We start from the raw sequence: 60948 nt of genomic DNA, 5'->3' as shown, positions 1-60948 counted from the left end.
TCCATGTCGGCGAAGAACAAGACAGTTATATGCTCTTCAGAAGCCTCGTGGCTTCTAAAGAGCCTTTGGCTTCGCCTCCATGTCCGGAATTGGCCTGGTGATGGGCAAGTTTATGGTGCAGGCACCGAGAAACCACTTGTAGAGCGCCTCTTCCACCTCCTGGTAGGCACCTTGTCGAATGCGTTTGCACCTGTTCTCTACCTAGCAGTTTCTTTGTCGGAAGTCTCGGCCATGCGGATGATTCTCTACACTGTCGGTTGCGATAGTATGCACTTCTTCACCAAGTCAGACACTTTTTTCCTAGTAGCGTACGGTGAAGGGCTAGTTGGTAGGACATTATGAGAACAAAGAAAAACTGCGCAAAAAAGAACAAGACAGAGAAAGAACCACACGACACAGGCGCAGACTAACAACTGGTTTAATGCTCCAATGCCTCTTTCCTACCAACGACAGAGAGCATGCGCATCAACTACAAAGAGCAATGCCGCTATCATGTAGTCAAGCCTAGAAACACCAACTCCTTGCGGTACAAATGTGTGGAAGCCTCACTAACACATTTATCTGGCCCTAATATCGCGATTTCTAAAGCTTCGATTACTTCGCGCTCTTTCTTGCGCGTCCGACAATCTTAGTCCTGCCGAAAAGTGGGGTACAAACTTTGCCGTCATGCCTGCAGGTCTTGCAATGCTTAGGAAGATGTTGTCCTCTAGAATCATTTAGGGAATTGGCATGTTCTAATAATCTAATATTAATGCAGCGGCCTGTTTGTCCAACGTACACGTTGCCACAACTCAGCGGAATCTCATAGATGTGGATTATGATAATGGGTGGCATGCTGGGTGATGGGTGGCACGGTGGGTGACGGGTGGCACAGTGAGTGCTGGGCGGCACGGTAGGCGGCACGTTGGATATCATTGTGGGCACAGCATGTCAAAGGCAAGTTGTGTGATGAAGGAGCAGCCATTGCTATTTGGAAGCTCATGACAAGCTGTCTTCATGTGATGTTGAGTATTGTGAAGCGTACAGTCTGTATATGCATGTGGCCAAGCATGCGGCTATTTTCATGCCATAAAGAATCAATCTGTAAAGCACCGTACTATGTTGCATATCATCACACTTTATTGAAAAAAAACATCACTGGACTTATACGATATTTACTTTTGCACTTGTTTGCCCCGGCGACCTGCTTCTGTAAAGAAAGCTCCGAAGGTGCTTCCGCAGAGAAGCAAGGTGGTTCTCCGGAGGTGGTGCTGGTGGCCCCATTGGATGGTCACTTATGTATTTCTCCAGGCAGTCTAAAAGAAGAGTGCAATAAATATAGAAGTAAATTGTTTTTGCAATGATTTGTAGCAATAGGTGAATGAAGGAAATCTGCTGCAATCACAACAAAATGCAGCAAATGTTACACACAAACATGCTACTTAGTGCGCAAGCCAGCACAGGTTTATTTGTAGTGAGAATGCACCCAGATTCATCACAATGTTTTGCAGATTTACATGGGATTTTTATGTGCTTTTCACCAAAGCCACGCTTGTTCTCATCGGGACGTTGGCTTTGCTGCAAAGTTTTGTCACATGCAGTGGCGTAGCAACAGGGGGGGCCGGGGGGCCGTGGGCCCCGGGTGCAAGGGGCCAGTGGGGGGGTGTGTCATATACGTCTGAAGACACCCCTTTTTCCGCCGGCTACACCCGTGGGAGGGGGTGACAAGACCTATGGGCCCCGGGTGCCAGACCACCTAGCTACGCCACTGGTCACATGGCAGCTGTACGCAAAGCCTCATGGGGCAGATCTTGGGCTTCTGATTTTGTATTATTTGTATGCTCTTCAACCGCCCAAATCCCTGTCAGATTGGGACAGCCACGATTTGATTACACTGTCTCTAACGCATGCAGGACAGCTGCAAGGTGCAAGCTGTCTCGTTTGTCCATTCTATCACTCGTTAGTGTTACTTGTTGCTCGTGCAGTTGGTGAGGAAGCAGGTCGTAACTTTAGCATTTGCCATATTGGCATAAAAAATTTTATGTAAAAGCTGTAGTGATGGCTGGCTTGCAAGCTTTATTTAGCTGCAAATGATGGCAAACAATGTTTTAAAGTGAAGATTTCTTTGCCTCTTCCCTCAACATTATGGGCGCTGCTGCTGCTATGGTATTGTCGGGCGTGCCACTGGGTTTCTTGCAATATCACCAGATGGCGCTCACCTCTGCATAGCCTGACTGGCGCTGCTGTGCCAGCATTTTACAGTTTGTGTGTATTGCACGTGCTGTGCTTGTTTTAATTTCTATGTGACAAAAATGCAGATGCTGGGCTGTGATAGTGTAAACATTACAATCATCCTTAGCCTGAAGAAAGCGCTCCGAGCTGGAATCTTGACAGTGTGTTGGCCACGTATGTAGAACGAGCCCGTAAACATGCGCCAGCAAGATGGCTCCAAGGCATGCACTTGACGTCGAAGACACCCAGGCCCAAAAGAAGCATCACACAGAACAGAAGCGTCTTCGTTACACAGTGAAATGTAGTGCAGACCGCGAACTTATGTATACATACAATTATAACAACTCATTGAAGTATGCACAGCCTCATAATTCAATTAAAGTTTAATACTTCTGCCATGATGCAGTGCGCCATGTGAGGTAATGAAAACGCTCAATTCCCTCTCAGAGATTATGAACAATGACTCGCAACAACGCCTCTAGCAAACACATCTCCCTGTGTGTTCTGTGGACTATGCAGAAGTGGTGCACGCAAGGTAACGCTTAACATCAACTCGTCACTCTCGTATTGGACTAAACACCGAAGAAATTAGATTTGCCACAGACATCACCGTTAATTATTGTCAAAGCAAACAGCTTACACAGCTTTGTGTACATAGATTCTCACAGTGCATGGGATCCGCCATTTTTTCGTGTTCTACTTTTCAATCTCCATATTGCTACTTTGCTAAGCTAACCTATATCTTCTATGTAAGAAAGCCTAATGAAGCATTTTAAAATAATACAGAGCAATCTTTTATGCTCGCCTGCTTCTAAAGAAACATTTCTGTAGGAAATGAAATCTGCAGCAGAGTGTTGATGCCAGTACAAGAGTTACCGGTACTTTGATCCATAAAACAATTGAATCTTAGCAGAAGGCCAGTAACAGCCACACTATACAGTCGTCCATTCTAATCCAAGCTGGCGGAAAGCGCTGGAACTCTGCATGCAGATGCTGGGCTGTGCATGATGCACAGCGCCTTGCTTTTTTTGGCACCGACAACAGGCATGAAAATTTTAGGAAGCTTTGCGCAGAACAAGATCAGCTATCCAGGTCACAGCGTACATGTGACTAATGTACGAGGTGCTTTCGTTGTGTAGCAATTCTTTCCTCATTCTTATGCTTAAATAAAATGAGATCACTGAAAGTATGCCGAAAGTGCTGATAGGCCATATCTTACAAATTTCAATGAACAGAACATCCAAAATCAAGAAAGGGGCTGAGAAATAGAATAGCACACTGTGGTATAAAGGTTATAAACAGGGATGAGGTGCCTCAGAAAGGCTGGCCAACATTTCGACAGGAGGAGCTATCTTTGTCAAAAGCAGCCTCATCAGCCTCGTCATGTTAGTTTTAAAGGGTTAGTAGAATGGCGTCACGTGTGGTTGTTGTCGGTGGCAGCTGGTTGTAAAGGGAGGGACTTTAAAGAGAATGAGCGTTGTTGTCTGACAACTGTAAGCATGGTGCCTAAGACAAGGGCACAAGAGCAGGAGAGTAAGAAGGCAGCGAGAAAAGAAACGAAAGAAAAAGAAAAAAAAAAGATGCCAAGAAAGAAAAAAAGAAAGAAGAAAAAGAAACGCATGCGAGGGCGTTAAAAAAATTATAGAGTTTTACGTGCCAAAACCACTTTCTGATTATGAGGCACGCCATAGCGGAGGACTCCAGAAATTTTGACCACCTGAGGTTCTTTAACGTGCACCTAAATCTAAGCACACGGGTGTTTTCGCTATTCGCCCCCATCGTAATGCGGCAGCCGTGGCCGGGATTCGATCCCGCGACCTCGTGCTCAGCAGCCCAACACCATAGCCACTGAGCAACCACGGCGGATCATGAGAGGGTGTTGGGGAAGCGAGGGGTTAGGGAGCATTCAGGGGTGTCATTGGCGGCATGTTTCTGCCGCTTTAGAAAAGCCGGTTAGGCAGTCAGTGCGCCAGTGACAAAAAAGACCTAAAAAGAGATCAGTTGAAAGAATGACTTGAGTAGCGTAGCAGCAACGCGTCAGGTAATTTTAAAGGAGTTAAGATGGCGACAAGGAGTCTGGGATGCAATGCATGTGGTAGCTGGAAGGCAGCGGCATGGTCTTTTAGGGACGTTAGCCTCAGTAGGTCAACGTAAGTGTTGTCATGGCGGTATAGAGAACTGGTGATACCTTGTGTGGCTGATGTGCAGAAAAAGGTATTCTGGCATCTGGGACTTTCGAATGTGTTGGTGAGGGTGTTAAAAAAAATATAATAGAAAACAGACAAAAAAAGGGGGGGGACTGAAACCAGAATAACAATAGGAAGATGACATGAGTAAAAGCGAGCAGAGGCAGGTGTACATGGAAAAAGGGGTCGTACAGTTGATATAAATGTGAACACATGAAAGAGTATATTAAATTGAGTTGTAGGCAGGGAAAAATTGGAAATGGTGGAATAGGTGAAGAATTAAGTTTAGCTGGTGGCACAATGTGTTTTATGCCTTGGTTGATGACATGAGACTTTCAGATTTAAGTTACAGCTTTACAGATTTTAAGGAGGAACACGGGTCTTTAGGACGAAACAGTAGCGAAAAAAAACTGACATGTTGAAAATGAGAAGGAAGAAGAAGAAGGCGGCGAGTGAAGAAGCGTTCTTTGGTTCCCGCATTTTCCCAGCTTTTCTTGTATTTAATCGTCGCGAGCCAATGTTTATTTGTGCACATCTTCCCCGTGAAGTTGTAAGGACCACGTGGATACCCTTTTTGCCACAGCGAGTGACTTTTCACCATTTTACAGACATTCCTGTGCATCCGTGGGCGGCGTCTAACGAGCACTTCGGAGACCACGCCTTGGCCTCCGGGGCGGCTCAGTGCCACTCGTCCGCTACCATCATGGAATATCAAGTAGAGGGAGAAAATATCCCGGAGGAAGTCACTCAAGAGGAGGGATGGCAAACCGCAGGTGCTAGAAGAGCTGGTGCCAAATCGCGGGAAGCTAACCCGAACGCCATGGCAACGCCTTTGGCTCCCCATAGCTACAAGTCTACTGGCACAGCGCTGAAGACCAAGATTACTAGGGCGAGCCGAATGCCTGTTCTTCCCAAAGAAGACACGAAAATCGTTATTAGACCAAGAGGTGGGCTGAATATTTCCAAAATTGGAGCGGCCACGGTGGCTGACGCAATACTTGCAGCCTCCGGCATCAGCCAGCACGAGCTCACACAAGACACTCTGTGCCCGAACTTACAGCAAAACATCATGGTGGCTAGCACTCCCAGACGGGAGAATGCCGATCGATATGCCCGCATCAAGCAAATCCGAATCATGGGCAAGATTCACGAAATCTGCGCGTACGACACAGCCCCGCACTCCACGTGCAAGTGGGTCATACGTGGCATACCGTTACAAGACGACCCAGCGACGGTGGATGGCAAGATTGTTAACCAGAACAACCCTCTTGCATTAGCAGCCAAGGGAATCGCTCAGACTGGGACCATCATCATCGCCTTTGACGGGCAGCGGGTACCGAATTTTGTCAGGTACGGAACGCTCCTGATGAAATGTTCCCCATATCGAAAGCAAGTGGACGTATGCCACGCCTGCGGAAGACTCGGGCATCGCGCCGATGTATGTCCAACACCGAGTGACGTCATCTGTCGGGGATGCAGCCTGCCAAATCCCGATGAGCAGCATCAATGCACCCCAAAATGCAAGATCTGCGGTGGTCCGCACCTTACAGCCGGTAAAGAGTGTGCGCATAGATTCAAGACGCCGTACATTGTTTGCCGACGACGCTTCGAGCGTGCCAGGCAGCAAGAGCAGCTCCCCACGCCAGCACCAACAGCACCAACCGCACCATCCAGCACCAACCGTAGGGGCAGAAGACGCTTGGGCTCGAGAAGCCGCTCTACAAGCCGACGGGGCTCCAGAAGTCGCTCTACCTCGAGATCGCGACTCACATCGCCTTCTCCAGCACGCTCCAGCTCCAGAAGCTGCTCCAAGTCCCGTACTGGGAGCGACTCATCCAACAGCTCACGTTCGAAGACCCCCAACGGCGGTAAAGGCAAGTCCTCTCTAACGTGGGCCGATAGGGCCCATGGCAACCAAACGCAGGCGTCCAGCTCTCAAGACTCGCACGACCTGCGTCTCACGAATGAGCTTGAAGAGCTTAGGCGTGCCAATGATAGTCTTAGAAAGGAAAACGCTCTGTTCAAGCAGGAAATCAGTCGGCTAGCCGCCGAGATGGCAGAAATACGAAGATTGGCGCTCACACAGCCACCTTCTCAGCCTGCCGCATGCTCTTCGGCCATGGACACAGTGGAGGCCCCTCCCAAGACGGTTGCAGTGAAGCGGCGTGCCCTGGATGACTCAAGAGGAGACGAGATGGTAGAATTCCTGTCTGACCTCAAGAACGCCATCTCCAACATACAGACAGGTCTCTCTCACGTACAAGAAATGATCGCGCACTCTCAGCTGGGCCTGGTCGCCCTCAGCGCTAGAATACTTAGGCTGGAGGGAAGGAGCCACGGATCTTTGCCAAGCACATCTACAGCACAAGTCCCAAAGTTGCACAGCGTCATTGCCTCACCGATGGAGGGTGCCATTACGAATGCGGCACTTTTGCAGTCCATTCCCAAGCCCAAACATGGATAATGGAACTAACGTCCTAACAATGTGGCAGTGGAATTGCGCAGGGTTCGCCAGCAAACGGGCGACCCTGCGACAATACCTAAAAAGCGTAAAGGACAAACCCCAAGTAATCGCCTTGCAAGAAACGATCACATCATCACCTATCAAGCTCCCCGGTTTCGTTACGGTGGCTTCCACTGAAGGAGGAAGGGGGGTCGCTATCCTGGTCAGTAAAAAGTTCACGTGCCTTCAGCGAGATCTTGGTCCCGCAGACAATGGGATCGAGTACGTCGTGGCCGAACTCCTTGTCGACCCCCTACGCAGCGCTTAAGAAGAAACAGTATCTTCATACTGAATGTTTACTGCAGACCCAGCGTTCACAGAGCCAGGCCTGGTGGTATTCTCAAGAAGGTCGTGCATTTAGCCGGCTGTCAGCCTCTAGTCGTCATGGGGGATTTTAATGCTCAGCATCAGGCGTGGGGCTATTGTACCAATACGAAGAAGGGTAGAGACATATGGGACGCGGCAACGGAGGAAGATCTTACGCTGATAACCGATAAAGACTTTCCAACCAGGAGAGGGAACTCGGTGTGCCGAGATATGACTCCGGATCTTACCTTTGTCAAGAACCTGGAAAACGTCAAGTGGACCAACACAGCCATGGACCTCGGTAGCGATCATTGCATCATCGAAGCTGTGATCAAGACTGCCCGTAACAAAACGAGGACATTTAGGTTCACTGACTGGGACTTGTTCCGAGCCAACCGCTCCAAGCGCGTCCTTAACGATGATATGGACCTAGACTTGGTGCGAAGAGATAAAGAAGGATGCGGCTAGAGCCACCAAGGAGGTGACAACTGATCTGGAGGTGGACAGGATGGACAGTAGGCTGGCGCATCTTTTGGAAGCCAAGCAGGCACTGCTCGGGAGATGGAAGACTCAGCGCCATAACAGAAGACTACGCAAGAAAATTTCCGATATAAACAAGATGATAGAGGCTCATTGCAAGGTGCTATGCAAGCAGCAATGGGACGAGCTGTGCGACTCGGTGGAAGGCCAGCTCAAGAACGGTAAAAGCTGGGGTCTCCTTAAGCACCTACTGCACGATGGCAACACCAAGTCCAACCAGAAGAGAGCTTTGGCGAAAGCTGTCCATTTGGCCACCGACTCGACTCCAGATGAGGCAGTCACAGAGCAGCTCATAGACAAGTACCTGGCGGCCACGGACGATCCGGTGCCCCCCCCCCCAGTTACCCAAGTACGAAGGGCGTGACATACCATCTATGGACGAGGATTTCACCGTGGCTGAGGTCAAGCGAGTTCTTGCATCCCTCAACGGCAGATCTGCCTCTGGGCCCGACGGGATCACCAATAAAATGCTCAAGCATCTCGACGACGCCTCAGTCGAGTTTCTTACGCGCAAGATGAATGATATCTGGTGCAGCGGCCTCATTCCCAAGAGCTGGAAAACAGCCTACACAGTACTCATACCGAAGCCAGGTAAAGCGCCGAGCATCGACAATCTAAAGCCCATCTCCCTGACGTCGTGTGTTGGAAAGATGGCCGAGCACGCCATGCTTAACCGCCTCACTGACCATCTCGAGTCTAACGAATGCTATACACACAACATGATTGGTTTTCGGTCGGGGCTTTCGACTCAGGATGCCATGAGACTGATCAAGCACCAAATCATTGACTCTACCTCTGCCGACACTAAGGCAATTCTCGGCTTGGATCTGGAAAAGGCTCTTGACAACATATCGCACGCCTTTATTCTCAAGAGCCTGACAGAGTGTAACGTCGGCAAACAGGCGTACAATTTCGTGCGATCCTTCCTTTCCTCAAGGTCCACTAGACTGAAGATTGACGAGTTTTTGACCCACGAAATCCAGCTTGGCCCAAAGGGAACACCTCAGGGGGCGGTGATCTCCCCGATGCTGTTCAACATCTCCCTGATCAACCTGTCGAGGGCCTTTAACAAAATCCCCAACATTAACCACACGATCTACGCGGCTGACATCACCATCTGGTGCTCCAGTGGATGTGAAGGGCAGGTCGAGGGTGCTTTGCAAGAGGCCATCGATGTGACGGAGCGGTATCTTATCCCCACCGGGCTAAGGTGCTCGCCCGCAAAATCCGAGCTCTTGCTCTACAAGAAGAGGCCCAGAGGCGGTTCACACCGGTCCTGGAAGCCAACAACGGAGAGCCACATTACATTATTCACCGGTAAGGGCTCCCCAGTACCGCAGGTAGACGCTATCAGGGTCCTAGGAATGTTTATCGAGTCGAACGGGGCCAATGGAGCAGCCCTCAAACGCATTTGTTCCAAGACCGAAAGCGCCCTCGGCCTGATCCGAAGAATCGCCAATAGGTACTGCGGAATCAAGGAAGACAATCTGATCCGGATTATCCACGCCTTCGTGCTATGCCACCTCGCTTATTCAGGGGCTATGCACAACTGCAGCGATGCAGCGGTGGGGTAGAGGTAGAACACCCGCCTCGCGTGCAAGAGGTCCGTGGTTCGAATCCCGGTGCCGGCAATTTTCCACCGGATTAAAAAAAAAATCCGTGTGTTGATAAAATTGCATAAACAGGCCTGGAGTGTGGCCTGATCCCGGTGACCAGAACTGGTAACGCACTCCCTCACCAGAGCAGGATTGGCCACCCTGGTGCAGTACTTGGCCACAATCTCCTATATGAACAACACAATCAAACCCCGGCCCTCAGTCCCCTGCAGCTGTGAAGCAACTGACCATGGCGGCGGTCAGACCTGCGACGCAGCAGAGGGTGCTAAGAATCACTGGCTCCGGACAGGCCGCCATTGGAATATGAACCTGGCAACGTTTAACGCTAGAACAATATCTAGTGAGGCGAGTCTAGCAGTGCTATTGGAGGAATTAGAGGGCAGTAAATGGGATATCATAGGGCTCAGTGAAGTTAGAAGGCCAAAAGAAGCATATACAGTGCTAAAAAGCGGGCGCGTCCTGTGCTACCGGGGCTTAGCGGAGAGAAGAGAACTAGGCGTCGGATTCCTGATTAATAAGAATATAGCTGGTAACATACAGGAATTTTATAACATTAACGAGAGGGTGGCAGGTCTTGTGAAACTTAATAAGAGGTACAAAATGAAGATTGTACAGGTCTACGCCCCTACATCCAGTCATGATGACCAGGAAATCGAAAGCTTCTATGAAGACGTGGAATCGCCGATGGGTAGAGTGAAAACTAAATACACTATACTAATGGGTGACTTTAATGCCAAGGTAGGCAAGAAGCAGGCTGGAGACAAGGCAGTGGGGGAATATGACATAGGCACTAGGAATATCAGGGGAGAGTTATTAGTTGAGTTTGCGGAACAGAATAATATGAGGATAATGAATACCTTCTTCCGCAAGAGGGATAGCCGAAAGTGGACGTGGAGGAGCCCGAACGGCGAGACTAGAAATGAAATAGACTTCATACTCTGCGCTAACCCTGGGATCATACAAGATGTGGACGTGCTCGGCAAGGTGCGCTGCAGTGACCACAGGATGGTAAGAACTCGAGTTAGCCTAGACCTGAGAAGGGAACGGAAGAAACTGGTACATAAGAAGCCGATCAATGAGTTAGCGGTAAGAGGGAAAATAGAGGAATTCCAGATCAAGCTACAGAACAGGTATTCGACTTTGACTCAAGAAGAGGACCGTAGTGTTGAAGCGATGAACGACAATCTTGTGGGCATCATTAAGGAGTGTGCAATGGAAGTCAGTGGTAACTCCGTTAGGCAGGATACCAGTAAACTATCGCAGGAGACGAAAGATCTGATCAAGAAATGCCAATGTATGAAAGCCTCTAACCCTACAGCTAGAATAGAACTGGCAGAACTTTCGAAGTTAATCAACAAGCGTAAGACCGCTGACATAAGGAAGTATAATATGGATAGAATTGAACATGCTCTCAGGAACAGAGGAAGCCTAAAAACAGTGAAGAAGAAACTAGGAATTGGCAAGAATCAGATGTATGCGTTAAGAGACAAAGCCGGCAATATCATTACTAATATGGATGAGATAGTTCAAGTGGCTGAGGAGTTCTATAGAGATTTATACAGTACCAGTGGCACCCACGGCGATAATGGAAGAGAAAGTAGTCTAGAGGAATTCGAAATCCCACAGGTAACGCCGGAAGAAGTAAAGAAAGCCTTGGGAGATATGCAAAGGGGGAAGGCAGCTGGGGAGAATCAGGTAACAGCGGATTTGTTGAAGGATGTGGGCAGATTGTTCTAGAGAAACTGGCCACCCTGTATACGCAATGCCTCATAACGTCGAGCGTACCGGAATCTTGGAAAAACGCTAACATAACCCTAATCCATAAGAAAGGGGATGCCAAAGACTTGAAAAATTATAGACCGATCAGCTTGCTGTCTGTTGCCTACAAAGTATTTACTAAGGTAATCGCAAATAGAATCAGGAACACCTTAGATTTCTGTCAACCAAAGGACCAGGCAGGATTCCGTAAAGGCTATTCAACAATAGACCATATTCACACCATCAACCAGGTTATAGAGAAATGTGCGGAATATAACCAACCCTTATATATAGCTTTCATTGATTACGAGAAAGCATTTGATTCTGTCGAAACCTCAGCAGTCATGGAGGCATTACGGAATCAGGGTGTAGACGAGCCGTATGTAAAAATACTGAAAGATATCTATAGCGGCTCCACAGCCACCGTAGTCCTCCATAAAGAAAGCAACAAAATCCCAATAAAGAAAGGCGTCAGGCAGGGAGATACGATCTCTCCAATGCTATTCACAGCGTGTTTACAGGAGGTATTCAGAGACCTGGATTGGGAAGAAATGGGGATAAAAGTTAATGGAGAATACCTTAGTAACTTGCGATTCGCTGATGATATTGCCTTGCTTAGTAACTCAGGGGACCAACTGCAATGCATGCTCACTGACCTCGAGAGGCAAAGCAGAAGAGTGGGTCTAAAAATTAATCTGCAGAAAACTAATATTTAACAGTCTCGGAAGAGAACAGCAATTTACAATAGGCAGCGAGGCACTGGAAGTCGTAAGGGAATACATCTACTTAGGGCAGGTAGTGACTGCGGATCCGGATAATGAGACGGAAATAATCAGAAGAATAAGAATGGGCTGGGGTGCGTTTGGCAGGCATTCTGAGATCATGAACAGCAGGTTACCATTATCCCTTAAGAGAAAAGTGTATAATAGCTGTGTCTTACCAGTACTCACCTACGGGGCAGAAACCTGGAGGCTTAGGAAAAGGGTTCTACTCAAATTGAGGACGACGCAACGAGCTATGGAAAGAAGAATGATAGGTGTAACGTTAAGGGATAAGAAAAGAGCAGATTGGGTGAGGGAACAAACGTGAGTTAATGACATCTTAGTTGAAATCAAGAAAAAGAAATGGGCATGGGCAGGACATGTAATGAGGAGGGAAGATAACCAGTGGTCATTAAGGGTTACGGACTGGATTTTAAGGGAAGGGAAGCGTAGCAGGGGGTGGCAGAAAGTTAGGTGGGCGGATGAGATTAAGAAGTTTGCAGGGACGGCATGGCCACAATTAGTACATGACCGGGGTTGTTGGAGAAATATGGGAGAGGCCTTTGCCCTGCAGTGGGCGTAACCAGGCTGATGATGATGATGATGCACAACTGGCTCGTATCGGAGCGCAACAAGATCAATGCCTTAATCAGAAGAGTCTTCAAGCTTGCTGTCGGCCTTCCCATCCGAACGCATACAAAAGACCTCCTCAATTTGGGAATTCACAACACGTTCGAAGAAATCGTTGGAGCCAAAGAATTTTCCCAGTTTGTCAGACTCTCCGGTACCCCAGCGGGCCGAGCCATACTTGGCAAGCTGGGACGTAACCCCATGGTCGTCAGTCTCGACGCTGTGAAGTTGCCCAGCGACGTAAGGTCCTAGATTTACATACACCGGATGCCACGAAATATGCATCCCACCTACAACGAAGGACGAAGGCGAGCCAGGGGTAAAGCTCTGCTCGCCAGTGCCCGCTTGAACAAGGACCGAACATGCTTCGTAGACGCTGCTTCCTACGTTCAAGAAGAGGCCTTCTCCTCAGTGGTCATCGACTGTGATGCTAAAATCCTTAGCTGCGCAACCGTCCGCACTTTCAATTCCAGCGTTGCAGAGCAAGTTGCTATTGCTCTTGCATTGACGGACAATGTACATGACACGATTTATTCGGATTCTAAGGCTGTGTCAGGGCTTTTCAGATGGGCATGGTGGCTCCCCAGGCCCTACGTATCATCCAAAGTGCCAAAGGCATGAAACATCACTCTTTGGCCTGGTTCCCTGCGCACCTTGGAACCATTGAGGGTGCCTCGATCAACCCCAACGAGGAGGCACACTCGGCTGCACGAGGTTTGACTGACCGTGCGCTGGGCAACGCGTCCTCTCCTGGGTGACCCGAGCCTCTCTGCTCGTACAACGAAATCTGCAAATACAATTATCTGTCAAGAAGAGTCCTACCTTCGCCGCACTCCTCGGTGTGCAGGGCCCAGGCAGTCACTCTCACACAACTGCAAACAAGCACTTACCCGAGCCCCGCAGCGCTACACACAACGTACCCCGAACGGTTCCCAAGCCCGGACTGCCCTCTGTGTGGTGACTATGCGGACTTCGAACATGTCCTGTGGGGCTGCGCCTCTGCCGGTCCCCCTTTCACTCAAGAGGAAATGAAGAAGCTGATTAGGGCCCAGGATCAGACTTCTCAAACCCTGGCAGTCCAGAGGGCTCGCGACAGGGCCGTCAGGTTCCACCTGATGGTCCCCGAGTGGGCCTAGCCAGGTGGCGTGGCGTTTGCTTACGTCTATAGTGGACAAAATAAAGTTGTTTCACTCACACTCACTCACTCACATGTTGAAAATGGTGTTTCTGAAATCTACAGCCCTTTTTACACAACCAGACCGAATTTCTAAACTATTCGATCAGTATTTTACCCATATCATTGCCTGATTTCATTGATACTAGCAAAATTTGAGCCAAAATTAATACTAAAACGGCACTTCTCCTGCGAAACGCAGCTGCCGTTTCACGCATTGTAGCGTGGACATCTTGGTCTCATTTCAAAGAGCGGTCTTTTTTCTTCAATTTCCCGCCAACGCAGGCTCTATGAAGCTAGTGGATTCCTTCAGTTACCGTGCCAAAGAAGGGTCCCAGCGCGCTCTCTTATTCGTTGTTGAGCACACGTGACTTGAGGGCGCCATACGATTGGCGGAATTCCTCTCTCCTCGTCTGCCCCCGCTTCAGTCGGCCGTGCGCCATCCGCCATATTGCCCTAGCATCAGTGTCTGCTGCGCGAAAGCCCGTTTAGGAAGAAAATTCTACACGAGGAACAAGTTTGGTGGAAGAAAGGTGCAACGTACATTGATTGAGAACTGCAAGAAGCACTCTGCAGCTCAGGAAAGCGTCGAAATCGTGGCGCCCACTGGCGCTATCACCAATCCGATTGACGATAACTCCAATGTAGGCCTAGGCCTAACAAGCCCTTCGCCCTTTTCGACTGCCGGAGGTATCGAACGTAGCGTGCGTCACAACACAAAGTTTCTGCAGCCCGCAGAATTTGAAGAGGGCAAAAGAAAAACGCAAGAGAATCTGCAGCGCCTCTCATCAACTCTCGTGACGGAGAGGAAGCGAGATTTACTAGGTGATAGCACTGATGCCGCAATGCGCCCCGTTGACGGGACTGTGTTTACCATTGTCAGTTCAGATGCAGTGAACACTATATCCTTGCGGTGGCCAATTGCAACATATATCTGCAGGGGGGGCTTAAATATAGTCAGAGAGGAGCATGAATACGGACTTGTTGAGCAGTCTTGCTGAATACGGTCTTCAGCAATTTCTACGCTGCATGCGAGCGGGGCCCCAAAGAAGATAATCCTTCTTTCGAAGATTGGAAGGCCAGTCACCAGTCACAGTGCCAGAAGAACACTGACAAGAAGTCGGGAAGAATGGAAGTGGAGGCTGCTCTTATTCTTTTCAGGAGGTCTCTCGAACGGCACAACCTTCACTGCACCACTGTGCTCAGTGATGGGGACAGTCGCACATACCTTGCCTTGCAAGACTAAAAGGTGTATGGATACATAGAGATTGACAAGTAGGATTGCGTAAATCGTGTGCAAAAGCGCATGGGGACAGCTTTGTGCAACCATGTAACGAAGCACAAAGCACCCGGCTTTCAGAGCCTTGGCGGAAAGGGTCGACTGACAGCAGATCTTATCACAAAGCTGAGCGCGTACTAGGGGTGGGTTCTGAAAACGCACAAAGGAGATGTGGATGGCATGCACAAGGCAGTGATGGCTACTTACCCATCATATCACCTCCAACGACACTGTTGCAAACCATACACTTTGCCTAACAGGCCCCAACTACTGGTGCCATCAAAATGCTGCACAGGCCAGGTGCGAGCTTGCATCGAAGCATTCTCGCAACTTGCCTCCTCATGTTTGCCAGGCCTTACTCCCTATATACGAGCGCTTGAGTGATAAAACTGCTTGAAAGGTGCCCACGGGGAAAGACACAAAACAGCAATGAGAGCTTCCACTCAATGATCTGGTCTCTTGCACCAAAGGAGCGCCATGCCTCTCTCTTCACTGTGGAGGCAACTGTGGCGGAGGCAGCGCTGAAGTTTAATGCAGGCAACTTCAGAGCGTGGGTGTCTATACTCAAACAGCTGAGCCTCAACCCCAGCAGAGTAAGCAATGACCACATGAATGAGAAAGACCAGCGGGGTATGAAGGCTTCAGCTCGAAAGCGTGGATCAGTCGAAAACATGAATCAAGCCTTGAAAAAGCACCACACAGGGAACAGTTCCCAAGCTATCTGCCAGGGGCATACTAGCCTGTTATGGCTGGTATTTCATGATATAGTTGAAACTCGCGGTAACAAAATCTAGAGGGAACGAAATTCTTGCCGCAACGAAATATTTTCGGATCCCCGGCGAACAGCCATAGGAGTCGATGCATTTCCTATCTCGTGACAACGAAACTTTTTTCTATGGGGAACCAGCGCTGGATAGGCGGCGCGTCGAAAAGAGTGTGTTGCATGCCGCCCTGGCGACGAAACGCGGCATATTCCAGCCACACAACTAGACGACACACACACATACGCAGCCGTATTATAGTTCGTATGTTTCCGTTTTCGCGCCGCTTCAAGTGGACAGTTCTTGTAAAGAAGCCAGCGCCATCAAGTGAAGAAATGACGAAAGAAGCTTTTTAAGCTTTATATATTTTTCACAGTGCGTCGCGGCGAGCACGTGTGTTTCTTTAACGGTTGCGTCGTGTATCGATGCCATGCTTGCGTGGCTGCATGCCTGCCTTGCAAATCCAGCAGTTATGGCTCCGGTCGTGCTGCGCTATGGTTTCATAAGTATTAGTTGGCCTGAAGATATTCCATATTTCTCTGGCTAGACATAAAAAATTCTGATGTTACTTCACCACAGCAGTCAATGCAGAAGAAAGCTTTATCGCATCAGCTGACTCGCACAAGCAAAGGTTTGAGTGCTCCGCTGCTTGATCCGTAACAATCCTGGCTACATTTAGCCCTAATTACATAAATTTGCCGGATGCATCTCAGCGCCGAGTCCTCATCCGCATGCGCATTTTTATAAACACATAGGTGGCTTCGTCGCGCGTGCGCCAGCACTATGCGCATACAACTCGTATTACAAGGCAGCTTCCCTCCCACATAATTCTTGGCAATGAATGGATAATTTTTACCTTTCGTATCGTTCACTTGGTGCGGTGGCGTTGGAAGGGGCTTGGCGGTGGCATTGCGAAGGAAAAATGGTACATATGCCGGATGGTGCATGCTATTGCTCATTTTGTTTCCGACTAAATACCGACTGCAGATTCTGCTCTTTGGTACTGTCTGTCATGGCTGACCATCTTCACTATCGAATAAACCAAGGATACACGCGAAATTTGATTTAGAAACCAGCCCGACACCGCTTGACAGGGCGACAAGACGGGAGCTTACTCCGCTCGCCTGACTGCTTGGATCCAACGCCGCCTCCGTTCTTGTTCGTAGGGTTTAGATGGAAAGACGCAGAAGGATACATCCTCCCTCATCCCGACTTAGTTGTGGCACTTGTATACGCAACAGTATCGTCGGCGCCCTTTTGTTTTAATTCGACTTTAAGGGCACGCAAAGCAATTTTCGTCTGCGGGCGAGGCTGCATTGTGCACATTCTGACCGTCAGGGCGGCGCTGCAGGCGCCGTGAAAACTCCAGCGCTGGTTCCCCATAGCAATCCCTCATCAACGAAATTTTCCGAAACGACAGTCCGCAAATAATCAACTCATGTAACACTAGTTGTGTTCGGAAACTGCTCAAATGCATTCGTTGTGCGCTTAAATTGCATTAACTACCGCCACAGCACACTTGTGTGGCCGTCGCCATCATAGTTTACAATAAAAAAAGCCTCGCACCACCCCTTGTGACAGACGACAGCGATGATGATGATGGTGGTCGTTCGCCCGTCATAACGGGTGACTGCACAGTGTCCGGGCCAAAAATGCAATTAGGATTTATATGATACAAATAAAAAAAGACAAGAACCTTAGGCGATCTCGCACTGAGCACATTTTATTTAATCCTGTGTGCCACTACAGCTTGTGCTAAATGCGGAGCGAAAAGCCGGCGTGCGTGGCAGCCAAATCGACATCTATAACACGTGAAGGCTCCGATAACCTGGATGACGCTTTAGTATCAGTGGGCTTTGTGTACCGCCGCACATGGTCGTGTGCTCAGCGTCATTGGTGCTAGAGTGCGTCAATTGTGTGTCTCTGTGCTAATCGGACCATTTGCTTTGACAGCCTGCTAAGATCCCGCCTCCAGCCAAAACGAGGAAATTTATGACACTGCAGGATAAGGCTGCAATTATTGCCCAAGCTGAAAAGGGCAGGAAGAAAATGGATATCGCCGAAGAATTTGGAATTGCGTGCAGTTCGATATCGACGATTCTGAAAAACAAGGCCTCCATTCTCGGCGCGCTCGGAAATGGTGTGAGTGCGAAAAACAAAACGGTGAGCGCTGCGGCTTTTCCAGACGTTGACAAGGCGGTGTTTGCATAGTTTTGTGAACAGCGTGCCAACAAAGTGCCGCTGTCTGGCAGAGTTCTTCAGCAGGAAGCGTGGGACTTCGCATGCATTCTCGGGCACGCTGATTTGAAGGCTAGCCCTAGCTGGTTGAGCCGTTTCAAAGCCCGCCACGACATAGTGGCCAAAGTCATTTCCGGGGAGGCAGCAGCCGTCGATCCTTTGGCAACGTCGTCGTGGCTGCTGACGAACAAAGAAGTATTGGACCAGTACAAGCCCTCAAACATTTACAACGCAGATGAGACGGCCTTATTTTACAAGATGCTGCCATCAAAGACCCTGGACTTAAAAGGCCAGAAATGCTGCGGGGGGAAACACAGCAAGCAACATAGCAATTGTGTTGGTGCACAATTTTGTTGTGCACCAACATGGACGGCGCAGATAACGGCCACTGCTTGTAATCGGCAGAAGTAAGAAGCCCCGCTGCTTCAAAGGAAATTGTCGGCTGCCCGTACAGTACTCCGCGAACCTCAAGGCATGGTTGACCCGGGCCATATTTAGCAGCTGGCTTGAGGCCTTCGATACGGACATGCGGAACGCAGGCAGATCTGTCTGTCTTTTTTTTGGACAATTGCAGTTCCCATCATGTCGATGACGTGGAACTGGGAAACATGCGCTTGGTTTTTTTTCCACCGAACTGCACCAATGTGCTGCAGCCGCTTGATCAAGGCGTCATTCGTAGAGTCAAGTGCGCCTACAAGAAAAGGCTGATTCAGCGTCTGCTGCTGAACCTCCAGTTGAAGCGTCCCACCGTAATGGACATGTTCATGGCGCTTGAGATGATGGCCGCCGCATGGGTTGCGACGTTGCCAGCCGTGATAGCCAATTGTTTTAATCATGCCGGCTTCATTGCCACTCGGCAAGCATCATGCGCTGGTCCAGTGGCATCGCAAGAAGATTTGCCTGAAGGTGCACTAGTTGACAGTGCTGACGGCGCAGTGCCGCCATCGCTGGCCCACGCATGGGATGAACTTTCTGCCGAGAAAGATGGTGTTCCGGATGGCCTCAGCATCGATGAGTTCGTTCGTGTGGATGAAGGTGTTGTCGTCCATGAAGAGATGACTGATGGAGGTCATCATAAGTAGTGTTTGCCAAGGTGCCGACGACGCCGACGACCACCAGACACCAAATCAAGAGAGGACTGCGAACCCACGGGATGTGTTGAATGCCTTCGATGTAATTCGATCATTTTTCGGTGAGCATGATGACGACGTGCCAATGGACCACTTCTTGCAGTGCGAGTCGAGAGCAGTAAAATTGCTGCAAGGCAAGGCTCGGCAAAGTAAGCTGACTGACTTCTGGCAATAAACTTTTTTTTTTTTTGTGCAAGCCAATTTCCTTCCCTGTCTTTTCTGCCTCATTCTCGCGCTAACGAAATTCCCGCAAAAGCGAAGTGTTTTGCTTTCCTTGGCGATTTCGTTATTGCGGGTTTCGACTGCATTCCTGAATAAATGAAGCTGAGTGTGTTCCTTGCAATTTTCTCAAAACGAGCTTTTCATTCAACCTGCTTGTTTGTGGCAACAATATCTTAAGATCTAGGACAGCTAGAGCTGTAATTTTTTTTTTGTATATAAAGCTAAATGCATAAAGCTTGAAGTGCTGTAAGCAGATTCTTGTTTTTCATTTTTCTATATTTTTTTTCCCTTTTGTTCTTGTGACCTAGTAGCCATGGTGTAAGCAATGGACTTGGATTAACTGCTAAATTGCTACTTATTGTTGGATTTGAAAACTGCTTGCAGCATTTCACTCCTTAGACATTCAGCTGTACACTCATGCATTAACTATATCTTTCTGTGCAGATTTTTTTTTACCCGTTGTCTCCACAAATAATAGTAGTCGACTTTTAATTACCTCTATAATCACTTGACCTGTAAAAAAAGTAATTGCACTTTTGAAATCAGCTTGAAAAACTGAACAAGTCTATGTATTTTAATTGAATTTGGTCAAAAAATAAGTACGATATCTCTAATCGCCATGTCCCTCCATAAAGATTCCAAGCTGCTATGTGTTAAATTAATTCCCATCAGATGTAGGCATTTAAACTTGTGTACGAGGTATAATTCCGTATATTTCCTCTAGCAAGGTGAGCGGAAATTTGTTTGTAGTATATAGAGCCTTGCTTTGTTGCATATATGAACATGTTCATTGAAGTGGCTGGCTACTGCTTTAGGTAAATTGTGTTTTGTATCTGCGTGGTGACCATTGAGTCTTTTATGAATTTGCTGTCCAGTCTCACCTATGTATTATTTGCTACAAGCGGCACATTCTAGACAGTAGACTACATTGCTTGATGTGCAGGTGAAACTCGAAGTTACCTTGTTTAAGTAACTTCATGCTATACTTTTTACTGCAATAGTAGATTAAATATGTTTGCATGTAGAGCACCCAGGCGGCCACAGGGACTGGTTCCTAACTTCGTCTTTGTCCTTAGTTTGGCATGTACAAGAATATCCTTAATATTAGTGTTGCATCTAAGACTACTCTGGGCAGGTCGGGAAAAATCGCATGTTTCTGGTTGCTGGTGAGAATTGGGTAGTATTTATTGAGGATGTTGTTCAAGTTTGGGAGTGCGTTTGAGAATTTAGTAGTAAGAAGAGGCATCGTCGTTCTTGTGATCCTAGGGCAAGGCTTGAGGACCTCTGCTCAATCATGTTTGGTTGCATCGGTGTAGGCTTTCTGAAGGGCACTCTTTGGGTGGTTCCCATTTGATAGGTTTTTTTTAAAGGTAATCGAGCCTATCTAAGTAGTCTTGGTTTTCAACGCACATGCGACGTAGCTGTGTGGCTCGGCTTTTAAAGATGCCTTTTTTGGAATGTCTGGGATGGTGGCTCGTATATTCTAGGTACTGTTGTTTGTCGAAAGGTCTCCTATACAGTGTTGTCTTTAGTGTCCTATTGTCAATGTATATTGTTGTGTCCATAAAGATTATGCGCTGCATTGAAGATTCTTATGTGAATTTTATAGTTGGGTGAAAAGAATTTAGAAATCCTACATACTTATCTAGGCTGTCTTGATCATGTCGCCATATGATGAATATGTCGTCTATGTACCGTAGGTATGTGTGGGGCTTGTCAGTGCAGTCAGGATTCCAGAAAATCTGTTTCTAGAATCCCCATAAATATGTTTTCCCATGTACACCTGCTTCTGCCCACTTTTGCTCATGTCACCCTCTTATGTGTTACAGTAAAACCTCGTTAAACCGTACCCGCTTAAACAATAGTTTCGTTTTAAAAGTAGTAAAGTCAAATGCCCGACTCAGCGGCCATTTCACATAATGTATTTTGTATCCGCATAAACCGTACCAGCTCATTGCGTACGCATAGGTTAAAACGTAGTGTTTCCACTTTTTGTTGCACAAACACGGCGGTGTGTCGTCTCCATTGGGCGGCCCGGCAGAACAAGTCTCAGAGGTCGGAACAACGGCCTGTTGTGCCCGTACAACCAGCCCGGATTCCGAATCTACAAGATGCAGAATTTATCCTGCGAACGCCCTTTGGACAAGCCCGGGGCTGCGCCGAAAGGCACAGCGCCCTAACGCTCCCTTGACAAGTCAAGATGCTGCGCCTTGTGGGGCATCGGCGAGCGACATGTCCAAATTTGAAGCAGGTGGCCAGCGCGGTCACTGGTTGGACCTCTTGGATGACTGTCAAGTGCTGGCTTTGTGTTGGGCCGCTTGAGTGACAATCGTTTCTCGGGGCTTTATAAGCCTCGCCGCTGCCTGGAGAACCGGATCTACCGAACCACCGTGAGCCGAGTGCCACTCTCGAGTGGAGTGAGATGTGTTACGCGTTGGAGTCTCGCCGGACGTCGCCGTGCGGGAACAGTCGCATTAGCTGTTAGCTCTCGGCCTGCGTGCCGATCTGATCTTGTCCTGTATAATGACCTGTATATAGTGTACAAAGTCCCTTTTGTTATTCTCACTGACGCCTGACTCAGAGTCTTCGCTACCAACGCTCCATCACGAAACGGGTGAGCTACAGGACCACCTCAAAGTCGCAACAGTGGATGGCAGCTACGGGATTGACCAGCATCTGCTACCTCGGCGCGGTGAGTGCCTGAAGTTTACCTCAAACACCAGACTTTCTCTGAAACAGGTTATAGTAGCTTAGGGAAGGATTTGGTGTTGCATTGTGTTAACCTTGTGTGTTTCAAAAACCAGGGGATGCTGAGGGGGTAAACAGGGCAGTGTGTGAAATACTTGCGGATGTCTTACTAGTAGCGTTATAGTAGCATACGGCAGGTATAATCAAGGAGGGTAAACAGCAGGAGGACAGTGTGAACGACAGAGAAGTACAAAGTCAAGGAACTTCTCCAAATTTGTGAGGAGTTGGGCATTGAGTTGGGCTCAACAAAAAGAAAGAATGCGATCCTTGAGGTCATGAGGACTGGGAACGTAACGACTGAGGAAGCCGAAGAGGCCTGGGCGGATATCAATGAATGTCGGGAGCGGCAGGCAGAAAAGAAACGTCGCAAGCACGAGCTTAAAAACAAAGAGTTGGAGACCCGAAATAGCTCACCGGCGCCTAGTCTCACTTATAACGGTCGCAAGAATACGCGATCAACTTCCACCCTTTGTCGTCGGAGAGGATATGGCAAAATACCTCGTGAAATTTGAGCACGTGTGCGAACGGAATGGCATTGAGCGATCCCTCTGGGCACAGAATCTGTTAGCCTTGCTTCCTGGGGAGGCATCGGACTCAATAACTTGCTTATCGAAAGAGGCGCTTTGAGAGCTACAGTGATGTGAAGGAAGCGCTACTGCGGAAGTACAAATTGTCGCCCAAAGCTTTCCAGCAGAGGTTCTGGTATGCAAATAAGGGCAGGGAGTCGAAGATTGATTTCACGTTTCGTCTAAAAGCCGACCTGGTGGAATGGCTGAAGGGTGAGGAGGTGTACGACGACCGCGACAAAATTGTCAAGTGCATCACGTTGGAGCAGTTCTACCATTGCATTGACGAGGATGTCAGGCTCTGGCTACAACATAGGCTAAAGGAGGTTAAGCTAAACAAGGCAGCAGAGTTAGCGGAAGAGTATTACACCTCCCGCAGCTTGCACAGCAAGGCAGTGTGCATAGAAAAAGCAGATAGGAGAGATGGGTTTTTCAGGAAGCCCAACGAACAGAAGCAAATCACGCGTCGCAAGTTTCGGAAAGACTAGTCCCTTACGAAAGAAACTGCAAGGGAAGGACAGAATGCATCTCAGAATGCTACTGATGGTCCCAAGCAGCGAGGTGATACGACGCATTCTTTTGAAAAACGGAAGCCGTTAACCTGCTACAATTGCAAAAAGCAAGGGCACACCGTTGTGAACTGCCAAGAGAAAATCGCTTTCGTAACAATACAGGAAATTAAGGTAAACGGCAAGAAGTGCAGAGCACTTCGGGACTCTGCAGCAACCATGGACGCTGTACACCCGTCTTTCATCTCCTCGAGTGATTTTACGGGAGAGTGCGCTTGGATACGGCAAGTAGCCGGGGAGGAGGGTGTCTGTTTGCCGATCGCAACGGTTATCATTGAAGGAAAGTTTGGGAAACTTAACACAGAAGCCGCTGTGTCTGCCGCCCTCCCGGAGCACTTTCCCTACCTTTTCTCAAATAGCTCGGAGCAGCTGCTGAAGCATCAGGGCAAATCATTCTTTGCCAACATGGCGTACATGGCCGTCCCGCAATCCAAAGCGCGCGAACTGTCGAGGGAACTTGACTTTGAGTTGGTTAGCGAACAGCAGTGCGGCACACGGACCAATTAAGGCAACTTGAGTGGCGAGCAGGCACGGGAGAGGCAGAGCTCAGAGGCTAGCCTGGGCGAGTGTGTCCTGGAAGTGACTGGGAGTGACACATGAAGTGCTAGCCACAATACGGACACGACGCCGCAGTTAGGCGACGCGGGCTCCACACTCGCTCCGGTTTCCACCAGCTGGCCGGAGCTGGCTGCAGTTGAAAGGGAAACTGATTTGTGAGCAACAGGAAGACTGTTCAATAGCCAATCTGATGAAGAGCGTCAAACTGGGTGTGGAAAAAAAGAGAGTTTCATTTTACGAGGAATCTGGCTTATTGTACCGCTGCTACACGGATAAGCAGGGTCGCAAACATGAGCAGCTTCTGATTCCTCCAAAATACCAAAAACAAAATTGGAAGGACCTCATTTGCTTCCTCAGCAAATGTTTTCAGTCCAAGTGATTTCAAGGGGACCATTACATTTTTCATTATTATTGCCAATTATTAATTTTTCCTGATATTTTGGTGTGTTGTTAATTTGAAAAATTGTTGTTTGAGCCTTGTGTACCAGATTGTACACCTGCCTCTTGTTGCAGCAGGAGCAAAAAGGGGGATAGCAATTTAGTTAGGTTGATTTGGATTATGGCCTTGTCTGGTGTTTGACGGGATACAGAGGGCACTTGCTCGTGTTGGGTGTTGCCTTTTGCCGGCCGGTTTTGCAAGCTGCAGAACGACCAACCAGGACCAGTGGCGAGAAGCAAGGGCATCGGAACGACCCGAGCGGAGCTGGTCGAGGTACCTTGGCGACAACGCTGTGAGCAGAGCTCCTGTCCCGGCGAGTGGGACCTGGGCACGTGAAGTTACGTGGCGTCCGGACACGGGACGTGAACTTGGATGAGCCTGATGAACGTGCACGCCTGGCATCCGAGCCACGTGGAGGCAGCTCGTCTTCCCGGCACCTTATCTGATGACGGGGATGCTGTTGTGCCCATACAACAAGCCTGGATTCCGAATCTACAAGATGCAGAATTTATGCTGTGAATGCTCTTTGGACAAACCCGGGGCTGTGCCAAAAGGCACAGCGCCCTAACGCTCCCTTGACAAGTCAAGATGCTCTGCCCTGTGGAGGAGCATCAGCGAGCGACATGTCCAAACGTGCAACAAAGTGCTAGACAGCCCGGCGCCGTATTTTCTTTCCCCTGGAGGTCACCGCGCGCGGCAAATTTGAAGCGGGTGGCCAGCGCGGTTGCTGGTAGGACCTCTCGGACGACCGTCGAGTGCTATCTTTGCATTGGGCCGCTTGAGTGACAATCGCTTCTCGGGGCTTTATAAGCACTGACGCCACCGCCTGGAGAACCGGATTCACCGAACCACCGTGAGCTGAGTGCCGCTCTCGAGTGGAGTGAGATGTGTTATACGTTGGAGTCTCGCCGGACATCGCCGTGCGGGAACAGTCGCGTTTGCTGTTAGCTCTCGACCCGCGTGCCGATCCAATCCTGTCCTGTATAATGAGCTGTATATAAGTCCCTTTTGTTATTCTCACCGACGCCTGACTCAGAGTCTTCGCTACCAACGCTCTGTCATGAAACGGGTGACGAGCGCTACAGGACCACTTCAAAGTCACAACAGGTCACAAGCGCCATGTGCGTGAAGCCACATCAACATCATTTCAGCGCCGTACCAGAGAGCGTTGTGGCGTCGTGCAAGCGAGGACTCGCATCATGCCGAAGCTCGCATAAAAAAAAAAAAGACACTGGGTGCTCAGCATAGAAGAAAAATTAGACATTGTGCGTCCTACCAAACGTGACACGAAGTCGGAGCTGGCACGTGACAGGGATCTGCTGTTGACTACGGTGTGTGGCATTTGTAATGCGAAGAAGTTGCTCGGCAGCGCTGCTATGACTGCGAAGAGATGTCAGCCACGAGGTTCGACTTTTTGCCATCGTTGCCTCTGTTGTTGCCTAGCGACAGTGATGAGGAGGACACGGAAAGCGACAGCGTGGGCGATTCAGGCCTGACAGTGGCAGAAGCTGTACGTTACGTCAGCCTCATGAATGCAATCATCGCAACGAGAACAGCACCCAGCAATGAAAAAGGCGCCTTGGGACTTCTGCAGCACTACTGCACGCGTGCACTAAGAATATGTAATGCCAGCGAGGAATCTGCCATGCATGTGTTTGCCGAGAAGAGGGAGCTGGCTGAAAAGCTGGCACGCAGCTTCCGTAAGTTTGAGGCCACTGCCGTCATGCTAGACCGCCGCAACATCAAATTATAACAACACTTTTGTCGTGCAAAGTGAATAAATACTGCATGTCTTTTTTTCCCCCCATTCATGGCACTCCCCGAGTTCTGTATTCCGTTTTCGACAGGTAAGTGGGCGATCTTATGCTATTTCGGTTAAACAGTACTACCGTTTAGTACATAATTTTTCTGAGCTCGGGCCAACTACGGTGTAACGAGGTTTCACTGTATTCCAGTTTTGGTTCGCCTCAATTTTTGTCTGTCTTTTATTATATTTTTTGAAACATCCTCGCCAACACATTCCAAAGTCCCAGACGCCAGCATACCTTTTTCGTTGCCTCAGCCACACAGGTTATGGCCACTTCTGTATACCGCTGCGACGTCACCTACGTTGAGCTACTGGGGCTAACGTCCCTAGAAAGACCATGTCGCTGCCTTCCAGCTACCCCATGCACTGCATCCCAAACTCCTCGTCGCCATCTTAACTCCTTCAAAATTATCCGAAGCATTGCTGCTATGCTAATAAAGTCATTCTTTCAACTGATGTCTTTTTGAGTCTCTTTTGTTACTCGAGCACCGACCGCCTGACCGGCTCTTTTAAAGCCACAAGAACAAGCTGCCACAGACACCCCTGAATGTTCCCGAACCTTTCTCTGCCCCAACACACTCCCATGCCCTTCTTTTTCTTTTCTTGTTCTTTCTTTCCCTCTTGGTGTTTTCTTTCTCCTTTTCTTTCCGCCTTCCCACTCCTGCTCTCATTCCCTCGTCTTAGGAATCATGCTTACAGACATAAGGTGACAGCGCTCATTCTCTTTCAAGTCTCTCCTTTTACAACCAGCCACTCCCGACAACCGCACGTAACGTCACTCTACAAACGCTTTAAAACTAACACGCCGAGGATGACGAGGCAGCCTTTGACGAAGATAGGTCCTCCTATCGAAACGTTGGCCAGCCTTTTTGAGGCACTTTATCCCTGTTTATAACCTTTACGTCACAATAATCAGAGTAGTCTTTTGAAACTGCATGGCTGTGAACGCTGCAGATTGTAAAGCAGCTAATCAGGTGACCACAGTCAACACTTTGGAAAGGCAGTGGTTTAAAAAGCTTCTTTTAGACAGTACAATTTGCCAAGCTGTGCCGGGACCCAATTTTCTTGAGAAGCATTATTTCAAAAACAGTGAAATGAAAGCTGCAGCATGAAAAGCTACAATAACACATGCCAAGCCTACATTGGAATTTTCAAAGACAATGAGGTGCTTAAACGTTCCCTTCTGTTATTAGGACAATAAGCAGCAGGCGAATGCAAGCTGCCAAAGTCCTGTCAAAATTAACCACTCGTGTAGCCACCCACCTTTCTTGATTGTTTTTCATTCAAACTAATTATGGGGAAACTTTGTGGGCGGTTTTTGCCGGAAAACCATATCCCGAAATTATCTTGTGCTGCTTTTCATACCCACAGAGGCATTTAAATTGTGTGCCGAGACTGCATATACAGCAGAAGAAAAAGATAAACATATAGGCACTTGCCTCATTTTTGCTTTAGCATTTTTGTCGTTCTGTATGCATCACGCAATGCTAACTCATTCAGATAACTTGTAGATATGCAGTTATGTTCCTTAAATGAGGTGACTGTTGACTTACTCTTCAAAGCAGCCACTTTCTCCGGTGTTGCCAGAAGCTTCCCAGACGCATGGCACCTTGTCCGGCAGGCCTGTCCAGTCAGGCTACTTTCACCTGCTTGCACTGGTGTCTACAGGTGCCGTGCCACATCTAATGTGCACTCTGTGTCGGAAGCAGACTTGAATATGTAATGCCACTTGCTGAGTGGCATCACAAATCCCACACCAATCTGTACCTGCAATAGAGATGAAGTGTTTTCTTTTTCCTGAGCAGTACTCTTAACACTAGAACACACTAGAATAAAACTATATATACTATATAACTATAGTATATATATAAAACTATACATACTATATAGGTCAATTAGGTTCGTCGAGTTCTGATGCAACCCTATAATTTCCGATTTCTGCCCCTTGTACAAGTTTTAAAATATGGGTTAAACGCAACCTCACCAAGAAATTCACCTTTTTGTAATAGATTAAACTACTAAAATTTTCCCGTTTTAAGGGCAGCAAACACTCATATTTCATACAGCCTAACCTTGCAAAAATGAAGTTGACGGAAGAAGCGAAAGAATTGATTCAAATAGGCGCAGCGCCACGCAGTACAAGAATGAGTGCCGTCAAGGCCTCCAAGGTTGCAGTGTAACACGGAGAACAGCACAGCACACATTACCTAGAGAGCTACGTGTCACAGTCTCCAAAGGCCACCGTCATCATACACTACATGGTCTTGTTCTGAAGTACACTGGAGACATACATGCCTTGAAAGTACAATTACCCTTGCATGGTTGAAAACAAGTGGATTCCCTTGTGGCCTCTGAAAACCACTCACACCACTCACTCATCTCAGCAGTTATATTTTCGTCCCGACTAAACTGCAGCGACGAATGCGCCAAGTCCCGTTGCAGCTTCAAGCTTCAGAACTTGGTGTGCATGCTCCTTTTACTGTGACCAGGTTTGAAATGTTTGTTGTAACAGTACAGCGCTATTGAATATGTTCATATATGTGGACACCGTTTCAACAAGCATGGTTAGAAAATCGTAAACTAATGCAATAAAATATGGTGATTTTAACCAATAATTTGTTATATGTATGTGGGATTGTTATAAGCGAGAAACTCTAGTGTACATGAATGTAAGCTGTGAGAATTTTTTAAATATGGTGCTCCAGTAATATCAAAAGTAAAGGCATTTGATAAACTGCTGAAAGCCACCCCTGTTTCTCGCTCCTTCGCTACACTTCTTACTCGCGCCTTTTATTTCTACACTACAAAGTGCAGCTAAAACCGAGTTGCATTGCACAGCAGAAGAAAGCATCCTTCATTCTCAGCCCCTAATTCCCCCCCCCATGAAGCTGGCTGCACGGAACTTTCAATGTGCATAATCCGCGAGCCCTCCACCACTGTCGGAACACAAAATTGTTTGAGATACCTAAACCAGGGTCTCGCCTAAACACCGGCGAGACAAAAGACTTTACGATGAGGTTGCAATAACATCAAAGTTAAGGTCACGGTCTCAAGTGGAGGCGTTGCAATCCAACGAGTCTCCACAGTGATGGTGGTGAGAGACCATTGTTTCGTTTTCTCGTCTGCTAGCCAGAAAGTGTCCAAAATTCTGGCAGGCCAAAATTCACTCGGCCTGAGAAAAACGAACGCACACCAAAGTGCGTTGTGTGGTGGTCGGGGCAGCACAAGAGAAACGCACGAGAGAAAAATGCATGCTGGCTCTGGCAGCCCGCAGGTAATGAGAACAAGAAAATTGAAGACGCTCGATGTGCCCTAGCGAATAAAAGTCAAAGTAGGAAAATAAATAAGAAAGTAGTTACATTTGCTGACTTTAGTGTCTTCACACTGATGTTTTGGCGCACGTGAAAAAAGTGCTCATATTCTTTTCTGTGACATGACGGCCCAAATGAACCACCACAACGCTTCGTATCATATGACCTCGCTGCGTGCTTAGCCAACTTGTATGACAGAGTATTAATTTGGCTTGACTCATTGTATGGTCGGATGTGCAACTTCATAAAAGTCAATGCACATTTGGTATCAAATGTTTATAAGAATTTTATGCCCACTAAGTTTTGCAATTGAAATCCCCGCGCTCTGTAGATTCCGGGGCCTCCGTGGTATGTACCGACGAGCCCGCTCGCCATCAAAACGCCCTTGAAACTTTGTGCCGGGATGGAGCTTCTTGCATTATGCGACTCCAGGTGCATGGGATCTGCTGCGAAATCGAGCCCGAGTTCGCAATGTTCTCGCTGAAATGTCTTTTCGAGCATAAAAAAGATATTCTAGACAAAATCCAGAATGATTTCCGGTGCCAAGGTTGTTTTGGTCGGCGGTGCTAGACAACATGAAAAAATTTCGGGGGGGGGGGGGGGGACCTGAAACTCCATAAGCCCCCCCCCCCCATGGGTACTTCGGCAGTGGTCAGCCAAGCGGCCAGCGCCTGTGAGAGCATTTAAAGCGTTCTGGTACTGACTCCCCGTTCTGGTGCGAGACTCCCCAAGCTGCTTATTCAGGCACCTCTGTTCAATATAGCACTTTCCACAGTGAAGTAGAATGTTGTATACCACCACTACATTTCTGTTAACAAAGTGGGTGACATGCTCCTTAGTGCATGCACTTTGACTGCCGGCATTGCTTACCAACCTGCACATTCTTGTGAGTGTTAGCGGTGCTGAAAAAACACCTACACCACACTTATTCGCCACCTTTTTTTCTAGGCGGGGGGACACCCCATGTACATATGGCAGAACTGCACGGCTACCACTGGGACATGTGTTACTGCACGTCCAGTGGGCGTACACAGGTAGTGCCAATGACTTTCTTGTTGTGCTGGCTTTGCTGTTAAAAACATTGTGGGTGTTTTTGAAGTGTTCAGTAGTACTCAAGGTCACACGAGTTGCCACTAGACAGTTGCTTGCAATCCTTCGATATTCGTATAATTTTCAATCATACTTTCCTTTGTTATACGTACTCTCTTAGGAGAAAGAAGCCCTTGCTTGACTACCATTTGGCACATAGCATGTTAAAAGATGCATAGCTCCTACCTGGCCGAGAGCTGTTCTGGTTAAATCTTGTGCACCAGGTTTCCTGCAGCGCTCAGCAACAAGCAAGCCATTTATGTAGGGCTGGGTATCTCGATAACACCTTGGTGTCAGTTGCTGGGAACCTCATTAAAGAGGCAAAAACTGATCTGGCAGCCACTCGATGCAATAATGCACGTCCCAGTGGGCGCCCAGTGGCTGCGACATATGTACACAGGGTGTCCCACCACCTAAATAAAGGCGGCAAACAAGTGCAGTGTAGGTGCTTTCTTGAGCACCACTAAAGCTCGCAAGAATGTGCAGGTCAGTAAGCAACGCCGGGAATCAGGGTACATGCACTAAGGAGCATGTCATCCACTTTCTTAACTGCAATCTGGGGGTGGTATACAAGATTTCACTTCCCTGTAGAAAGTGCTATATTGGAGAAACATGCATGTGCCTGAATGAGAGGCTTAGGGAGCACGGGAACGCTGTAAATGCTCTAGCAGGCGCTGCCCATTTGGCTGACCACTGCCGAAGATGTGCTCGTAAATGCTACCCGAGTTAAAAAAAAAAAAAGAGCTCAGACAGTTTGCTAGGCAGTTAGATAGGGAAATATTTGAAGTATTTCACATTTCAAAACCTGCTGATGAATGCGTAAGCGCTCCTTCACTGGAACTCACCGATAAAGGAGCGTTTGTTGCACCTTGAGAAGAACCTGGTGAATGCTTTGTAATGGCTTGTTGTGGGCAGTATTGGCTTCGTTGCGCATTTGGTTTTCTCCCACGTGGCACATTAATTTATGCATCTGTCTGTACATTTATATGAGCATATGGTGGCCTCTTGGCGTGTCTTTCTGAATAAAGCTTGTAAGCCGAGGTCTAGCGCACTGTCGTGTCCCACCTTCTTTCAATTAGTCTTGTTCGTGCAAGTAACCGTCACAATAATTGTAAATATCATTGTTAAACAATGGTAAGTGTGCGGCATGCTTAGACCTGTGATATATTTGGCCCATTACACTTTGAATCCTTACGTGTGCAGAAACTGCACAAGCGTGTAGCATAAACAAAAAAATAAGTGGATATAAAAGCTACAACATAGGAAAGTTTCAAATCAATAAAACAAAATAACAAGAGGTAGATATAATGTGTACTAAGCAAAATAAAATGTAACTTGCAGCCAAGCGATTGATGCAAGAAAAAGTAAACATCAAGACATGGGCTAGTTTTATAGTGATCAAGGTAATGTGTACATAATGTCTACAAACACAAATAAGCACCAAGTTGAATAAAGTTGAACAAATATTTAGCCTATTTAGTAAGCAGTGCTGAGTAATATGTCCATAAACTTATGGACGAATTATACCGAGATCCTACTTTTGCAAACACATACACTTCAGTCATACTTGACCAGACCATCCGATTACACACCGTGCTGCTGCAGCCATAGCTCCTCCCTGACGTGGACACTATTGTTGGTCATGGCCTCGCCACTGCAAGATAAGTTCTGTGTTACCGTTTAGCGGTGGCACTTTAATGAAGTTCCATTGTGAACACATGCAAGGAGCACCTAAAGATAGTCACGAAAACAATGTTTGCACCACTGCAGGGTGGGAACAAAGCACAAGGTCGAAGTCACTGATGAATGTCGTGATAATAGGGACCCCTTCATGCCAGTAAAATTTTTGAGACATACAGCTACAGTACATTACAAACAAACGTTTGTTTACGTAACAATTCATTTTTTCCATCACTTAGTTAAAGCAACTTTTCCTTGTCATGTTTAGTTATGCCAAAGTTATGTCAACACATCTTGTCTCAAAACGTAAGCTGTAGTAGTAGCAAGCAGCGATTGCTTCCATTTTTTAGCCCAAACCCTATGAGAGAGTTTTTGTGCGTGACGGCGACGAGCGACGGCTTTGAGCGAGAAAACGGGCAGTCGCGCGAACCGATCGCTGTTCTTGTCGCCTGGTTCTGGAAATCTAGAATTCGTCGCTCGTCGCCCAGGAGTGCCATGAGCGACTAGACAATAGCGCGAAGCCGGAACTGGATGTAGTACATCAGTCGAATACTACCGATTGTTGCACGGAACGATCAAACGACTATTTTGATACGTGCAAGGTTAAGAACCTACTGCAAGACTTTAAAGAAATGTTTTACGCTGTTCCTTAGAGTAAAACACAGCAACTTAAATTAATAAAGCACGCGTTCAACCACTTTGAAGCGCATATTTGCTGCCTTCATAGCGGCAACACCGGGGAGACGGCGCTCAAAGTCGCTCGCATGGGGTACGACTTGTAGGGAACGAGCGAGCGCGGCAGCCATCTACATCGCGTCGCTGTCGCGCGCAAGATCACTTGCATGGTGTTTATACTTTTTCCCTATAACTGCTCGCAAACTGACAACCGCGCAAACAGTTTATTCAGAACCTCGAAGCATACGTAAGAGAGGAAACGTCATTGCAGTAAGAAAAGATGAAGAGGCAGATGAGTCATTGTTATCCAACTTCAACAGAAAAGCGGCAGCTCGCGCAAAAGATGACTGTTGCCGAACCTAATCCCTCTCACCGGAAGGAAACGCTTATCAAGATTTTCAATTTAGCATTAAGCCAATAAACTTGAGCAACCAAATTATGTCAACCATCGCTCAGCACGCATCAGCACAGTCAATGTCGTCGTGGGAGTTCTATTTCCTACGCTCGCAAGGCGCTCTATGCGCACACGAGAAGCACGCACAACATGCGTGCTTGCTAACTAGAGTTAGCAAGCACGTGTACTCACCTTTTAAATGGTACGATGCCATCGAAAAGCGCCCTCCAAGTTGCCGGTGCTGCAAAGTTATTCCCGCAGGAAACACTATGTAGTGGACGACCTGCGTAACGCTAATACGCATGATTTCTGTACGACGTCCACCGAACTTTCCAAAACAACCAAGGGAAAGCACTCCGCGGCATGAAAATCGTTGGTCCACATTTGCTTAGCGCGCCACACACACGGCGAATTTGCAGCGAGACACAAGCTATCTTCTGGCACTTTTGTGCACGCGAAAAGTCGCAGTTCATAACAGCACTAACAGCACACGCAACGCCTCCTTTAAAGAGATGCCTGCCGCGTGCGCCGAAAACCTGCCCATAGATGACCTGCCCTTACCTTTCCCCTTTTCCTCCTTTTTTTCTGGATGGTGGATGGATGGATGTTATGAGCGTCCTCTTTGGAACGGGGCGGTGGGTGGCGCCACCAAACTCTTGCTACTATGCTGCCTAATATCCTACCTAGGTTAACCAATGAAAAAGGAAAAGAAAAAAAAAACACTATGAACTACCACGTCCAAATTTGCTGATCCCCTGTTGCGAACTGTGTTTTTGTACGTCTCCGTCTTTTGTCGTTTCCCTACTTTTCTTCCACCAATCCTCCAATCGCCTCTTACTAATGTCTATTGCGGACCTGTTTGCTTTACCACTGCTCCCGCTGAACCGAAGGGCTTCAAGGAGGCCAGTGGTGCCTAAATCGACCGCTGGGTAGACGTCTTCACATTCTAATAAAATATGCTCCGTCGTTTCCCTAGCTTTACCGCAGCAAGCACATGCTTCTTCTTGCTTCTTATATCTCGCTTTATAGGTGCGTGTTCTAAGGCATTCCGATCTCGCTTCGAAAAGTAATGAGCTTCCCTTTGAGTTATCATAAATGGTTTCTTTCCTGATTTCGTTTTTTCCTCTTAAGTAGTTACTCATGGCAGGTTTCTTTTCCATTGCCGCTACCCATGAGATTAATTCAGCCTCTCTGACTTTCCGCTTGACCTTCTTTGTTGCTGTTGCCCACCCCACAGGCCGCATACTTGCTGGTAAGCTTCCTAATTCTTTTCCTCCACTGTGAATCAATGTTTTGCCTGTACAGGTACCTGAACACTCTCCCAGCCCATTTACTTTCTTCCATATTTCTCAGCCGTTCTTCATACTCAATTTTGCTGCGAGCTTCCCTCACTTCAAAACTAGTCCAGCCCATATCCCCCTGGACAGCTTCATTTGTGGTCTTCCCGTGAGCGCCCAATGCGAGGCGACCCACTGACCTTTGGTTTCCGTCGAGCCCTGATTGTACCCCTGATTTAAAGCAAACAACCGCATTTCCAAAAGTAAGTCCTGGAACCATTACCCCTTTCCACATACCTCGGAGGACCTCGTACCTATTGTATCCCCATAGTGCTCTGTGCTTCATTATGGCTGCATTTCTCTTCCCCTTGACTGTTATGGTTTTTTCCTGTGTTTCCATATATCCATTGCCTTCGTTTATCCATATACCAAGGTATTTACGTTCTGTTACCCGAGGTATTTCTTGGCCCTGTATCTCCACTGTCTGTTCACTGTTTTCATTGAATACCATAACACCTGATTTTCTAACACTAAATTTCAAACCTAAATTGTTGCCTTCCGGTCCACAGATATTAGCCAGACGTTGCAAATCACTTTGCTTGTTAGCGAGCAATACAATGTCGTCCGCATAAAATAAACCTGGGAGTTGCTGCTCTATTACTGTACCTGCCTGTTTGTATGAGAGATTAAACCCGATATTACTTCCTTCTAGCGCCCTCTCCATCCTCACCATGTACTTCATAAACATCAGCGGGGATAAAGGGCACCACTGCCTCAGTCCCTTGTTGATATGAACTTTCTCCCTGCTCCTCATCCCTTCCCATTCAACGCAAACGGTATTTTCTAGGTAAATCTCTCTCAAAAGCTGTAGACAATCGTTACCTAAGCTTTCCCCTTCCAGAATATCCCACAAAATGTTGCGGTCTACGTTGTCGTATGCTCCTGTAATGTCCAAAAAGGCCACATACAACGGTCTGCTTTCTGCTTTTGATATTTCGATACACTGAGTAAGAACAAACAAGTTACCATCCAAACGCCTACCTATTCTAAAGCCATTCTGAAGCTCTCCCAAAATGTCATTATTCTCTGCCCATGCTTGAAGCTTTAATGCTTGAAGCTTTTTCTCGAGGCGGTAGCTAGCGATCGTTGCGGTGGTCGCTTGCAACACATGCGCGCATGCGCACATCACCGCATGGCAGTGCGGCCGGCGCGGCCGCCGCTACCGCCGCGACACCCATAGAGTTTCTCACTACATTACCTAGAGGTAAATCTGGCGCTGCTGCGCTGTGGTAGGCATGGAGCTAACGGTTTTCTTCCCCGTAGTACCTAGGCGAAGAGAAATCTTGAGCACCAAAAGTCCCCACATTTCTCTCTCGCAGCTACTGCTCCTCGCGCGTGCGCAGAAAGAGCGGTGAAATCCATTTTCGATGTGCTCGTTCGGCTGCTTCGGGTAGAGCGAGCTGAAAACGAGTTTAAATTCCCTCGTACGCTGCGGTCCTCATTTAGTGGTGAAATTTTCCCGCTTCGAGTGTCTCCTTCACAACGCTTCAAAGCACTACAATAGCTAGTGGCTGCCTTTGAAGGCGCGCAACATGGTCTGCTACTGCTCGGTGCCGCAGGGCCGGACGCACGTAACGGAGGCCGGTGTCAGCCTTATTCACATCTAGCCGCAGGACAAGACGCTGCGTGAAGCTTGGCTCGCGAAACATAAAACCGGCAAACAGTCATCGGCTACAACTCGGGTATGCAGCAAGCACAGACGCGAGGAAGATTTCTGCTACGGCGCCCGGTCTGCGATGTTCTGAAAACGCGCACTGAGACGCTCGCCCGAGTCCGCTGCCCGACTAATGTCATGACGGTTTGGTCTATGAACTTGTCGATGCTATAGATACTGGCAAGTTCAGTGGAGTGGAAAGGCAGCGGTTAGAAGCACATTTAAAAAAAGCATGGCATATGGTCATGTTTGTGTTATGGAATAATGCACTGGATTACAAAAAAGGAGCAGCGGGAAATTGCACGCTGAGAACACCGATAAACATACAGTGCGACGCAACTCGAGGAATAATATTGAAAGGTCAAAGAATTTAGAAGAAAGAAAGATTGAATCGTCGCGACGGCACATTACAGTCCCCGTAGGCGTCGAAGTCTCTACAATGAAATTATTTTTGAACAGCTCTGATAGCGCCCACGCAACAATGGTTGCTTGTATACTGTCAAATGCTCATATTCTGCGGCCTAAAGCTCATGACACGGTGAGAAAACGCGCGTGCGGAGAAATCGAAACAGTGCGCGGACAAGCATGCAGACGAGCAGTCGATCGCTGCGAATCTGCGCGATCGCTGCATTGAGGCTTCGTTCTATTACGCTCCATTTAGTTATACAAACACTATAAGAACCTATTTCACATAGTTTGCTCTCGGCGTTTACCTACCTTTCACGCAAGAAGCCGGTTCGGGAGACTCCATATCGCGGCAACCGCGCGCGGTGGCGTTCACTGTACGTATTCGGTAAAGAGATAGCGTCTGTAAACGATTGTGTGCTTTCAGTTTGCCCAAGATTATTATTTAGACACTAAGAAACTTCTCTCGTTTCGAAAGTACTTAGAAAAATGTCCGGGAGAGCTCGCGCGTGGTGTTTTCAATGACCGCTGACTGCAAAACCTATGAGGAGCGTGCCACGTGATCCCTCATACTACGCCAGCGAGGCGCTTCCGATAGATGGCGACTCCGTAACTCCTCGCCGCCAATACAGTGAAAGCCCGTTAATTCGAACTTCAATAATTCGAATTTATGGATAATTCGAACTGTACGATTTGGTCCGGCCAAGCTCCACAGAAGTCTATGTATAAAAAAGTCCGTTAATTCGAACGCGAGAAGGTTCCCTCACGGATAATTCGAACTACGCTCGCCTGGCACACGGCCAGAGAAACGCGCCTACTGCCTACACACAATTGAGGCTGTATTGCCTCCGAAACGGAGAGAACGGCGAGAGAAGGCAAAATCGGAAAAAAATCTAACCTACGCGGGGTCAGTCAGAAGCCAGCGGCGGCTGCCGCCTCTCCGTTCTACGTAACCTCCGAGACTTCTTGCCCGTTGCGAATCTCGGAGGCTTTACAAATCTTGTACAGCTGCTAATGTTGTTCTGAGATGGCACGGCAAGCGCCAAAACACAGCGAATCAAGTACGTCGCAGCTGCGCTTGCAATCAAGAACCAACGAATCAGGGCCTTCGCCACCTTCACATGTTCAGCGTCTTTGACTCGGCAGTCTTCATCGGTTGTGCACCTCTGTTTTCAGATTAGGAGGTATCGGCCATCGCGATTCATTGTGATGGTGCTAAGCATCGGCTAACGTTCGTTTCGGTGGACATCGGTGGTGGGGCACAGTCGGACCCAGAGCTTCGACTTGAAGATGGCATGTGCCCGCAGCAAACGCCATCACTTTCTGACATGCCCTACTGCTCTCAAATCGCAGTGTACTGTTGCTCTCCTTCACTTTCGTTAGTTCGAACTTTCGTTAACTCGAACTCAAGCGGCTTCCCCTTGCGGTTCGAATTAACGAGCTTTTACTGTATCACCCGACGTACGCTCGGAGCGGACGGTAAAACCCCTCAATCTCCCAAAGTAGCACCATTCGCTTCCCTCCTCCTCCTCCTCTCGGCGCGGCCTCGACGGTGGCGCCGCCGGTGGTGGGCCTTCCGTAGCAGATGACAGCTAACACGCTACGGGAGGAAATCCGCAGAAAAGGTCGTTCGAGCCCTGCGGAGCAGTTTTTTCAATCGAGATCTTTCTTCGTCAGTCGGTAACTGGCCTTTAGAATTTCGTGTTGGAATTACGCAAGAACTAGAGAAAAAGACCATTATTCAAGCTGTACTTAAGGCGTAAAGCGCGCGATGTTGAGAGTTCGCGCTGCTGAAACACGACGCAAGCACGCGGTGTATTCAAACACGCGCGTAATTACCAAAGTTTCAGGCGTTGACAGCGTAAAAGTATGTGTACGTGGTTTCATAGGTTCATTTACGGACCTGCAGGATACTTTTGTTCGGCCGGCGCGTGAGAGATTCCGGCTGTGTGCGGTCAGCAACGCCTGGCAACAGGGCCGTTTTTTTTCATTGCGGGGTGCTTTGGTAATCGTGACGACATATTGTTTTTTTTTTTACAAGTACTGCTCCAGGAGGGCACATGTAATGGCTAACGGAGGCCTCTGAAGAGTACGTGACATTACAATAATGCGGGTGTCGCAGGGAGTGTTAGCATACAAAAATGGCTGTCCGCGATCTTATACCCCCTTGGCATGCACACGCTTCGGCGAGCCCCATCCAGCCCTGGTTCTAGGTTTGGTGTTCCCGTTGCCGCTTTGGTGCCCTGGGGGCGCCGTCAATAATACGAAATAATGACAAGTTGTTACAACTAGTAAATAAAATTTATTGAAGAGATACAATCGCGCTAAAGCACCAGCTGCTAAAGCAGCGCTAGCGCGCCCGCGCGAGTATTATGAAACGCCAACGAGGAATTTGCCTGCCCGCGTACGACTCTACGATCAAAGTGCACGTTAAACATCCCCAGCCGAGGCTAGATAATGTGATCCGGAGCCATTCACTACGATTTCTATCCTAGCTTTAGTCGCTTCAAAACGTTAAAAATATTAATCACCACAAACCAAATCAATACATGCGGGCCTACATTCAAGCTAAAAAACTGCATCGTAAGTCATATTGAGACTTGCAAAAGCGTCGAGAATGTGCGAACTTCTGGTGGAGCTCAAAACACACCCTGAATGAAGTCGCTTTTATGTCACAGGCAAGCTGCAGATGCGTGCATTTCACCGCAAGACGAAACTACATGAAACAAAGAGAGCACAAACAACGCGCTAAAAACCACGCAGAGCATGAACACACACTTTTTCGAACCGGAAGGCATGAACTAGGCTTAAAATAAGAGGTTGTGAGTAGCCGTGGCCCTTACTTCACGAAGCCGTGCGCTCTTTGCCACTTCCTTGAAGTCAGCCCGCCCGATCCTGCGAATCTACACTTCTTTTTGCGGTGCGCCCGACGGACGGCAAAACAAAAAGCTTTTTGCCCTCGCTGTGTCTGTTGCACCAACCGAAGGCGCAGCAGCATGGCATCGCAGTTAAGTTCTCGGACCTACACATTCTATTACGCTAACGCACTCCGTCAGTCCGCCTGCCGTACTTTCGTCGCGCAGGCCCAACAATGGAGGACGGCGCGCGCTGGAAAGAAAAAAATATACAGAATATGTAGAAAAAAGCGCGGCGCCTGCACCGCACTGGAAAGAAAAAATATACACAAGCGCAACGCCAGCTTCCACGTGACACAGATTGGCCAATGGGGGAGCGCAGGAGGCTGGGGCGATAGGAGGCGCCATGGTGAGCGCGGTGGCGGAAAGATCTAAGAATGGCGCTACTTTTGAAAAATTGAGGGGCTTTAGCGGACGGATGTCGACAGCGCTATCCCCCGACAACCAGGAGTGGCAGCCATCAAATCGTCCCTGCCCCACGCACAGGATGGCGCTGGTCTCGAAACGTCGGCGCCGGCTGCTGCGACTTGCCTGTCCCCGCTCCTACTAAAGCCCCTTGATGTTTGAAAGTAGTCACACTTTCCTCCTCCCGGCGCTTTCCTCCTCGATTCTCCTCACCCACCGGCTGCACACGGCACGCTATTCCTCCTGGGCTCCCGCGGACGGGCCGCAGGATTCTATGGAGGCGTGTTATTTTGGGTCAGTTGCGCGCCCCAGTGGGGTTGAAAATTTTGAGAAATGCTAATAACAGCATCGATAATGCTAGAGGCAACATTTATGACGAGGTTGGTTTTTTCCTAAAGCCGTATGAACGGGGTATACCGATGTAAAGGGAGCCTTTGAGGCGAGTTCTATACTCCAGAAATTTTTCTGCCGCATGATGAGATGGTTTACTTCGTGCGTCTGATGTAGTATTGCTTGTGACGCATCCCTTTGTGTGTGGCTTATTAAGCAAAAGCCTTAGACCTCTGTATCAACGTCCAGTTGTGGGCTACAGAAAATATCACGTGACCGAAGGAAGGCGAGAAGCGAACCAAAGCATGTGCAGCTGCGCATAGGTGATGATTAATTATTAGCAAAGTATTGATTGATTAGGATTGGATTAAGATGAATTAAGGAGGGTTAAGGTGGATTAAAGTTGATAAAAGTGGATTAAGGTGCATAAAGGAGGACAAGGTTGGATTAAGTTCGATGAAGGTGGGTGAAGGTGCGTTGAGGTGCATTAAGGACGATTATAGTGGATTAGGGTGGATTGAAGTGCATGAAGGATGAGGATGGATTAAGGATTAAGGTGCATGAAGGAGGATTAGGGTGGATTAATGTGGATGAGGGAGCAGTATACGGTTGGTTAAGGAGGATTAAAGTGCATTAAGGAGGGTTAGAGTAGATTAAGGTCGATGAAGTTGGATTAGGGTGCATTAAGGAGGACTCTCATGGATTATGGTGGATTAAAGTGAATGAAGGAGGATTAAGGTCGATGAATGTGGATTCGGTGGGTTAATGTGCATTAGGAGGATTATCGTAGACTAATCAGTCTTAATGCTCAATGAACCCTTATTCACCTTACTCCACCCTAATCCACCTTAATGCTCCTTCATCCACCATAATCCAGCTTAATACTCCCAATCCACCTTAATACAACCTAATCAATCGATATTGCCCCTAATGCACCTTACCTACCATATACGTTCTTAATCCTCCTTTATCAACCGCGACCCATTATAGTCCGCCTTAATCCTCCTTCATCCACCTTAATCCTGCTTAATAGTCCCAATCTACCTTAATACACCCTAGTCCACCTATATCAAACCTAATCCAGCTCTATGGTCCCTAATCCGCCTTAATCGGTCTTAATCCTCCTTTAACAACCCTAATTCACCTTAATCCAAATTAATCGGCCTTAATCTTACTTTATCCACCTTAATTCCCCCAAGTCCTAGTTTATGCACCCTAATTCACCCTAATCGGTCTTAATACCCTTTCATCAACCCTTCACCTGAATCCACCCTAATCTGCCTTAATCCTCCTCCACCCATTTTATTCTTTATTCATGCATCTTAATCCCTCTTAAGGCACTCTAATACACCTTAATCTTCTTTAATACACGCTAATCATTAATCCTCCCTGATCCATTTTATGTCAATCACTAATGATTCATTAATTAACTTGGGTAATCACTCTCTTATGCAGGGGTGGACATGATTTGGGTCACCTCTGGCCTTCCTTGGGTCACGTGATACTTCCAGTTTACAACGCGACCTTGAAACAGAGATCTAAAGTCTTTCGCCTTAAAACTAAAAAAAAACTCAACGTTGACTAGCTAACGCTCATCACCTGCAATAACAAGGGTATACTTGCCACTAATTTTTTCAGGGCGCAAAGCAGAATCTATAATGCTGCACTTCCGACTGAATAACAACAGTTAGCGACGTGCGAGGGGAATATTAAGCATACTGAGGACAACCGCAACAAAAACTCTGGTGAGCGTTTGTGAGCGTAGTGGGCGCAGTGAGCGGAAGAATGAAAAAAAATGCAGCATTTCGGGATGCTTTGCTACGAGCTATAAGAAAGACGCCTCAGCTCGCAAACAACGCTGTTCTTTGTCGGAACAAAGTTCCTTCGGCCAATGTCATGCAGCCATTGCTTCCTGCGGAAGCCGTCACGCTTTCCTTGTGGTATCATAAAAACGGCATAACCATCTTCAGGCTTCTTGCTGCAGTTATATGCGCAACAGCCCGGCATAGCGCTAGCACATAGAGCAGGAAACACGGCGTGCAACGTTCGCTACGCCGAGCTAAAGCGCCGAGCCAGCCGTGCTCAGGAGGAAAATGGCGCGAACGAAAAAGAAAAACACAAGCAAAACTCAACATCCGCGCGTTTCCAAGGGCAATGGCAGGGAGACCAATCGTCGTGCAGAAAAACGGGGGCGAAACTGGTTACCGCGGGGGGAACGCGCAAGGGGCGAGGAGGAGGCGAAGAGGTCGCGCGGCGGCGGCAAAGTTCAAAGAGTGTCGCTACTTTCAAATCATCAAGGGACTTTAGCTCCTACAGAACGCGAGCGCCGTCTCTCGGACGCCTGATGAGTCACCGACTGCCTCCTTGGCGCTTTCTCCAAGAGAGGGCACGACTACTCATGATCACGCTCCACCAGCTACTGGACAGAGCGCAGCTGCCTTCCTGAAGGATCCGCCAGCTCCTCCTGCAAAGCGCCTTGCCTCAAAAAAGAAGGACAAGGGAAAGCGACGGACAACTCCAGGCAGCCTGCAGCCTCCAGCGACTGCTACCGCCTCGGGCCCAGCGGCTTCTCCACAGCAACAGGCGCCACTGAAGAACACCCCCAGCAGTTTTCAAATCGCACTCTCCCTGGCACCCGAGAGTGGCGGACCAGCAGAGGACGCGTTCACCACGGTCCTCTCTAGGAACGCCCAGCGTCGCGCCAGGGCTCTACAACAAGCCGCCACCATACCGGTTGACCCAGTGGTAGTCGCGACGGCCCTGTACCGCCCTTCTGGCCCGGGAGGGGCCTTCGAGCGAGGATCCCGCCTTGCTATTGCCGCTGTGCTCTCTGCGCTACCAGGGGTGTCCGCGGTCCGGGTTAACACCTAAAAAAACATCGTGGCCGCGGACGCGACCTCGCAGGCCTGCTTGGAGAAGCTGCTCGCCACCACCGTGCTCCGAGGCATTCCCGTTGCTGCTCGTCCACCAGCTGTCCGTGGAAACAGCACGGGCTTCATACACGGCATTGACGGCGAGACTACCGACGCAGAGCTGACTGGTGCGATCGAGTCCAGTGTCCCTATCCTGTCTGCGACCCGCTCCGGCAACAAGGCGATGCTCCGCTTTAGCAGCCCGGTCCCTCCCGAGCATGTGTCCATATACAAGCTCCAGTTCCGGGTGAGGCCTGGAAGACCGCGTCCACTGCAGGGCCAGCAATGTGGCCGCTATGGGCACGTGGCTGCAACCTGCGACAGACCTACCAGCTGCCTGCACTGTGGGAGGTCGCACGAGCGACGAGAAAGCTGCCCAAATGCCGGCCACTGCAATAATTGTGGTGGCAATCACCTTGCTAATACTTCTGCCTGCCCCAGGTGGCAGGAAGAACGTAGGGTGGCAACCATCATGGCGACCGCACCTACTCCCCTCTCTCGTCGTGCTGTCCGGGCCTCTGTGCGGGAAGAGACACAACAGGCGAAGACCTTCACGCCGGTCTCGTATGCACAGGCCCTAACCAGTCGCTCACGAATGTACTAGTCGGCGATGCTCCCTCCTGGCCAGCCACCCAAAGCAGCCCCACGGACCCTCCGAGCCGGACCGTCTGTAGCCACCACCACAACCAAGGAGGCACCAGCCACACCACCACCACAGGCCTGCCCAGACCCCCGCGACCAGCTGATCGCGAGCCTGCAGCTGACGCTGAAGGCCGTCGGAGAGATGCTGCCTGCTGATAGCCCACTCCGAGCCCTCTGCCTCCAGGCGGGAGGCGTGCCATCCACCCAACACCAGCATGGCTAGCATCCCATCGAAGTCCCGCCGCCGCCGCCCGAGGGTGCTCCAGTGGAATGTAAACTCGCTGCGGCGACGGCACCGCGAGCTGTGGAGTACCTCTTGCAGTGCGACTTCGACGTTCTCGCACTGCAGGAGGTATACGCTGCGGCCGAGAACCTACGGCTCCCCGGCTACTCGGGCGTCACCACCTTTGCCACACGTAGTTCCACTGCGGCACCCTGCCTAGATGGAGCCCACAAGACAGGGAAGCCACGCACGGCAATCTACGTCCACAGCTCCCTGGCGCATGCTGTTCTACCTGTTTCTGACATCGCGGGTGGCCCCCTGGAGTCATATGCCGTCACCGTACGCCTTGGTATCCAGGACACGGCTGTGGCGAGCATCTACATTGGTCCAGGAAAGCCGTGGGATCCCTCCAGCCTCGTCCAGCTGGCTGTTCGCCTCGGTGGGCATGCACTCCTGTGCGGTGACTTTAACGCACACCACACGGATTGGGGCAGCCGCTGCTGCACCCGCCGAGGCAAGGGCCTCCCAGACGCCATCAGCCGAGCTGGCCTGCTGATCTCGAACACCGGGGAGCCTACCTACGTCCGCCGCGGAGCTCCCACGGCCATCGACGTCTCCCTCACCACCAAGCAGTGCTCCTACTCCTGGGCCACAACTCCGGACACATGGGAGTCTGACCACTTCCCTATCGTGATCAGCCCCGGGTCTGGGAGAAGGCCTAGGTGAAGAACTTACCACGTCACAGACTTGTCCCTATTCCGGAAGCACTGCAGCAATTTGGACGATGGCCGTGACTTCCTCAGCGCCATCGCGGATTGTGCTCAGGCTGCCGCCGTTCAGTGCTCTGCCCAACCAGATACCCCTGGTGTTGGGCTGCTGAGCACGAGGTCGCGGGATCGAATCCCGGCCGCGGCGGCCGCATTTCGATGGGGGCGAAATGCGAAAACACCCGTGTGCTTAGATTTAGGTGCACGTTAAAGAACCCCAGATGGTCAAAATTTCCGGAGTCCTCCACTACGGCGTGCCTCATAATCAGAAAGTGGTTTTGGCACGTAAAACCCCAAATATTATTATTATTAACCAGATACACCCGCTCCGGACCTCCACCTGCTCAACTTCCGCGCCTCCAGGCGCCGTATGGAGCGCAGAGCCATCCGGACGGGCAATGCAGAGCATTGGACCGTGTTCAGACGCGCGGATGCCTGCTGCAGACGCCAGGCCCGGCGCAGGAGGATCCAGAGCTGGAGGAGCCTCTGCTCTGCCATCGAGGACAGGTCCAGGGGACCCCTGGCTTGAAGAGGCCCTTGCGGAGCTCCTCGCCGATCAGTTCGCGCCCGCTGTACCACGCACTGCAGCCACCCTGCCGGTAGGATAGCCTTCCTCCAGCCTGCCTAGCTGCCTGCGCATCCACCACCCGGGGTGGACATCGAGCCAGGTTACTGCTATCTGCCAGGACCCACTGACGCTGCACGAGCTCCAAGTGGCCCTGAAGAGGGGGAAGTGCCGGAGCGCACCAGGCGCCGAGGGAGTGACGACCCAAATGCTCTGCAACCCGGCTGCCAGCGAGCAGCAGCGCCTGCTGGACTGCTACAACGACATCTGGTGGTCAGGGCAGGTGCCGGAGTCATGGCGCACAACCATTGTGGCCCCCATCCTGAAGGCCGGAAAGCCGGCTGGAAACGTGAGCTCCTACCAGCTGGTCTCCCTCACTTCCACCGCCTGCAAGGTGATGGAGACCATTGCTTTGGTCTGACTGGACTGGTTGGCCCGTGCCCGTGGCTTCTTGGCCGACGAGCAGACGGGGTTCCGGCGGCGCTGATGCACCGCGGACTCCATCCCGGATGTGGTCTCCACGCTGGAAGAGGCCAAGGCCTGTGGTGACGCCGTTCTCCTGGTGCTTATCGACACCAAGGGGGCCTTCGACGGCCTGCCCCACCCAGTCGTTCAGCAGGCCCTGGACCTACTTGGCATCAACGGAAATCTGCGGCGGTTCATCTCGTCGTTCCTGGAGGAACGCACCCTCAGAGTACGAGTGGGCCGATCGAGGAGCTCCCCTCGGCCGGTGGCAGCGGGCGTCCCACAAGGGTCAGTGGTGAGCCCTTTCCTGTTCAACCTGGCCCTGGCCCGGCTTCCTGCTGCCCTGCCGATCGACCCGGACAACCTGGCCCTGGCCCGGCTTCCTGCTGCCCTGCCGATCGACCCCGACTACCCGGTGAGTGCCTCTATCTACGCTGACGACATCGGCCTGTGGGCGCGAAGCCTACCAAACAACCACCGCAGCACGCGCTCGGCCCTGCAAAGAGCTCTCGACACCGCCGCTGCTTACCTGAGCAGCATTGGCCTTGCCATCTCGTCAAGGAAGACGGAGGCCATGCTGCTCCACCCAAGAGCAGCCGCCCGCAGCACAGTACGCCTGCTGCACCTGGAAGGCGTCCAGTTACCCTGGAGCACTGCAGTGACGTACCTGGGGCTGCGCATTGATCACCGACTGTCCTGGCTGCCTGCTGTCAAGACCCTGCGGCTCTACATGTCCTCCGGGTCCGCAAGGCAGTCTCCCAGCTTCTTGCCCGAGGACAGGGCTGTACCACTGGGTGGGCACTGCGGCTGTACGATGCAGCAGCCACCTCACGCCTGCGGTACGCCCTCCCACTCGTGGCACTACCACCTGCCCGCCTCAAGAAGCTGGAGCTGCAGCATCGGGCCGCGATTAGACTCTGCCTGGGCGCTCCCCGCAGCTCCCAAGTCGCTGCAACCTTGGCCGAGGCAGAGCATGGCCCCTGTCACTCCTCCTCCTGCAGCAGGGGCTACGCCATGTTGACCACCTCCACCATGGACCAGATGGCAGTGCCCTGCTCTCCCGACTGCGCTCGCGGCCCCATTCACAGATGGGCAGACTCTGCGGGCTGTACGAAGAGGTGATTGGGAGGCGTCCAGCGAACAACGCACAGCTGCCTCCTCCCCAGAGGCCACCCATACCCATCATCGCAGAGCTGCCCGGCGTTTCCAAAGGGCGCTCCCCGACTTGTGCCCTTCAACAGACGGCTGCCTCCCTCCTGCATGAGGACCACGGAGGAAACCTGCAGATCTACGTTGACGGCTCGGTGATGCCGGACACAGGCTCGTCGACTGCGGCCTGCGTGGTGCCCGCCTTGCGGAAGAGCAAGCAGTGTCGCCTCCCCGACCATGCGACGTCAACAGCGGCAGAGCTAGCAGGCCTTCACCTGTCTGTGGACTTACTCGCATAGGAGCTGCCAGTGGCCCCAGTGACCATCTACTGCGACTCCAAGGCGGCACTTCTCAGCCTGCAGAGGCCAGAAAGGGCCAGCCTCGGGGTTGCCCTGCTCTCGACAAGGCTGATGGCGCTCCAGGAGGCGGGCTGCTCAGTGTCCCTGCACTGGCTTCCAGCCCACGTAGGGATACCGGGCAACGAGGAAGCAGATGCACTGGCAAAGCGTGCCCACCACTGAGTGGTCCCGCCCAGCCTGGCAGTGACAGCCAATGATTTCACAAGCCACAGGCTTCGGCGCCATCTGCTGGCCTGCCATCCGGACAAGCGGATGTCCTTGGGCCGCCCTCCGCGACCGCTTCCACAGCGCGGCTATAGAGGCTAGAAGGTTTTTCTAGTGTCACGACCGAGCCGGCGCAGCTGAAATAACTTGCTATGCGCAAGGCAGATGGCGCTACCGCCCGCTGGCGCGCGGGCAGGCGCAAGAAGCTCTCATGGGGGTAGTGCTCTCTGGTTCAGTCGGTTGATCGTGTGTGTGCTGCTGTCACTGCTTTGACAAGGCGTTAAAGTGCTAAAGACAGTGCAAACTCTGGCATAGGTTCTCTTGTCATTTAGATTCGACACGGACTAGCTGTAACGCCGAGAGTGTGCCGCGGCCGGAGCAAATGCAAGCGTCACATCGGGCCCGACCTACTGCGCCGTAAAGAAGCGTAAGAACACATCTTGTACATGATACCGAAACGAGAAAATGAAGCAGGACAAATTGCAGGGCGGAATGTCTTTATTACACAAGGTTCCATGGCAACAATATACTAATGCCTTTCCTTGTGGGAAGTGCCCTGTGCGAGGCTACCGACAGCGCCTCATTTTCAGCAGCTTTTTCTTTTATCGCTGCGCGCTTTGTTTACTGACTTTACAAGAAAATGCATCCTAGTCAAGGCGTAAAACTTCATCACTTCTGTCGTAATTCGACGTCCATGCTCCTCGCAGCACTCACCTTGAAGCTCACGTCCCTGAAGAAAATGCAGAAAGCTGACCATGCTATCTGCGTGTAGCTTATTGCGACTGAAAAACACCGTAAATGCGTCCTCAAGCTTTGCTATGAGCTGTTCAATTGGCCTTGATGGATAAATTAAGCCTCCATGGTCAAAATTTCGAGTAAGCGAGGTATTGTTCTTTGACTCGGCTTGCAAAGACAAAGTGCTGAAACAAGTTGCACATTGCATGAGGGCAAGGAAATCTTCTAAGGATTTTTCTTACAACATACCCAGCTACATAAAAAGATTAGTCTGCTGTCACTTTTTTTTTGTCTACACAGCCCTGAGGATCGCTCAGGCTGCTGTGCTCCTCGAGCAGCTCTGCATGCAGCAGAAGCCAAGTTTCCGCCATCCAGTAAATTATCGACAAGTTCAGTTATTCGCGCATTTTTTTGGGGGGGGACATGAGATGGCTGCAAGAGGGCAGTCACTACTTCTGCAGGTACTTTTGCTCCTTTTGGAGGCTTTGCGAGGCTGTAGAAAGCCAGGTTTTTGATAATTATCAAAAACTGCCCCACTATTGGATGATCATTGCAACCGAAGCACTGGCACGCAATACCATTCTCCATCCTGTCTTGGCTTAGGTTTGCGGTCAACAAGTACTTGTATTGCAGGGACGTGGTTAGGTATTTTACAAGCGGCAGTGTGCTTTGCAGCGTTACACGCAGCCCAAGGGCAGTTCCTGCACTTAAAAAGCCGCCACCATGGTGTGCAGCATATTCTTCCCATTCATTGAGAAAAACAATAAACTCATTAAAAACTGTGCACTTCTTGAATCAGCACGAAGGCCTTTTGATGGGATTCTAGACGACATTATAAAAATTAGTCTTTCCATTAGTTTTAGAAACCGTTCTGTCGTGTCGATGTTTCAGACGTTGTCCCTTTGCAAATGCGGATCAGGAGCTGTGGGCTCCTCATCCGCATGAGTATACATTCCAACACCCACAGCTGATTGAACCGCATGCCCCGGGTTGACTTTCTGGGAGCTGCCTCGAAACATGCCTTCACACCAAGGCGCTGCTTTGGAAGAAGGCCTCCGATTTTCTCCTCCAGCACAATAGTTGGGATGGACTGCGGGAGTACCCGGAGGTCTTTGACAGTCTTGCTGAAAGTATTTTTTTTTGGGGGGGGGGCGGAATAAGTCAAGGGATTATCGCTTCCTTGCATTTGTTTGTTTCAAAGTCGTTAGTCGTTTTTTATGCTGCCAGCTGAACTGGTTCAAGATAAGCTTTCTTGAGTATTTGCATCGTAGGCAAGTATTGCATATCGGACGTCGTCACAGTGCAGGGTTTCGAGAAGTACGCTTTTCCATACTGTGTATGTTGGCCAGGTGAGAGAGGCTCAATCTAACAGCCGGGACAAAGTAGCAATTTATCTCGTGCTTTGAACGTAGCGTTCGTTGAAATGCCTTGAGCACACGACACAGGTTTCGTCGAGAGCCTTGTCATCTCGCGTTATGTTTCGAGCCCATTCTTGCGACCGATGAGGGTCGGACGGGGCGCGGAACGTCACTTTTTCTTTCGACGACTTGTAGCCACCTTTGCAGAGTGGCACGAAACACGTGCGACCTTTTTTGTCGGCATTATTACACGTGCATCTAGAGGCACAAACAAATCACGCACAAATCCCAGCCCGCGCGCACTTGCCAACTGGCTGGGCGAACGGCGCGCCTAGAACAGCGCCGCCAAAACTCGCCTGGTAGCTGCAGCGCCAGCTACGCAGTGCATCCAAACTGGTTTCACAGGGGCCCCTTGAAATGGCGGCCGTTCACGACACTAGGAAAACCTTCTAGCCTCTGTAGCGCGGCCTTGCACGCAGGGAGACCTCCCTCCTTCTGCGACTGAGGATTGGCTGCTGCTGGACGGGTGCTCGCCGCCACCGGCACGGCCTCATCGCCTCTCCAGCCTGTGTCTCCTGTGGGGAGCCCGAGACCCTGGAGCACCTCCTGCTGGCCTGCCCTGCTTACCTGCAGCAGCGTGACCGTCTCGTGCAGGAGTTTATCCCACGCCTGGGGCTTCCTTCTGCATGGCAGGAAGACATCCTCTTCCCTGGTCGTAGCGAGCTACCAGCCCTCTTAAGTGTCGTCGAGTACCTCGACTCGTCGGGGCTCTCGGCGAGACTCTAGGATTTTCTACAAAGACCGATAGCCTCACGGCTATCCAAACCAATCTAGGCTACTCGACCTGCCCCAACCATCTGGCTCCTGCTGGATCACCGCCCCCTGGCCTTTCACCAGATCACCACTCCTACCGGACTCACTGGGCCCTTCCTGCCGGACTGCTCAGCCGCTGCCATGGCGACACTTTAACCCTCTACTTTCCTATCTCCTTTACTCCCACTATCACCCCTCCATCCCTGTTGACGCTGAGCCGTGCTCCCGCAAGGGTTGCAGAAAACAGCCTCAATTTTTTTCTTATCCCTTCATGAACCACTTCTCTCTCTCTCCTTGTGTATGGTTGTATGCGCGTAACCGCCCGTGTATGTGAGCGCCTGCATGTGCCTCCGTATTTGCATTTGCATGCGCGGGATAGCGTGCATGCATATTTGAGCATGCGTGCATGGGTGCATTTGCGTGTGTGTGTGTACGCGCGTGTTATTGCCTGTGTGCGTGCTTGCGGTGCATACGTGCATTTGCGTGTGTGTGCATACGTGTGCGAACATGCGTGTTCGTGTTTCAGCATGCATGCGTGCGAACAACTGTATGTGTGTGTGTGCGAGGGAGTGTTTGTGTGCGTATGTATGCGTTCGTAGTGTGCATGTAAAGGCGTGTTTGTCTATGTGTGCATTTAATTCCTTACACCTACACTCAGAAACAAATTGTGTTTAGGAGTACTGACTGTCGGACGTGCTGGTAATCCATACTCAAAGCATAACGGCGCAAACGAACCTTCATCTCTATCGCTGATCAGGGATGACGGCGCTTCCTTTCCGTGCGCGTTTTAGAGCAATTCATCGGGCGAGGAGGACAGGGCGCGCGGAGAGTCTTTCCTCCTCTCTGGCTTGGGCGATCCGGCGCGGCGCAGCTTGAAAGTATTGCTGTCGCGTGCTGCGGAACGTTTTCTTGATGTTTTAGATCGTACTCTGTGAAATTTACGCCGTGTCCGTTCATATAAGGCCGTCAGGGAAGCCTTTCGGTGCATCGGTAACTACAATAGGCGGAAATATCTTTTGGGGGCGCGAAAATGTGACGCGTTTTATCAGCCGCGGTGTACGCACATTATCAGTCGCGGTGTGTGTATGTGTTGTGAACTATTTTGCTTATATCGGTTTTAACTCAGCAAAGAAAACCGGTGTCGCTTTATTAGCAGCATGAAATGGTAAATCTGCTCAATATCTGATCGCTTGGCGTAGGGAGTAAAAGATAAAGCACAAGAGCGCATGCTCGTGCACGGCCAACCTAAGGCAACCACGAAACATCTACGCGGCAGGCGCAATCAAATATTTGTGATGCACCGGCATCGTTCTCGCGCATTTCAAGTCTAGTAGGCTTGAAATTACCATATGTCTACGCTAGCCTTCCTGCATGAGGCCGATGGCGCTGCTCAACACAGCGATCACTGCGGTTGGTGATCCAGCACGGTACATATGTAAGCTGTGCGCTTCGGCATTGCCTTTTAGAGCGCAGCTCTTTGGCGTCCGTTCCTGGGTTTCGCGTCGTCGTCGGCGTCGTCGTCGGCGTCGTCGTCGTCGGCGTTGTCGTCGGCCTCGTAACCAGCTCGCCGACGAATCTGCTCCGCCGCCGCCGCGCATGCGCGCTGTCGGCTCTCCGGGCGAGGGAGGATGATGGAAGGGAGGAGGAGAGACTGTGGAGGAGGGCTGGCTACACAAATGGCTCTTTGGCGTCCGTTCCTGGGTTTCGCGTCGTCGTCGGCCTCGTAACCAGCTCGCCGACGAATCTGCTCCGCCGCCGCGCATGCGCGCTGTCGGCTCTCCGGGCGAGGGAGGATGATGGAAGGGAGGAGGAGAGACTGTGGAGGAGGGCTGGCTACACAAATGGCTCTTTGGCGTCCGTTCCTGGGTTTCGCGTCGGCGTTGTCGTCGGCCTCGTAACCAGCTCCGCCCCCCTTTCATCCCCCCAGCGCTAGCAGCGACCGACTGATACCGCTTTCGTGAGTCCGCTACCGCACTCACGAAAGACGTCGTGCACTTCCTGCAACTCGCATTAACCGTCCATCGATCCACACCGATGTTAGTAGTGGGGGACTTTAATGTTGACATAAAGACAAACAGCAATTTCCTAACACTTATGCGGGAGAACATCCCGTTCCTCTCGCTCGTAACGCGTCCCACGGCTGTGACAACCTCGCGAGGCACTTGTATAGATCTCGTCTTTGAGAATCAAGCATTGGTGTACCAAGTCGAACATATATCAGTCTATTTCTCCGACCACAAAGCTTCCTTCATGACTGTCAAGAACTGTTAGTGGAGTCTTTGTTAAAGGAATACGAGTGAAAAATAAAAAAAAATTCTGTGATAGCGCATACGTGTGTTGCTCGATTTCTTTGCCTCAATCTATCGAAAAGGTGAAACAGCTTATTTGCTGCGCTCAAATTTCGCATTAGGAAGTAACGTAATCGTCGGTAATTTTTTTGGCCTGCATACAGCCATAATATATGAGGGATCGCATAAAAAGAATGCGATGCCTATTTTTGAGGAGAAAATTTACGTAATACGTGTGAGTGCGTCGTTGAGAACGGAACGAACACAACCGAAAAAGAAATTCGGTTATCATCTTCTTTCTAGAAAACGCAAGAGAAAACGGACTAACACTGCAACAGGGCCTCGCATAGTCACGCCGCACAACGTTTATAAATATATAACCGCTCATGCGGTATGCTTGGACCAAGCGGTATATAGAACAAAGATATATGTAATCCAGCACCTACCACTGCTTAGGACGCTCGCGCAGTTTGTAAACAGTCCCTTTGCTGGACAAGCGCAATTCAGACTGTAAGGTATGCTGCTATCACTTGTCAAAACTATTTTATTCAGGGGCGGAAACCTCATCCATCGAACCAAGTAGTCACGCAATGTAACCTGCAGCGAACAGTTCGAACGCTTGTCAAAGTATAATATCACAGCTCCTATCGTAGAAGAACGGTACCCACGCTCACGCTGTTACGATCGTCGCGTATGTTTCATGGCTCCTAAACCACAGCTTAGAAATAGAGGATAATACTGCAATAAGGTCACATTAGTGACTGGAACATTCAGAAATACACAATTCATCTCCGAGGCTGATTGAAGACTCGAATATGCGCGCACACATCGCGCTGCGTGTACCGTCCACCTCAACGCCAGCAGAAATCCCGACCATGACGCCTTAAACCACTTCAGCACGTCTCACAGAACCGTTTACCACGTAGAAGACACACGTAATACTAAACAGGCCGCACGACGGCGAAAACAAACGCCAGAACCTGCCGCCGAGCGTATACCCGCCATGCAAAAGACCGCTTTCACCCAAGCCAGTATGGCGCTGCTCATAGGCGGCGCCACTGCGCTCACAATATGGCGGCGCCTACGAAAAAACGGTCTATGCGGTAGCACATGAGCGAAGTCACGTGGTTTGAGTTCATATTTCATGGGCTTTCTTCAAACTCCGGAATGGATGGATGGAAAAACTTTATTTTCGTCAGAACGCATGTGCGGACAAAATCGCCACGCAGCATGTCATCATCGTCATCATCATCATCATCAGTCTGGTTACGTCCACTGCAGGGCAAATTCCTCTCCCATACATCTCCAACTACCCCGGTCATGTACTAATTGTGGCCATGTTGTCCCTGCAAACTTCTCAATCTCATCCGTCAACTAACTTTCTGCCGCCCTCTGCTTCGCTTCCCTTCCCTTGGAATCCAGTCCGTAACACTTAATGACCATCGGTTATCTTCCCTCCTCATTGCATGTCCTGCCCATGCCCATTTCTTTTTCTAGATTTCAACTAAGATGTCATTTACTCGCGTTTGTTCCCTCACCCAATCCGCTTTTTTTCTTATCCTTTAACGTTACACCCATCATTCTTCTTTCTATAGCTCGTTGCGTCGTCCTCAATTTAAGTAAAAGCCTTTTTATAAGGCTCCAGGTTTCTGCCCCGTACGTGAGTACTGGTAAGACACAGCTGTTAAACACTTTTCTCTTGAGGGATGATGGCAACCTGCTGATCATGATCTGAGAATGCCTGCCAAACGCACCCCAGCCCATTTTTATTCCTCTGATTGTTTCAGTCGCATGATCCGGATCCGCGGTCACTTCCTGCCCTAAGTAGATGTATTCCCTTACCACTTCCAGTGCCTCGCTACCTATCGTAAATTGCTGTTCTCTTCCGAGACTGTTAAACAATAGTTCTCTGCAGATTAATTTTTACACCCACCCATCTGCTTTGCCTCTCCTCTCCAGGTCAGTGAGCACGCATTGCAATTGGTTCCCTGAGTTACTAAGCAAGGCAATATCATCAGCGACTCGCAAGTTACTAAGTTACCCGCCGTGGTTGCTCAGTGGCTGTGGTGTCAGGCTGCTGAGCACGAGGTCGCGAGATCGAATCCCGGCCACGGCGGCCGCATTTCGATGGGGGCGAATTGCGAAAACACCAAATTGCGATTTAGGTGCACGTTAAAGAACCCCAGCTGGTCGAAATTTCCGGAGCCCTCCACTACGGCATGCCTCATAATCAGAAAGTGGTTTTGGCACGTAAAACCTCATAATATAATTTTTTCAGTTACTAAGGTATTCTCCATTAACTCTTATCCCCAATTCTTCCCAATCCAGGTACCTGAATACCCCCTGTAAACACGCTGTGAATAGCATTGGAGAGATCGTATCTTCCTGCCTGGCGCCTTTGTTTATTGGGATTTTGTTCCTTTCTTTATGGAGGACTACGGTGGCTGTGGAGCCGCTATAGATATCTTTCAGTATTTTCACATACGGCTCGTCTACACCCTGATTCCGTAATGCATCCATGACTTCTGAGGTTTCGACTGAATTAAACGCTTTCTGGTAATCAATGAAAGCTATATATAAAGGTTGGTTATATTCCGCAAATTTCTCTATCACCTGATTGATAGTGTGAATATGGTTTATTGTTGAATAGCCTTTACGGAATTCTGTGTGGTCCTTTGGTTGAAAGAAGTCTAAGGTGTTCCGGATTTTATTTGCGATTACCTTAGTAAATACTTTGTAGGCAACGGACCGTAAGCTGATCGGTCTATAATTTTTGAAGTCTTTGACGTCCCCTTTCTTATGGAGTGGGATTATGTTAGCGTTCTTCCAAGATTCCGGTACGCCCGAAGTAATGAGGCATCGTGTATACAGGGTGGTCAGTTTTTCTAGAACAATCTGCCCACCATCCTTCAACAAATCTGCTGTTACCTGATGCTCCCCAGCTGCCTACCCCCTTTGCATAGCTCTCAAGGCATTCTTTACTCCTTGCGGCGTTACCTGTGGGATTTCGAATTCCTCTAGACTATTCTCTCTCACATTATCGTAGTGGGTGCCACTGGTACTGTATAAATCTCTATACAACTCCTCAGCCACTTGAACTATCTCATCCATATTAGTAATGATATTGCCGTCTTTGTCTCTTAGCGCATCCATCTGATTCTTGCCAATTCCTAGTTTGTTCTTCACTGCTTTTAGGCTTACTCCGTTGATGAGAGCACGTTCATTTCTATCCATATTATACTTCCTTTTGTCAGCTGTCTTACGCTTGTTGATTCACTTCGAAAGTTCTGCCAGTTCTCTTCTAGCTGTAGGTTTAGAGGCTTTCATACATTGGCGTTTCTTGATCAGATCTTTCGTCTCCTGCGATAGCTTACTGGCATCCTGTCTAACGGAGTTACCACCGACTTCTGTTGCACACTCCTTAATGATGCCCATAAGATTGTCGTTCATATGTTCAACACTAAGGTCCTCTTCCTGAGTTAAAGCCGAATACCTGTTCTGTAGCTTGATCCGGAATCCCTCTATTTTCCCTCTTACCGTGAACTGATTGATCGGCTTCTAATGTAGCAGTTTCTTCCGTTCCCTCCTCAAGTCTAGGATAATTCGAGTTCTTGCCATCCTATGGTCACTGCAGCGCACCTTGCCGAGGACGTCCACATCCTGTATGATGCCAGGGTTCGCGCAGAGTATAAGGTCTATTTCATTTTTAGTCTTGCCATTCGGGCTCCTCCACGTCTACTTGTCCCCTTATGCGCAGCATGTAAGTTGGCACAAAAAATTGGATCGGTCGTTTCGGAATGCCCTCTACAACGTAACGAAACGCATTTGACTCTTAAGTGAATATGAAAAAGAATAGCATAATTGATCTTTGTTAATTAACTAATTCAGCACACTAAAAAAGTACCCTCAGGAGCGCCACATGACGGCAAACTTTATGTCGTTGGTTTCATTCAGCAGCAGTTAACCACTTCTTTTAAATCCATGGTTCAAGTTACATGAAACACCCTGTATATGAGCGTGCGTTAATGTGCGCGCGCTATACTGGTCCCGGCCCTATGAGCGCACCCCCCCTCCTCCCGAATCCCCAGACGTTCCCGGACACTCGAAGCGAGCGGTCGCATTGCCCCTCGCTCCGACGACTACGGCTCGCCCGCCACTTCTTGCGCGCGTACGTCTCCGCCTTCGACCGCGCTTATGAGCGCAGCCTTTTTCAGGGCTCGCACGACAGACGGAGGCCCCATCTCATGGGCGACCCTCCGAAGAAGCAGCAGAGGAAGAGGCCGACGAAGCAACCTCCAGACGGCACTGATGGCTCGGCGCCCAGACGAGCCCAGCAGCTCAACCCACGTGGCCGGCAGTCACGCTCCGGCAGGTCGCCTGCCGCCTTACGCTGGAAGCGGGGGCTTAAAGCTCGCACGCTACGCGCGCTCTCGGCGGACTCGACGAGCTCCGCGCCGTCATGTACGCCTTCTCCAGTGAGCGCGACACCACCCACGCGCGCACCATCGGCGCTGGATACACCCTTCCGTGCATTTCCCATTGATGCACCGAAAACTACCGCCAGCGATCACCACGCCGCGCCGTCCGCTTCAACGGACACCACCGCGGAGGCCCTACTTCGGCTGCCTCCACCGACGACAGTGCCAGCTGCCCGTCGACCGGCGACACCGACGACAGTGCCGGCACTTTCTTCTTGCCAACCGCAAGCATGATTGGCTCCGACACTGCGTCCTCCCGCATGGACACGACCACCTCGCCCGAGGCAAGTCCCGTCCGGCCGGCCTCCCCATCACTGTCGTCACCGGCGGCCTGCTCATCGCCTCCGCTCACCAACACCGAGACCACTCCCCCTACGGCGGAGAAGGGCTCACGCTCGGCGGCGGTGGCTGCTCCCGTCGACGACGACAAACCACAAACCACGACGACGACAAACCGACAAACCAGCAACCACGTACGACGAGAGCCGGCCGAGAGCACCCACCCCTGCCCCAGCTGCTGAGGGAACAGGGGAGCTCATACAGAGGAACTCTCCGCTGCTGCTCGCAGCCGCCGAGGATGCCCAAGCCTGCCAGCCGGCAGCGGTGCAGCCAAAACAAGCCGCAAGAAGGAGACGCCGTCACCGACGGCTCGTCGACTTCGAGCCGCACACCCCACCCGTTGACGACGGCGTTGCCCGCGATACCGCCGTCACGGTCCTCTACCGTCCCAGCGGGCGCAAGGCGACTTTCCTCGCACTCTCACGGAACGGTATCGCTGCCCAGCTCTCCTCTGTGCCAGGCGTGAGACGCGTTCGCGTGAACTTCCGCCGGAATGTGGTGGCTGCCGACGTGATGCGCGGTGCCGACTTGGCGCCCCTCCTCGAAGTGTGCGACCTCGGCGGCGTGGCGGTGCGCCCCAAGGCACTACACAACAACTCCTGTGTGGGTGTCATCCATGGGGTCGACCCTTCTTTCGACGCCCGCACAGTGCGCGAAAACCTGGAAGCGCCCGTCGCGGTGCTGTCATGCTCGAGGAGTGGCGCCAGCGTCACCGTCACTTTCGTCGGGAGTGTCATGCCTCCAAGCGTGCGGCTAATCAAGCAGCTGCGCGCCGTTCGTGCCCGTCTTCCTCGACCACTACAGTGCGACCGCTGCGGCGTTTTCGGCCACGCCGGCGCCACTTGTTTCCGCGACGCCCGATGCCTCCGCTACGGTGAGTCGCATCCCACAGGAGACTGCCCCGCGGAGAAGGCACGCTGCGTCAATTGCGGTGGCCGACACCCTTCGACAGAGCCGAGCTGTCCAGAGTGGCAGCGCGAGAGGAAGGCGGCCGTGTTGTTGTCTTCGTTCGAGCGGCCCCTTTCGAGGAAGAAAGCGCTTGAGCTGGCCGGCGCCACATCGCACGAGTCGCATTTAGCCACTCCTTCGACACCTGCTCGCACCCCGCAGGGCCGATCTTACAGTGACGCCCTGCGTGGCCGCAATACCCAGACGGCCGCTCCTGAGCCGTTACGCGGCCCACAAACTGCACCAAGCAGGGACCCCAGGGACGCACTCATAGCCGCTCTCGCGGCTGCACTCCGTGCCGTGCTGCACCAGTGCCCAGCCATCGACGGCAACGTACGACAGATGTGCGACGCGGCTCTCGCCGCGCAGGAAGCTCTGCTTCGCCACGACTAGGCGCGCCACCGCGCCACATAAGCGAAGGCTGCGAACTCGCCCACGAGTGTTGTTCGGGCCGCCGCCGCCGCATCTCTTACACCCTTCTTTCCATTCCCGATCCCTCTTGTGCAGCGCGGTTGAGGTGTCCTCATCTGAGAGAGAGTTACTGCGCTGCACTTTACCCCAATTTTTCCTTCCAACAAGAATCTCTCTCTCTCTCTTTCTATTTCTCACAAAGAGAGACGCACAGATAAAGCACGTGTTCACCTCAATGCATACGCGCCCACGCATGCGCACACACACACACACACACACACAAATGTAGGCACGCATGCGCACAGAATTGAATGCATACACAAACGCGCGTATGTTAGCAGACGCATACACACACTCGTGCTCACGCAGATTCCAATACAGAGACACAATCACGCGCGCGCACACAAGCTCAAGACGTGCACGCACATATAGACAAGAACGGCACCGCAAGCGGCGCTGCTGCGCCGACGTGAGAGCACCGCATGCGGGGCAAAATTGAAATAGCCGGTGGTACGCTTCTCCCATCTCTCGTTCGCACCGCCTTGATTGCCTCTTGCGCTGCGCGTGTTTGGGCACGTTTCGCACCACGCGCGGCGTGTGCCTACTTGTGTGTGCGTGGACGTTTTACTCGAAGGACGCTGTAAACGCTCCTTTTTGCTTTTAAGAAGATCGGTACGCTTGACAATTATTTTCATGGCTGCAGTGCGGCAAAAGGGCAGCGTCTGCTGAGCCATGCAAGCGACACTGGGAAGGTGATTGGAAATGACATCGTATGTGCCGCCGGAAAAATCGTCGGCACATACGATGCGAGTTAGTTAAAGTCATTTTGCAGCTTCCCACAAAAGGTTTGCTACAAATCCGTGTTGTCTCTGATGGCGAGAACGGACTTCCATCGACTTTGTGCGGAAATAAACAAAATATATCGCCGCATAGCACAAGTACGACATGCGCACACAAATTTAACTAGTACGTCCCCTACAGTATAGAATAGAGGCAGCAATGTAAATAGCTTGGCCATTTTTTAACAGTGCTCAAGAGACGGAAGTTGATAGTGTTAGTAATCATTTCTGCTTCAGCAATGCCGGCGCGTCCAAGACGCGGGCGTGTATCGTCCATTAACTCGATCGACCGGTGCAGTGGTGAAGCGGTAATGAACTCCGGTCATGTTCAATGCATCGTGCACATATTCAATTTCTAGGCAGGCGTCAACTTCGGCCACTGCTAGCACATGCAACAGAAGTGGTTTCCATTCTTGGGCAGCGCACACACAAACGAAACACGAGAAAGAAGACAGGACAAGCGCTGGTCGAACAACCGAAAGCTTTTATATGAATAAAAGGATTACATACCGTGTAATCATGAAATTCATGTGGGTTACATATAAAAACCGTCATACACTCACTAGTTATCGATGAACGAGCTCGCTTTGTTTGCCAATTGTTTACTTTGTTTGGCGCACCGCAGTAATCCATGTCTGTCGTCTGCTTTTTTCGTACCGTTTTCTTGTGAATCGGCAGAATTTCACTGGTGGCATCAACTCTTTCGCGTTTAGATTCCTCTCGTGACAGTTAACAACACAATAATAATTTCGGGTCATCCGGAGAGGCGCCATCGAAATTAACGCGGGCGCCATGTGAAGGGAAGCGGCGGAAACATACACCCGTTGGAGGTGAAATCGTTCTGCCAGGGGAGAAACGAGCGCTGGTGTCTAGAACGAAACTTGGCGTGCGGACGTCTATACACTCCCTCCCTGCTGCCTCTCAAAACCCTGCGCGTGCAAGCAGACTGAATAACACTCGCTCTGCCATTATCGTTCAAGCGTCGGCTGCAATAAATCGCTTTACGGTTTAAATTTGGCGCTTTTCAACTCAATAGGACTATTCTATTTTTACCTACACTGGCTGCACGAATTTAGTTACTTTAGGAAGTCGCTCTTTTTTTTTTACTTGGTGTAGGAAAGTGTAGCTCCACCTACTATTAACAGGCCATTTTTTACAGCTGTAGTGTAGCCTGAAATGTAGACTTTGTACACTGCAGTTTCGATCAGTGTGGAGAGCGGACGACAAACGAGCAGGCTGGCGTTGCATTTGCGTAG

General features: G+C 50.1%; 2 protein-coding genes and 1 long non-coding RNA gene across 4 annotated transcripts; 2 read left to right on the top strand and 1 right to left on the bottom strand.

The window, feature by feature from the left end:
• Nucleotides 1-1097: 1097 nt before the first annotated feature.
• LOC135914734 (uncharacterized) lies at nt 1098-33681 on the bottom strand. Of its 2 annotated transcripts, none has more exons than XR_010568400.1 (4): nt 33344-33681; nt 31957-32056; nt 27556-27769; nt 1098-1295 (listed from the first exon to the last, which is right to left on the bottom strand). It is a non-coding gene; the product is annotated as an uncharacterized lncRNA (long non-coding RNA). The 2 variants fall into 2 exon arrangements; XR_010568399.1 differs by having other exon boundaries at nt 31995-32056.
• Nucleotides 33682-46859: 13178 nt separating this feature from the next.
• LOC135914750 (uncharacterized) lies at nt 46860-47441 on the top strand. The gene is made up of 2 exons (XM_065447673.1): nt 46860-47114; nt 47220-47441. The coding sequence occupies exons 1-2, from the start codon at nt 46860-46862 to the stop codon at nt 47439-47441; spliced, it is 477 nt and encodes a 158-aa protein (XP_065303745.1).
• A 9291-nt stretch (nt 47442-56732) lies between these two features.
• LOC135914749 (MICAL-like protein 1) lies at nt 56733-57389 on the top strand. Its single transcript, XM_065447672.1, has one exon. It carries the CDS (start codon nt 56733-56735, stop codon nt 57387-57389), a length of 657 nt encoding a protein of 218 aa, XP_065303744.1.
• The last annotated feature ends 3559 nt before the right edge of the window (nt 57390-60948 follow it).

This window comes from Dermacentor albipictus, unplaced genomic scaffold, assembly GCF_038994185.2.
Source record: "Dermacentor albipictus isolate Rhodes 1998 colony unplaced genomic scaffold, USDA_Dalb.pri_finalv2 scaffold_14, whole genome shotgun sequence".
Taxonomy (NCBI): domain Eukaryota; kingdom Metazoa; phylum Arthropoda; class Arachnida; order Ixodida; family Ixodidae; genus Dermacentor; species Dermacentor albipictus.
Note: the sequence above shows the minus strand (reverse complement) of the source record. Positions and strands in the feature narration are given on the sequence as shown.

What these genes read in the sequence shown, in the direction of transcription:
- LOC135914750 (XM_065447673.1), top strand. Translation starts at nt 46,860, where the DNA reads ATGGGCAGACTCTGCGGGCTGTACGAAGAGGTGATTGGGAGGCGTCCA. An exon ending in CGTCGACTGCGGCCTGCGTG is followed by an intron (nt 47,115 to 47,219) that starts GTGCCCGCCTTG and finishes TTACTCGCATAG; the next exon opens with GAGCTGCCAGTGGCCCCAGT.
- LOC135914749 (XM_065447672.1), top strand. Translation starts at nt 56,733, where the DNA reads ATGAGCGCACCCCCCCTCCTCCCGAATCCCCAGACGTTCCCGGACACT.